Source organism: Bombus vosnesenskii, unplaced genomic scaffold (genome assembly GCF_011952255.1).
Source record: "Bombus vosnesenskii isolate JDL3184/JDL3185 unplaced genomic scaffold, Bvos_JDL3184-5_v1.1 scf7180000014522, whole genome shotgun sequence".
Lineage (NCBI taxonomy): Eukaryota > Metazoa > Arthropoda > Insecta > Hymenoptera > Apidae > Bombus > Bombus vosnesenskii.
The window spans coordinates 1-51,154 of NW_022883499.1; the positions used below are offsets into that span (position 1 = coordinate 1).

Genomic DNA, 51,154 nt, shown 5'->3' on the forward strand with positions numbered 1-51,154 from the left:
TTGTAAACATGTACAGAAATGAAAAGAATACGAGTATCTTACCTGTACCAGGTGGGCCGTACAGCAAAATACCTTTCCAGGGGGAAAACGGGCCATCAAAAAAGATAGGATACTTAAGGGGATACACAACGGCCTCCTTAACAGCGGTTTTACATTCCTCTAGGCCTATAACGTCATCCCAATGTACATTTAATTTGCTTACTATGATCTCCTGTGATGATACAAAGATAAAATGGCGTCTTCTCTATATTAAGTAAGTGTTACGTAATTTGATATTTGAAGCGTTACTGAAATCACGTCATCGTCGATATACGTTGGACGGTTTATCGACGGGAATTTTATCGTTTAAAAGCTTTACGATACGTATATTAATCGAAAATAACTTACGCATGAGATGTCCTCAGCCTCGTAATTCCGGATTATCTGAATAAAGCTTTTCAATGCATTTCAATATCTTCGATTGCATGGATTGTTCCATTGGGACGTTAAATAGCTCTTCTGATGAACGTCGATCACTCTCATTGGGGAATATTGACGTCACTGTCACTGCGAGATTAATATGATTCGTATTGTCATCAGTTATCTTCTGCTGTAGATTCGTCTCTTTCACAGGCTCACTTCTCGCTTGTTTACTAACAGATTTGGCTTTTGTCTCAATACTTCTACAAACACTGGATCATATTGTAATACGATACGTTGAATACGATACGTTGAATACGATGAATACCGTTTAATATCGTTAAATAATATAAATTCTTACGTTTTGCTTGCATTTGTCACTTCCCTCGTCATTTCCCTTCCAGTTATTTTCTTACACAATATGGGATAGTTTTGAAATTTCATCTTGTAATAATTTTCATACTCTGCAACGATAATTTCCAAATCGATGTTGTCGCAAACCCGATGTTCGAGAGATAGACGAGCTTCCCGGAATAATACATCGCTAACGTCTATATACCTAAAAAAATGTAGTTTTTAATTAATTATAGTTTTTAACTGATTAAAAATATTTTTCGCAATGACTGAACACTATAAGATAACCATCAAACAACTGTTTTATCTCTAGGTAAGACAGGCAAAAGAATGTATTTACTATATAGATCCTCGAAGATAATTTCTTGTCTTCTGCTTTTTAATTTCCAATTTTTAGATGGATAAGAATAATTTGAATTTATACCTCATATATTTGTTTATAACTAGTTAATCTACATTATCGATTGAGTTATTCTTAACTACTGAATTACCGATGTCGAATTTTCAAATTTGGTTTCGCCTTCTCTTTCCATGATGTCCACTGATTTCTATTTCGATTGGTCACTGACACTATTCAAAAGAATTGGAACTAGGAATATATTTTAATTATAATATACTCACCCATTGTGTTCCAAATAATCACATACAAGGTATAATATGTTCCGATGACGTTCCGAAATACGACTCTCCTCCTAATATAATTATTTTTTCATTACAATAATATAAGGTTTTTCATGTAATTTTTTGTTACATTTGCGAATTCAACGAGTTACACATGATTTTTCATGAAACACGAACGTTAAAAATATTTGATACAGCCTAATTATAAAAATTGTTAGAAGCAAAAGTCATAGATACTATGTGCGAGTATCGCATGAAACGAACAACTATTAAGAGAACTGCAGCAATATTACAAATCAAATAACAAAACACACTCGTCTGTGACGTGGAAATTTTAAAATCTAAAATCTAGAATATTCCTTACCTTTTTTCGCAGATTATAAAATATCTTATTCATACTACCTTGCATCGATAAATCACCGTTCATAGTGACACTTTCAAATCGCCTATCGTTTCTCAATGGATACGAGAATTTCCGTTTATTACTTTAAAAACAACCCGTCCATTACGTTTCTCTTAAAAAATTCTTTCAACTCCGTTGAAAACCGAGCATCAAACAAGAGACAAACGATTTGTTGTCATGAAAATGTTTGGTTCACACATAAGCAACGCACAAATATAATGATAGAATAGCTGAGTGTGTGTACTGTATAGTAAGATGGATGCAACATGGAAATAGAAAGAGAACACCATGTATAGATACTTCCTGTCCTTGTTTAATCAGGCATGCACACTAGTGGACACTGACGCTGCTCGTATACCGCTGTTACATATTTCCTGTACAAGTGCGCGTCATTAGACAAGGACGGAACATCCTCTCTCTACTTCTCTATCGCGCTTTTAGTTCGCTCACGCGCTTTGTACTTATATGTATTACATTTCCACCATAAGCAGCGGCCGTGCAGTGACTTACAAAAGTTCCGAACGGTTCCATCCTGGGCGGACGGTTAATTGCGTTCGGTACTTCGAGGCAGGAAGGTGAGTACAGAATCGCTCCTCTTAGTACTCTTATTAGAAGTGTTATCATCGAATATAAGTTTTTTCAATAAATTCTTATCGTTTTACAATCTTTCTAGAATACAATGACGTCAGCAATCGATCATTTCCGCGAATTTATTGTAAATTAATTGGGGGAATATCTGGAGTTCTTTATCGGTTTCGACTGTAAGATCAGCAACTATTCGAATTTTTCATTCATAATTGTGACATTTTCGACTCTTCCGTTGCCAAGACCCTCTTGAGAGATTTTTGGCACGTTCCATCACCCTTGTTAAACGAGTGCACATTGGTGGATATATTGATTTTAAAAACCAATACGTGTACGAGATTTATTATCTCACTGGGACAAAGAAATCCGTTTTATTCGCGAATTTTCCGTGTTTCTTCTTAATTTTCATGAGTGTCTGGCGCGGAGCGTTATTTGAATGAACTTTTCATCGTTCAGATTATATTTCGTTTAAAAAGATTGAAATTGATGTCGAGAAGGAATGAAACAAGGTGCTCGGGCATTCTTTCGTTTCCCGGGGAAAGAGAAATATGAAAAAAAAAACGGTCGTTCTTCCGTCTGCCATTTTCGTCCATTACCAAAATGGTATGACCCAAGTGTCCCGGGCCGTGAATCAATCAAGCGAATTTTGAATAATTTTTGAATAATATCCAGTTAATAATTTGTGAAACAAATTAATTTCATTTTATTGTTGGAAACAAATTAGTTGGACTTTTCTTTCTTTAGCAGTTTTTGCCAGAGTTGACCTGACGTGCTACTTCAGTTTCCATCTTCGCTTCTCGAAACTTCCAACGTCCTTGGTGTTGGAGTCTCCTTGCCCAGGTGAGTACATAGCTTCTAGATACTCGTCGCTGTTCATCCTTACGAGCCTCTCGAGCTTTAGTTGTCAATTGTTACCGTTAAAGGAAGAGAAGCTCGCGACAGATGTTATCGAACAAATCGTTTATTCTCGAAAAGTTCGAACTTGTTCGTTGCGTTTGAATATATATGGACGGACGCCATTTTTCATGACATCATCATGATTTGTCATGTCGTGAGTATAGCTTCTGACTACCATATGTTTGTGATTTATGTGAAATTTGACCACTATACCGTGATAGAATAATATTTCCAATGAATTATAAATATTTTACATTGTGAATTATAAATATTTGTTACAAATTATATCGTACTTGAGGTGAAAATGAACCATATATCTGCTTATGGAATACGAGGTAGTAAATCATTCGAAACATAATAACGATTAATTAAGCACATATACAATAACGTTTACGAATGAATATTGCGAATTATTGTATGGCTTTAATGCGGTATTTAATGTTTTGATTGCGGTCTTTGAAATGGTATCATAGGTGCTGATATAATATCGCGCGAAAAAGGAAAGACCAGTGGTTAATATTGCAGGTGCACCAGTGCGCTGCGCTCGTCGAGGGTGGTTTTGACGCTGGTGCCGAGGAAAGGCGCAGAACGTGTTCGATCGACCCGCGAACGTAGCCTTTTTTTTTTTGTACGTGGAGAAATCCTCATGGACACTCCGCTGCTGCAATAATCGCGTAACAGCAGAGTAGTGTCGGACTCCTACCGACTAAAACTCCACGATGACCATCTTATGCGCGTGACAGGGGTGCTCCAGGAACCTCTTATGAATTAACTTCAGTTGCATCCCCTTCTCGCGTTCTCTTGTTCGAGCCGGCTATTGAGTGGGCGTTAGGGGGAGGTCGTTGCCCCTAGTGCTGTCACTTCTTCTGGTCGTAGTCCGTTGGGGCGGTGGCGGGGCGGCTCTGGGTCGTCTGACTGCCATCCTTCTCCATCGTCTTATCCTGCAGGGGTGAGAGTTTTTCTTTCTCTCCCTTTCCGCTCGCTCCTTCGCGAGCATAACTCGCTCGCAGAAGAGGCGGACGGCCTCGTATTCCTGTGACCCTCTCAACATCGCTTCCACAATCGCTGAGGGGGTCCACGTTTCTCCTATGGCGTGCCGCAGGGTGTAGCGGGGCAGCTCCCACGCCGGACAGAGCTCCAGGGTGTGCTGCGCTGTGTCCCTGCCCTCTCCGCAGTGGTGGCAGATGTCTGTCGTCTCTCGCCTTATTCTCTTCAGGAACTCGCCGAACACGCCGTGTCCGGGGAGTACTTGTGTCATCCTGAATGTGAGTGGGAGGCCGTGGCGGCTCCTCCATGCCTCCCAGTTTGGTAGGACCGCATCCGCGCCTCGGTGTTCGCTTCTCCCGTTGATCAGTTGGGATCGCCACAGGTTCCATGTGTCCTCCTCGGCGGTTCCTGTGTCGTTTGGAGCCGCTTGCTCGATGGGGTCTTCTCCCGGGTGCCATTCTCTCCGGCGGGTGTATCTCTTTTTGAGCGCCAGCGACCGCAGCTCCCACGGGGGGGGACGCGGCTAGGGTGGACGCCGACGCGTGAGACACCGTCCAGTATCCCCTAATGATTCTGATGGCGGTCACTCTGTGCAGCCTTCTCAGGAGCAGGATGCTGCGACGGCTTGCCATCAGGTCGTCCGCCCATACTGGGGCCCCGTACATCACTCGTGACCGAACGACGCCCTCGTAGAGTCGGCGCACCGCGTCTCCGGCCCCGCCGATGTTCGGTAGTAGGCCGCACAGGGCATTGGCCGCCGCTGACACCTTCGGGATCAGTGAGTCGAAGTGCGGCTCGAACGTCCACTGGCTGTCGATGGTGAGTCCCAGATACTTCATCTGTGACCCCACCCGGACGGTTTTACCTGCCATGTTTATGCAGAGGCCGGGCGGTGGTGTCCCTCGCCTCTTCCTGTCAAAGAACCAGGTGGCCTCCGACTTCGCAGGGGAGACTCTCAGGCCCAGTTCGTTCACGGCACGGATCGCACAGGCCGTTGCGATTCCGCCAATGCGCAGTGTCTCGTGCCAGCCACGACCCTCGACCAGGATTAGGGTGTCGTCCGCATAGCATACTATGGCCGCGCCTGGCGGTAGTGGGCATCGTAGTACCTCGTCGTACGCAACGTTCCATAGCATGGGGCCCAGCACCGAGCCCTGCGGGACGCCACGCTCGACGGATCGCTTTTCCTCTCCTTCCTTACTGGCGTAACACACCCACCTGTCGTCGAGGTAGGCCCGGATCAATCGGACGAGGTAGTTGGGAACTTCGAAGTGCTCCAGGGCCGTCACTATCCTGTCCCATGGCATGGTGTTGAACGCGTTGACGATGTCCAGGGAAATCACCAGCGCCACGCCTTTCCGGGAGACCATGTCCTCCGCAATCGCTCGTACGCGTCTGACCGCGTCAATCGTCGAGCGCCCCTTCCGGAAGCCGTACTGGCTTTCGTGCAAACCTGGCACTTGGCCCGCTATGTGTCGTTCCAAGCGGGCGGCGACTACCCTCTCGAGTAGTTTGCCGACCTCGTCCAGTAGGCATACCGGCCGGTACGCTGACGGCGAGGTCGTCGGTCGGCCCTCCTTATGGAGCAGGACCAGCCTCGCTGTCCGCCACGCCCGGGGGTAGACTCCCTCCCTCAGGCATCTTGTGAAGAGGTGCCGGAGTCTGGGGGCCATGACCCCCATCACTTCCCCCCAGATCCGGCCAGGGATTCCGTCCGGGCCCGGTGCCACGTTGCGGGCGGTCATTCTTCTGGTTGCCTCCCATATCTCCTCCTCTGTGACTTCCCAGTCGTCCCTCCATTCCAGCGGTCGTGTCGTTTCCCGTGGCCGTTCCGCCGCTCTGTTTTCTTGTGGGGGAAAGAGCGTTCCGGTGATCCGCGTCAGCAGTGCAGGTTCTATTTCCGCCGTTATCAGGGGGCCCTTCGCGCGCAGTTTCCGTGTCACCGTCCTGTATGGCCTCCCCCATGAGTCCGACTCGACTGTCTCAACCAGTTCGGACCAGGCACGGTCCTTCGCTTTTTTAATTTCCCTCTGTAGCGAGCGCCGTAGCGCGCGGCACGTCCGGTAGCGCAAGGAGACTTCTTCTTCGTCGCGTCGTCGCCAGCGGCGGGCCCTTAGGTACTGTCTTCGGGCCCGGCCACATCTCGTCCTCAGTTCCGCGATGCCGGGGTTCCACCAGTAAACTGCTCTGCTTTGCACCGTGCCTGGTGTGGCTCGTGGCATGGATGCGTCGCAGATTGCTGTCATGGCTTGGCGGAGGTTCTCGGCCTCCTCTTCCACGTCTGCTTCGGTCGTCGTTGTCGAGGCCTCCCAGCTCCAAGCTGTTGCTATAGCAGCCGCCCGGAGTAGGTCTTCGTTCCTCTCCTTTATTTTCCATCTGGGTGGTGGGCGCGCGTGCCTCCCCCTCGGCGGGCCGCGCCCGTCGTTTGTCGTCGGCATTCCAGGTCCAGGTGCGTCCACCTCCATGAATATGTAGAGGTGGTCCGACAGCGTCTCGACCCCTTCGGCCACTCTCCAGCCTGAGATCCGCCTGAATGCCTCGGGGGAGGCCCATGTTATGTCATCAATGGAGCTCACTCTGCACATCACGCAGGTACTGGTCGAGCCCCTGTTCACTAGCAGAAGACCAAGTCCCGCGGCCCAGTTTGATAGCGTGCGGCCGCGCGCGTTGGTCCTGGCGTTCCCCCATTCCGTGGAGTGCGCGTTGAAGTCTCCCAGGACGAGCACTTGTCGGGGGAGTCGTCGCCTGACGCAGTCGCCAACTCCGTCCAGGAATTCTTCGAACGCTGCCCGTCCGCTGTTGGGTGACACGTACACCCCCACCACCATCATCTCTGCCCACTCGACCGCGGCGTACCCGTTGCCCCGTTCCAGCAGGGCTCCGTGGGCAAACGCCTCGGGCGTTGATGTCCAGATGACGGCAACCATTCCGTCCGTGTCTCCGACCACTCCGGGCCATCCAGAACTCTGTATGGTTCCGCCACCACCGCCAGGGCGACCGTGCTCTCCCGGATGGTTTGGTGGAGCAGGTCTTGTGCTCGCCTTGACCTTCCCAGGTTAGTCTGGAGGATGCGCATTCTCAGTTCCTTGGTGGCCTTTCCTTGTTCGTGGCTTCCTCCGTGCCTACCTCCTTGTTCGCGGGCTTAGGGTCGCTTTGCGGCGGGGAGCCTTTCTCGCTGCCTCTTGCAGCCGTGGATCCGCGGGCGGCTCCTTTCGTTCCCTTCTTCGAGGGGGCGCAGGCCGGTCCCCCCATCCTGTGCACCGACGGTGTTCCAAGCGCCTCGCAGAGCAGGCATTTCGGGCTCGCAGTAGTGCATGCTCTCGCCTGGTGCCCTGGTTCGCCGCATCTGAAGCACAGGTGCCCCTTGTCCTCCTTGGCGGTGCAGGTCTTCCCCGTGTGTCCTATCCCAAGGCACCTGTAGCACTGTAACGGTCTCCGTTCGATGGCTTCGACCTTCGCCATCGACCAGCCTATGGCGACCTTTCCAGCCTGGGCCAGTTTCCTCACTGCACTGGCAGGGCCTCGTATCCATACGGCGCCAAGTCCGTTCCGGGCGGGGCGGATTTCTCCCAGCCGGATGTCCTCCGGCTTGCAGCCGCCCTCCCTTGCCAGGGTGTTCTGGATTTCCGCCTTGGTGGCCGCTATGTCTATCAGGGACACCCTCAGGGACCTCTAAGATGACACCTCCGGTGATGGTCTTCCGCATCCTCATCGTGTTGATGCCGAGCTCGGCCAGGGAGACACTGTCCTTGGCCGCAGCCAGCACCTCCGCGTAGGATTGGCTCGATTTGTCCGTCAGGGTGATTGTTACCGCTGACGTCCGCGGTGCGCGCGGGAGGGGCCCCCTGCCTCCCCCTCTTCGTGTGTTCGCCGATCCACTCTCCGGAGTTTTCCTCTGGCTCTCCGCCCCTGTCTCGGGGATCAGCTTCGCCGGCTGCTTCCTCCCTGCCTCCTTCTTCTTTCCTCTTCTTTTCCTTCCGACGGTCTGCCATTCGGTGTCCGCCATTCGGCCTCCCTTGGGCGCTGGGGCGCTTGGGGCTCCAGGCTCCATCCCTCTCGTGTTCGCGACAGGGGCGACCTCCTTTCCTTCTCCTTTTTCTGTTCCCTGCAGTTGTTCCTCCAGTCGGTGCAGCAAGGATCTCATCTCCTCTACTTGCTGCTCGACTGCAGCGAGACGCGCCCTGTAGCTGTTCTCATCCGCGGTGGGGCGCGAGGCCGGCTCTTTTCGGAGTGCCTCTACCTCCGCCTCCAGTGTTGCTATGCGTCCTTGCGTTATAGCGAGTGCGTCGGTGACAGGGTCCGTTCTCCTCACTAACTCTGTCACGCCCGCGGTGATCGTTCTCGCCGCCTCCTTCAGGGTTTTCCCCTGCGTGACCTTGTGGCCGCGGGGCGCCTCGGCAGCCCTGGCCACCTCGGCGGCCCGGCGAATCAGTTCGGCTCCTATGTCCGCCGTTGTGGCTGATCTCATTTCTTCAGCCGGGTCCGCGGGGAGTTCGGGGGATTCGTTGGCCTTCCTCCTCTTCGCTCGGGGTGCTTCTCTGGCGGGGGTTTCCTCCTCCTCTGTTGCTTCCTCAGTCCATATTCCCTCCTTGTCCAGCGTGAAGCGGGAGGGTCCCTCCTTTGGCGGCATCGCCTTCGTCATGCTCCTGGTGCTAACGTGCGGCGGCTCCGCAGCCAGTTCCGTTTCCCTCCGTCCCCTGGCGTTTTCCTCTACCTCCTTCTCTTTCGCCATGGATGCGTCCGTTTCCCCGTTGGGCGGGAAATGTCGCTCGGTCAGCACTTGCCACTCTGCCAGTCGCTGTCACTTTCAAGTGGCCCGCGCAACGCGCTTCGACGCACGCGCCAATATGGCTGCGTCTGGGTAGTTCCTCGAGTAGCCCGTGTAGCGGCGCTGTTGTCACGCGTCCTAATATGGCTGCTCCACCGTCCTAACCTCACACTTGTTGGTTTGGTTTAACTCCTCCTTGTCCAGGCAGGACTTCCCGTATCCACACCCGTTTTGCGCTCACAGGCACTAGTCCTCCACTTTGGTTGCCTCCCTTGCCCAGGCTCTCCAGTTTTCCGGAGATTTCGATTACGCTCGCAGCTCCGTCCTCTCTACGTCTGCCTCCCATGTATCCCCACCACTTTTTCCCGCGAACGTAGCCTGTGCTCATACTGCGACAGAGTTCGTTTCAGTTGGGCTCAGTCGCTGTTTGTCCGTCGACAGCGTATAGTCGCGTCGGCCTACGATTCCTTTTTTCTTCTTGTTTCTTGCGAACTCTCTCGCAACAGCCGTTCTATACGTACGCCGCCAGTATATCGCGTGATCATCGTTCCCGTTGCTTCCCTTACCCTCTCACGTCCTTCGAAGGAGACCTCCCTTTGATTTTTCCTTGTTTGGAGGGAATTCATCGCCCGGACACATGGACTGCGAAGCACGAGGGTTGATCGAGGCATCAGCGTGATGTACTTTTCAGGTTTCATATTTTCTCTATGATACTTTCTAAGGAGAATTTGGAAGATATACATTTTTAGGAAATAAAGGTTTTTATGGAGTCATCGATAAGTTAGAATTTAATTAACTCTCTTATAACAGGTATTCCAATTTTTTAATATATAAATTTAGTTTCCTCTATGGTGTTAGAGAACATAATGCGGGCATTCTATGATATAACGAATATATTCGTATATATTTTAGTTTATTCATTCGTCAAATTTCCCTAGTAGGCCGGCCTGCAGCTCACATGCAGCACTTAGTAAAAATTTGTTTTGTTAGAGGTTGGCCATTCTTCTTGCTATAAAAATATCGTGAAGTCATATCATATGATAAAGCACCTTCTGAAAGCTAGATGCTCGATAACGAGCCTAATGATTCTCGGTAGTTTGTAATGTCAAGCTTTGAATTGGCGAGATCGCTCTGCTGTCAAACCGCCGTCCAGCGGCGACCACATTCTTTAACCACGTTCAAGGGGTATATCACGCTACAGAAACCATCAAAGGGTTTGCAAGTTAGTTGCCTTTTAGAAGTGGGGCAGTTGGTTGTTACATGTCATCCGTAGTTGCTGGCTGTTCTCCTTAGTCGCCATACATCATAGAGACGACAGTTATAGTCGCCAGTTGTCCTTGCTAATGGTTGCTTGTTGTCGCTAGTTAGTTCTCGTTATCGTTATGTATTCCATCAATCACGCGAAATTTAACGTATGGGATTTTATTCTTCTTTATTCTTTCTGTAGGGAGATTTTTTAAGACGAGGAAAATATAGAATATTTCAAGACGACGGTAAGGTTTGAATTTAAGTAACTATTTTATGATACAACAAAGTGGAAAAACGATTTAATTTTATAAAGTTTAAGGTAATTTTTTAAAAAACTTCGAATTTAAAAGATTCAAATAGATATCTTAAACGTAATTAAACCCTCCATATCGTAAGAAATTAAATGAAATTGCGCAAGAAAGTTAATACATTTAATGTATTATTTTAAACATTTGTTTAAAAACATTTATTTAAAATTTAAGTGTAGGCGTTGACGCGCGCGCGCCATTCGAAGCATTTGTCAGTTCGTTACATCTGCGGTAAAAGTTGTAACTACGAAGAAGCTTAACACATGGTGCGTCTCAAGACGACAGTAAAAAGTATTAAGAGATTTTTCGAGATTTTTTCTTTTAAGTTTCCAAGTACTTTTTCTATTTAACTTCTTTTTTTTGCATTTTCTCACAATATTCGATAAATAGAGACGAAATATGACAGTTCTTAGTTCGGGGATTTATTGGTTCGAAAGTTACTTCAAAAGTGTTTCTGGAGTTTGTGCGGTTAATACTTTTAAACTACTGAGTACGACTTATTCCGTATGGCTGGACAAATCTTTGTTGATACTGTAAGCGTAACTGGTCCGGATATTGTCTTGTGGAGATAGAAAAATACACGAAGTATTGATTGAACTACATATTTTTTTAATTCTTTTTTAATTCTTTTAGTTCTTCATATATTGATAATAGAACGATATTCCGCTACTTTGAGCACAATATAGTAATGTTTAAATAAATAATAAAATTTACGCATTTCGTCTTCATGCGTCGATAAGAAAATGCAAAAAAAGTTAAAGAAAGATGATGCGCAGACGCGAAGTTTAGTCAGCAATAATATTTAAAACCTCTAAAATATATTGTACACATTTATTTGCAAATAAGCTCAATGAAATTAAACTGTAACTGTGTTTCCAATAATGTTTTCGATGTATTGCTCGCCATTATGTCGGATTAACAACTCTAAGTGATCGACCTTAATCACTAAATGGCGGCCGTGATTCAGTGGTATAGCTTTACATATGACGGACATCGCAGGCGCTTGTAAGACGTCCATTGTGAAACGTTTCCAATAGCACCGTTTATGTGATGGTGAAATCTGAATATATATATCGCTGAAATATATATCGCTTATCACTTGAGTCTGACACGATCGTTTTTAAATAGAATCACAATTTTTTATTCCTTACAAAATCAGTCTATAAAGATTATTTGCAAATAAAATAGATAAATAGATAAATGGTTGTACAAACTTATAAAACAGATATTACAAGTATATCTAAATAAATGATATATTTATAAATTGTAATATTTGATCTAAAGTTTAAATAAATAAAAGAGATACTCGTGACTTACAATAAAAGTATTTTTTTTCAATTTTTAAACAAAGCAAAAGTGGATAACAATTTTTCAAAATGTAAAAATCAACACAATGGTTGGTTTCTTTAATTAATCAATAACGTTTAAAGTTAATTAATGTCCAGAGTGGTTTGTACATTTTGTATTTCGCCGTATTTCAACGTTCGATGTGTAAATAGAACTTGATGCCTGAAATATCGAAAAAATAATTAAATCCGATCGTTCCGTCGAATTTGCAAATTGTATACTCGTGTAAAATCGAGTGCGCTTGTGTATGCTGATACGAAATGTGGTAGTATATTTTTCTTTTTTCGATTATCGTTATCACTTTTTGTGTGGAAAAATTAATTCCGTGAAATGGAAGTGCAATCAATACGGTTTATTACGAAATAATAGCACAACGACGGTACATATTGGTATTGACGTCAGCTTCACAAAATTTCTCGAGTATCGCGGTCGACTATTTGGGTTAAGAATTCATTTTCAAGGTTCTACAAGCACGAGTATCTTATGGATATGAAATTTTCAGTGTACATTTTAATAACCATATTTCATATTGCATGCTGCGGTCCAAGAAAAATCCGCAGTTAATATTCTGCTAATCCCTGCTGCTTTTAAAGACCATAAGTAAGGTCCGTAAGGTCGTCCGTAAGGTTTAAAAGATTTCGAGTAGATTTGTATTACGTATTTTATCTTCTAATTTTTAAAGAGAGGGTCGTGTTTAATTAATTGAAAATGACGAAACTGTAATGGGACATTATTATCAAATATTAAACGTGGTTCCATTGGGTACTTTTATGGTCTTTGCGAGATATATATGCATTATACGTTGCTATTAGCAACGCGTAGCGATGAACGATGAAGAGCAGTACCTTCGTTATCTCGTCTCGGTTGTGTACATATCAGTAATGCACAGTACTCGTACTAAATATCTTACAAATTCCATACAGATTTTCAGATTAGTTTCGAATAATACCAACACGACCATGATAGTCACAGTACAGTATTAAATAGTGCCACTATGCATAATACACTCCTAAAATGTTTCTACAAATATATTTATCCGAATATTTTTGTCAGCTACTATATCCTAACCACGATTTATTAAACAATATATAGATTTAAAAAAGAATATATAACGACATTACTTGTTTAGGCTAGATTGGTTTAACTTGTATAGTTTTAATAACTGTGTAAGGTCAAACAAGAACTTATCGTTAGTTTGGCGAGATTTGATTACACGAAGCAACATAATTGCTTTGAAACTCAGGACAGAAAACAATGTCAACCGGTAGACGCGTTTGTCTGGTGAACGTGTAACGCGTGAATAATAGATAGCGACAATCACGCGAACGCTAGTTACAGCTGACTTGGCTTACATTGTAGCATTCAAACTAGAGTATACGAGCCGTAAGCGCTATTGAAAGTTCAAAGGCCGACTAGTGAGCTTCATCCTATCTCATTTTTTAATCAGGCGATGGATCGACGAATCGTATTGATTTCGAGGATTATTATAGTTCTGTGGCAATTTTAAAGCGTGGTTTGTCTAATCTTGTCTCGTTAGCTACAGACTCTTTGGCGAGCAGCCTGAAACTTGATCCAGTTTCGAGAAAATGAAAAATTCGTCTCTTCTCTTTGCTTCCCTGTTCCTTCTTTCCTCCTTTTTCCCTTTTTACATCGCGTTAAGACCCGTTAAATAATATTGACTGCCGTGGACGCTGGCTGAGAAGTGCACTTTATAACTAGCTTTAAAATCACTGACGTCGATGAGGACAAAGGTAAGTTAGAGGGTTATTTATCTGAGCTGGTGTTATTCGACCTGAACTCTGCAGCTTTTCAGAGCTTCTTTCGTTTTTCTTTTAAGAGCAGAGATGTTAACTGGTCTTTTGTTACGTGTAAGAAGTATGTACTAAAGCTTATTTAGCACCAATTGGTTGCTCAAAGTCGAGATATACATACCTATATTATATTAATACGTTACAGAAGATTACGCGTTGGTTAGCTTATGAGAATTTATAGTGTGTCATAGATCACAAAAGCAGAATGACTACTTTTTCATAAACGATATATGTATATGAATTGAAAGTTTAACTATTACGCCACATACTTCTCTCGATAAACGTCGTCGAGTGCATATTGTTAAGGAATATTAGCCATTTGAATTCAATAGTTTCGAAGAAACTAATGCTTCTGTGAAGTTTTTGCAGGCTGTTAATTTTTTATTGAGATACTACAACGTTTGAATAACTTCGATTAGAAATAAAAATCACATTACATTAACGCGTAGAATGTAACGTAACGTAGATAATGTAAATATAAATTATATTACAAGGAAATAATACGGGTAAGTAATGTGAAACATTCTGGTTAAAATTGCATCCTTTGAAGGCTAGGACACACAGTACTTACGAAGTAGATTAAGTACCAAATGGGGTACTTAAGAAAATTCATGTTGTCATTGTTTAATAAACATCTTTAGCTAATAGCTTTCTGCAAAAGCTGGTTTAAGTTATGCTAGCTTATTCCTTATTAATTGCAATTATATTGTTCGTATCTCCTAGAGGATTAACAATCCATTTTTATAATGGATAATAAAAGTAAATTCCTATTAGGTTGTCCCAAGTTTCTTTCGTTTTATAAAGAAATGACAGATGCACAACATATTTTGTTTTATGTTATTCTATATTATTTTACATTAAATTGGAAAAAGGTGGATCACACGTAATTCAATAAAATAATATAAAACGAAAAATGTTGTACATCTATTACTTTCTTATAAAAAGAAAGAAACTTTTGGAACAACCTAATATTTCTCTACTACGACGCTTTTACAGTGCTAAAATATTTGATAAAAATGTTAAGAAATTCTAATATTGATTTAAGCGTATCGATTTATCTGCTCTTCATATTTAATCAAACAGAAATTGTTAATTATGATTTCCACTTAAAAGCGGATTGCATATTATGAGGATAAATTATCAAATTCATCTCTAATATAGACATTAGAGAATCATTCATAGCCGCAATCCTGTTTACCGCTAACATTCCTGGTACTCAATAATTCATTAGGTGACTGCTTTAGCCGCACAGAATACACCTACAAATAATTAATCGCGATTAATATTCCATCGACTTTTGAAAATCCCTCATGTGATCTATTTCATGCGATGAGAACACGTATAAATTGAGATTGCGATCGACCATCCTCAGTCGGATAAATCGAGTGATTCAAATTATAACACAAAAAAAGTTAAAACTAGTTACATTATCTTTTTCAATTTTTATGTATTATTTGGCGGAAGAAACTTTGGTAATTGGTAAGTAAAGTTCACCTCCTTAATGTTAATGATTTTAATATGTTATTAAGCTCAAGGTTCTAAGGAATTTTCTATATATATATACATATACATAACTGTGTGCGTATATGTATAATATACGTATAACAACCAAAGTTCAGCTCTCAAGTGTACGCAAAACTTTTATGTTCATTTTACGCTATACCAGTATGTTTCATGAATTTGTTTGCTAACAGTATCGAAACAAATAACAAGCAGAGGACGAGCTATTCATGAATTGTTTTGCCAGCGTGTACGCTCCCAATATTTTCTATTTGAGAAAACATACTTGTTGCTATTGCAACTACAAATATTTTTACAGTCGACGCTTTTGCCGTGAATCATTGGCTAACATGTAAAATCGAGAAAAAACATGGTTTATTGTGATGGAAATGTGGAAAACCGCAAAACAGATATAGAAGGGAAAATAAAGGAAAGGAAGGTAGATAAGTAGAAGCTTGGGGTCAAGTTTAATTCACTGAAACCGAGCTGCTTGTATTATCACAAAACAAAATTGCCAGTACGTCATTTCCGTACTCTCGTCCTCGCGAAAATGGTTTTGCTTGTTAAGGAAAAACGAAGAGACAGGGAAGAGAGGAAAAAGCAGACGGAGAGCGCTTTTAAAAAGCTGGCGAACCGTGTGTTACCACAACGAGACACGCGATGCTATTTGTCGCTTTAAATTGTGCCGCAACTCGTTTTTGAGATCTTTGCCAGGGGCGCGTTAAAACATACTGAAAATATATTTCTGGCTTTTCTGGGGTTTAACTGAAATATGACAAATAACGTTGTAAAACATATGTACTTATGACTTACAGAGTAATTGAGTGTACAAAATATATAGTATACAAAATAGCCAGCGATTTAGGGCTTTAAAAGATCAAAAGGAAAGAAAAGAAAAGAAAAGAAAAGAAGAAAGATAATATGTTGTGGCAGTCTAAGTCGATCTAAGAAAATAGATAAAGGGAGGGAGGGGCAAAGCTAGTTAATCTGGAAAGAATCCAAGCGTCAATTTCAAGCATTTGCAGAGAATCAAGCGGGCTGGTTAAAGTCGTGAGTTGAGCAATTATCCCGCGTTAGGTTCAATCAGGTTAGTCCCACGCGAAATTGATCCAACCATGCGAAAACGAGTGTATTCTGATTTCTGTCGCAGATACTTCTGGCTAGTGCAGTACCTACACGGTGGTTGTTGAAATAGCCGCTTCTCATCTATTTTCCGCAGCGCGGACATCATCCTTTGATCCCTTACGACTAACGAAGTTTTCGAAGATGTACGGCAGTTTGAGATTCTACTTGAAAATGATCATGATTGCGGTCTGTGTGCCGTCTGCTCTTCTTTTTGTCCTTCCGTTAAAGACTGGTAAGTTGATACTGATTAATTATGCGATCGAAACCATATATAATGGCTACAAAAATGCCGCTAATATAATATTCCTTCTTTCTTGTATCTGTCTGCCTCTCAGGTCGTTTTACTAATTACAATAAGTAATTTCGACTTCTTTGCGCTCTCTTTTAACGCAAAAAAATATGAAATTAACATGATATATACATTACTACATAAGTTATATATAAAATATGTATATTATACCCTTGCCTACTGACTGATATGAATTTCTTTCGGTCTCGAATGCGTTAAAAGAGAGCGAAAAGAAGTCGAAATTACTTATTGTAATTAGTAAAACGACCTGAGAGGCAGACAGATACAAGAAAGAAGGAATATTATATTAGCGGCATTATCATGTTTTTGCTCTCTTTAAGTCTTTCATCGAGACAGACAATCTACAGGTATTAATCGACCAATTTCTCCAAGCTGATAACTTCGAATTGATGTTTATATATAAGAAGTGTTATGTGTTAATCTGTCTAAATGTTTAAAAGGTATTATAAATTAAATGTTGTTAAACGATACGTAATTGCCTTTTGATCGTAAATTTTACTATCAAGGGGCCTTTTATGTATGCGTAATCATTGTGAATTATAACAATTTATGTGATCGATATTAAAGGTGTTTAAAAGCATGTATTTTTTTCTATATTATTATTCTCCTATATTATTATCCTATATTGTTATAGCATTCCTATATTATTATAATATCCAATTACATGTTGATACACAAGATATACAGATTATTATTTATAACGTTTTGGTTTTCTTAATTGAGTCATTCATTTGGTACAAATGATAAGAAATTAGTAATAATTCACAAAAAAAGGATATCGTAGTAGAAATATTATAAAAAAACATTTTCTGTTTTAGTGTAGAGTTACTCCTTCTTACAGACAGTGTCGTACAAATCTGTACGTCTCTGAGAAAATGTAGGTATCTGAGCCCTTACTTCCTCAACAACTTTTAGATCTGATAGAGAAAAGAAACATACGAAGTAATGTATGAAGTTTTGTATACTATATATTTTGTACACTCAATTACTCTGTAAGTCATAAGTACATATGTTTTACAACGTTATTTGTCATATTTCAGTTAAACCCCAGAAAAGCCAGAAATATATTTTCAGCATGTTTTAACGAGCCCCTGGCAAAGATCTCAAAAACGAGTTGCGGCACAATTTAAAGCGACAAATAGCATCGCGTGTCTCGTTGTGGTAACACACGGTTCGCCAGTTTTTTTTTTTTTTTTTTTGATATCGGTGACTGCCATATTCTCTTGAGTTTCCAAATCGTAAAGAATCTTTCCCCAGGGATTGGTCAACTGTGTATGTCCCCATGCGACGTAACTTGCTTAAGGAACAGGAGCCGGTGATATGCAGGCAACGTATAATTGATTATCATTCGCTCTGAAACGCTGAAGTAATGACCAGTGCAGTGGTCCAGTGGTCATATTGAATGCCGCTGGATATATCAGCATTTGGCAACCTAACCCAGAGAAGCAGGAAATATGAAGCCACCGAATACCAATTAACTTCGTAGTTGCACGGTTCACATTCTATCATTTCTGAATATGCGAGGACAGTCCTCTTATTGTGCTTTTAATTCTTTTATTTGTTTCATTTTCAGCAAATATACTGGTTTTTTAAATTAAGCTTCTTTTTATACAGAGTTACAGATTATATTAATTTTATATAGAATATATTTAAGAAAGATATTTAATTTTTTTGCTAGTTAAGTATTGATCGATTAAGTTACTGTACCTTTGTTCCGATAAATGCGTGCCATTTCCTCGAATCTAATATCATAGCAAATGCCAATACCTATTTTGCAGCCCTTCACATCGAACGTCGTTAGGGAGTTACCAGGACTGAGTGAATCACTCTCTCGAAAAGTAATCTTATTAGGAATGTCGATGTCGAATAGATGTACCTAATAACATAAAAATGTAGTCGCTAATTCTATTGCTGCAACTTTTGTAATTTAATATCAAAGTTACCAACTCCTAAACTTTAATTATTTTTTATTTAATAACTGACAGCGTTTTTATCACTTTCTTTTATTAAAAAATCTGATCATTTAATAATGTTTAAAAAGGAGAAAAAATAAGTATAATAATATTTTAAGTATGTGAAAAATTTATATTACACATTACAACAAAAATGGGCGTTTCCCGTATCATAACGTATTTTATAAACCGTAAATTATAGAATTGGTTATAGTATACGTATGTACATATGTATATTCCTAAATTATTCCTAGATAGAGTCACTTTCTTCACCCCAATATTTTCAAATTCAAAGCCATAAAGGAATATATTACTTACCTTTCGGTGTCTTGCTATCAAAGTTCCATCGGGACCCCAAATAGTACAGGTATTGTACAATTTATCGTCCTCTATTTCAGGCATCGTACCACCAACTACATAGATGTTGTTTTCTTTAGCTGCGTTCGATGAAGCAACGCTCGTTTCACCATCAGGAATACTCTCGGCGTATTTTCGAAAGTACTCTGCATTGCAATATTTCAATTAATGAAAAATAACTGTCTTTTGTTCCAACCATAAATTAAATTGAAATGTTTGCCAGTTTTTTATTTTTTAAATTATTAAAATAACTAAGTTTTATATTTCGACTTAATTAAATATGCAATTACTTAGCTAATAGTATATATAATAAATTGTTTCTACAGGTTCAAAATGAAAAATGAATATTTAGAAATATTTAATTACGACAATGCTATTTGTGTTAGCATCAGTGGCTTGTTACTCAACGACTTTGCTAGTACTTTTTGAAACATAAAGTTAGTTTTCAATTAACACTTATACTAGAGGCGGAATTATAAATGCAAAATAATTGATAATACTAAATTAGTATTATCAAGTATTATCAAGTAGTATAAGTACCTAATTATTAGTATCTTAAAAAATATATTTATACAAAAATCACGATAATCATGAAAATGGGGAAATCCTATATTCTCGAATCAATTCACAATATATTTTGTATATTAATTAGATTCCGCGCTCATCAGTACGTACTCACTGGCGACATCGAGAAAATGTATCGGCAATTCCTCGTACGACCAGAGGATCGGAAATATCAAAGGATATTATGGCGCAGCGCGAGTGGAGAAACAGAAACATATGAGCTTAACACCGTAATACTCTTATCATAGAAATAGAAGCAGTCCTCAATTCCAGCCCTCTAACTTCTATCTCCACCGATCCAAATGATCTCCTAGCCCTCACTCCCGGACATTTCCTCATTGGCGATTCATTAATGTGTTTACGCGATCGAGATTTCAGGGACATTCCATCGAACCGACTCTCCAAATGGCAGCATATCCAACAGCTTAAACAACATTTTTGGAACCGCTGGCATAAGGAGTATTTGAAAGAGCTAACCGACCGCAATAAATGGAGCAAGGGTGGACACAGCATCCAAAAGGGCACAATCGTCATCCTCAGAGAGGACAACGTTCCCTCCATGCATTGGCCTCTAGGCCGAGTTCATCCAGGCGCCGATGGTGTTGTCACGTAAAATAATAAAATAAAAAAGGAATTTGAGGTAAAAAATAAAAAAAGAAAACTTTATTTTTTTTCTAACATCAATACACTTTACAATCTACTTCCGAACTCTAGGCGTGACTTTTTAAGACTGACTCTTATGATTTTACTTTCGATCGGATCCGATTACTTTCTTTTGTCATCCCTCAACATCCCCACCGTCCATGCATTTGCTAGGCGTCCGCGACCGTTGCCACGTGCTCTTTCTTCTAGAACCTTCGGTGGAAGGGCCGTTGGGATGTTGATGGTTCATTAGGCACTTCAGCGATATACATTGTCGCCGAGTGCTTTATCTCTATCGTCAGTCCGTCGGATTTGAAGTATGCCGGTCGTGACAGTGTCCGGACAGCTACAGTTCAGACGGCAAAGAGCATCTTGGATCGGGGCGTCAAAAGGCTTGTCCCACTGCCAATTCAACCCGATCTCGAGAAACCCGAACAACTAGCCACCGAAACGAAATAAGATGGGAACTTCAACCACACCTCGCTAGTTTGATCGGTACCCTCTCAACGGGGGGAGAATGTTACGCCATGCGGCTTACCATAGGTCATAATCTTAACTATCGATCGCGGCACTATAATGTCGCAGACGGATCGTCGTGTCTGCCCGGCAAACAAACATTGTAGTGGCAAGCGCATGGTTCATTAAGCAGGGCGACTTCCAGAAACGTCGACTCGTGGCCCGTATTTTACCTCGCAGTAAAAGAATGTGGCGTGATCCGAACGTAGTGGGGGTCGCCTTCCAGAAAAAACGAAAAAAAATCGAAAGGCGTTCAGAACTTTTCGAGAAGTTAAACCGTCAACACATCTGATACGTCGCGCATTACTTATCAATCAAAACGCAGTTACATTTTTTTGTTCCTTTTATATCTTTCTAGTTAATAAGTTGTTGAAATAAACATTAATTTATTTGTGTTAATTCTGTGGAATTTCATTGAACTACCCTTATTATCATAATCGAAATAAGGGGATCGATCAGTTCGTGGCGTCGATTATTTAATCGTAACGGGAACTTACAACTCTCGTTGACGTGCTATCTCGCGATCGCGTCTCTCCGCGAACGGTCGAAACAAAATGATTCACTAAAAACTGTCCTGAATTCCTAAGAATTTATTTACCGCAAAACTGACAAAGTGTTTATTTAAAAAATGAGGTTGAAGGTCGTCCTTTTCTTTCATTTCATTCATTTTCATTTTCTTTCTTAAGTATGGCTAACACAATATCTAATCAATTAAAATTTTATATTTTCACGTGAAAAGTTTCTTTAGATAATTATTATCAACATGATGACTAACTCTTACGGATTAATACGTGTCTGTAGGGCAATCCGGTGGACTTGATCGGCTTTTTACTTCGAAAGTTGAGTAATCGGTGTCGCTTTCTTGCGCATCTTTGAACTGTATAAATGTTTTAAAATTGTTTGATCCAGAATGTACCACACCGGACAATCAAGAAGGCAGGTGCCTTGACTACAGAAAATGTAAACCTCTGCGAGAAATATGGCAGATACAGTACCGTACAGCCACCGATTTTTATAGACGATCAGTGTGCAGATACCAGGGCAATGTTACGATCGTTTGCTGTCCGAACGATCCAAACAAAGAGAAGAGAGAAATTTTAATAAAAACTGTGTATAAGTATAAGGCTTTGCGACCACCATACTGTGGTTTTAGCAACGTCTCTCATACCAGGGTGGTGGTCGATGGTAAATCAGCTGAACTTGGTACGTTTTATGTCTTTCTTTCCGATTAATAATAAGCCATTTACTGCAAAGAATGAACTTTAAAGGCATTAAACAGCACATCAATGTACATTTCAATTAGACTAAATAATAATGCTATGATTTTATCGGTAGTAACTTTACTTATTAACTTGAATTATTTCTTTCTTTTACTTCATGTTAGGAAGAGTATCTTTTTGCTTGAAATAAAAAATTGATATAGGAGTAATAATATGGATAGAGATCAAAAACTGTTAGGGCAGAAATTACACGTTTGAACTTTATAGTTCAGTATAGTTCAAATAGAAATTATATAGAATTATTTAATAATTTGTATTCCACTGGAATAAAAATTTAATTTCTGTCTTTATCAAATCTCTATTTCGGAGTATTTGTACGTATGTACTTATCGTCTGCTGTATGATCGAATATCGAATAGGTAATAATCGTTGTTACTCGTTATGTGAGAAAAAATTATGTATATTCACAACTATGACTATTGCATTTTAGGCGCTTGGCCATGGATCGCTGCATTAGGTTTTCGTAATCCCCGAAACCCAGACAAACCACTATGGAAGTGCGGAGGTTCCCTGATATCGACTAGGCATGTTTTGACCGCAGCACATTGTGCACATATGGATGGAATAGAAAACATACACAATCATAATATTGCCATTCTTAGATTGGTGGAGGAGGTGCCATTTTCGAGTAAGTCCTCAAATATATATATATATGCTATTGAGTATTACTGAAGTATCATATCCTGAAATTTCTTACTGTACACATATATTGTGTCATAAAGCGTGTACAATTCTTTCTCATACTTTTGGTCATTCGTTTCATGCATTTTCATTTATTTTTTTATTTTTCAGGGTACGTATATCCCATTTGTACGAAAGAGCCCCTACGAAAGAGCAACTTCGTCGGCTATAACCCCCTTGTTGCTGGATGGGGAGCATTAAGATATAGTAAGTGATATCAATTTTATAATAAAATTAAACAGTTCCAGTCTTAAATATCTTTCTTATTTTCTTCGTAGGACGACAACGACGTAATGCATTAATGGAAGTACAAATGCCAGTGATTAAGAACGCCTAATGCAAAATAGCTTATTCCAAATTTCCTAATGCACCTGATATCACTGATGGTATAATATGCGCCGAACATGCTCAGGGTGGAGAGGATTCTTGTACGGTAATTAAGTTACAGAGTTACTACAAACTATACGGTATCTGAAGACACGTCGATTCGAATTAACATCAAATCGACGTCTTAAACATTAAAAATAATAGATAAACACAATTTAATAGTTTTGCCCACTTCTCGCACCTCGTTATGGTATTTAATCTAATTTCCTTCTAATCTTAGTTTTGCTCAAAATACATATAACATGTACGTTATAAATTGGAGTATTTCAATACACAAATCAATAGAAGATTATTACTGTATATAAGTATAATTTCAATACAATTCGATCGATATATTTCAGTATCTTTGATTAAAAATTTAACGATCCTCTCAGGCTGACCGCGGCGGACCACTGCTGATACAACATGAATTAACCTCGTATTTAATAGGTATTGTGTCTTATGCTTATAAGTGCGGCACAGCTGGGTATCCCAGCGTTCACACTAGGGTCACATCGTACCTTGACTTCATTCTCCAAGCGATGCAATAATATGATATTACTGTTCCATAAATATCATTGTGTAAAAAACGTAAAGTTGGATTTTCTTATTGTGGAGATAAGAAACAGCTCAAATTTACATTGTTTTGTACGTTACAAATTATAGGCTTAAAATGTACGAAATGTAACTTTGAAACGACACTAATTTTTTACGCACGATAAACCTCCACGACTTAGGTATGTAAAGATGATAAACGTATATTAATTCTATTAATTTGGTAATAATAAACCAACTTTCTGAGAAGTTCTGTAAATTTCGTTTCTGTTGTATCAAGAGAATAATGGAATATTCCACTTAGATCGTATACTTCTTGTATGTACGTACAAAATTTTCCGGCTAATCTAAAACACTTCATAAGATAGAGAGCTTCTGGAAATTCGGACACAGAGAGTGCATAAAATACAAGATAAGTCTCGTGTCTTTCAAAATTATTTTTTATTCGCTAAAAGCGTCCTGTGTACTCATGCAATCACATGCAACCTCGAAACTTCACTTATTTTTTATCACTTTCCAATTCAATACACAGTTTCTGCATTTTTGACTATATGTAAGAGAAATTTCCATTCAGCCAAAGGTGTACTTACAGATTATAGATTCCTATACGACTCTCAGTAAAAATTTATCCGCACTCCAGATAGTTAAAACTTCTGTCGACCGTATTGATCCATCTGCACTCTTCGTATGACGTCAATATCTGTTCAGTGCTGCTGCGTAGGTTTCATTGTGTTACGTCAATTCGTTTGTGACCGTTGCGCGAGTAATGGCGCTTTGCAATGGTGATTTGCAGGAAAACAGTGCAGGATGCTGTGATTCGTTTCTTGTGGTCGGAGGTTATGTTTGATGCCTATATTTATCAAAGATTTAATGCACATTATGGAGAAAGTGTTTTGTCACGAAGTGTGTTTGAATGGGCACAAAAGTTCAAAGAAGATCGCACAAGTGTTATGAAAAAACAGCTGGACGCCCGTCCACATCCACGATGACAACATTGAACGTGCTCATGAACTTATGCTCTATGGAATAGACGAGTGACACTGGATAATGTGGCAAATCATTTGCAAATCAGCCACGGCTCTGCTTATGCAATAGTGCACGACAGATTTGGGTTTTAAAAAGTTTGTGCGAGATGGATGCCGGAAAAGCTGATGAAAAGGTGAAGACGACGATGCATTCGTGGTTCGCAGCTCAGCCCAAAACATTTTTTAATGAGAAAATACAAAGGTCCTTCGGCAAATGGACAAAGTGTATACAGAAATCGAGTGATTATGTCAAAAAATGATGTATGTCTTTTTTGACAATTGCTTAAAATAAATTCTACACCGACAGAGCGGGTAACTTTTTACTCACCCTCGTAAGACACTTAAATTTCCAATCTATTATGATGAATAAAAGAGCTTATACTATTAAATCTAATTGTATTTTGTTGCATGAGAGTACACGTGTATGTGATGTACATTACCTTTATATCCCCTTGAACGCTTCAATATTGCGCATATATACTATATTTTGTACAGCTTCTATAAAATTTCGTATGTTTGTTTAGGCTGTTAATCTAGAGGCTGGAGTACAAAGAAGTGGCACAATGATGTGGGCTGATGACATTTATAATTATCAAGGAATCACCCCTACATTCGCTCAGGTATATATCGTTGACTATAATGTATTTAACATATATGATTGTTAGAATATTAATAATTAATTTTTAATTCTATCAGAATTTTAATGAAATTGTCCCTTGGGAAGGAAGAACTGATACCTTGATATCACGGTTTGTACATCCTATATATACGACAAATTTTAGAACATTATATAACGAAGAACCATATCTTGAATTTGATGATATTTTTATAATGTTAGATAACATAACTAAGTATCTTCACAGTAAGATAGGATGACATGGTTTACATGATCTTAATGTTGTTCACTTGAGTGATGATATTATAAGGAAAAGTGTAATATCACAGGTAGGATGATTCATAATTTAGAACTACTAACTCATGTATGTATTAAAAATTAAAGAAATATATTAAATTTTATAGGATATTTATGTTTAGTAACCAGTAATTCAGAGATTGGTATTCATGGTTACTATAACGAGGCTGTAGAAACGCACCCTTTCTTCTTTGCAAATGGTCCTGTATTTATGTCTAAGCCGAAACTGGAACCTCTGAATAATTTAGATTTATTCTTGTTATTTTCTAAAATACTTATCTACAGTATACCATAAGGAATGATACCGTATCGCACCTAATCAAGTGCCTTAAGAAACATCAACAGGATATCACAGTAATCCCTTATCGACAGATATGTAAGTAAAAGTTATGTGTCATTGTTATACACAATTATGTGTTAGTGTTATACACAGTTATTTATCATTTTCTATTAATTCAGTTGTAGCCACTACAATATCTATGACACTGGTAGTAATTATGAGAACAATAATGATGTGTTCTATAAGAGGAAATGATGATTAGGGAACAAAAACTTACAGGTAAGTCAAAGTATATGTTATTTGCCATTTGAAAAGAAAGTTACTAACTTGGAATTTTTTGATAAATAATAATTGTGCAAAATATATTGGATTTCAAATTTGTCAAAAATTGAAATTTAAGAAGCATTGTAATAATATAACATTAATATTTTGATTTTTCAGGAGATATCATGCGGTGGATGGATAATATGTAAAAAATATTAAGCAGTATATGAATTTTCATATTGCGTAGAGATAACAAAATGAATTTTAAAAAATGTCGACATGGTAATAAGAAATAGCATCATGACAAAGAATATATAAAGACAGTTTCATTTTTTATAAATAAAATTTTGTTGTTCCAGATTTTTAAATACAGTGAAACGTTTAATTAGTATCTTAATATCTTTAAATAATTATTATTTTAGAATCAATTGTAATTGTATCATACGTACTTTTGAATTCGTGCAAGAACATATGTAATTTTGAAGTAATTATTATTAGGAAACTGTTAGACGCGAACAGTATGCGAAAAGTTAGTATGCAGTGTAATAATTATCAATCAAAACACAAGAATTAAATTCTTGAGGAAAAAATTTCCGGAATTTCTTATTTACATGATTATAAAGAAATCCATAATAAAAAGGAGCTGCTTTCTAATACTTCGCTTCCTTGTAATGCCTACGTTAACAATAACGAGGTTCGACTTTTTGTTTTTAGAGGGATACTGGAAAATTTGAAAGTACAGTACCATTGGGAAGAAAATCACGATATTGAAAACGATATTTGCAAGTAAATTTCCAAAAAATCAGTTTTCAAATTTTCGCTTTCTATTTCACATTAAAAGAAAGGGAGGGCTGCCTTCTTTTTCTGCAAGACAAAACAAACATTCTGAATCTCGTATCAATGAATGATGTCAATAAGTTATTTTTCTTTTCAGATTGAACAATATTCCAGATTTATTCATAATTTCATACTACGCGAAGAATAGACTTTCATAGGTATATAAAGGAAATATTAAGTATAGGAAAACTCTTTTTCGTTGTAGGTGACATATGCTTCACGGTTGAACACATGTATTTTTGAACACATATAAATGAAAAAGTACTCTTATGGAGAAAAAGAATTGATACCTTCGATTGACATTAGATAATGTATATAAACTTATGAACAATCACTATCAGTTTGTATTTTAGGTGCACACGCAGATTTGTTGGAGTTCTTATAAAATGTACTTCCTGTACGAACGTTTTATTCTTCCAAATTTTACGATACTATGTCTCATATAATAACTATATGGATTAAACGTAATATAAATGATCCGAAAATAGACTCGAACGACATTAATTGTCTTTCTATTTATACCAATATCGAAAATACAAGTAAAGCTGGAGCAATAGTATGCAAGAATGGACTATTTATTATTTTAAACCAAATCATAGCATATTCAGAATGCACAGTATTATCATGAAATGTAAATGAATCAGTTGTAAACGAACGATTTTACTGTAAAATCGTTGCCTCCTTTTTTTCATCTGAAATATAGCAGCAATGAGTACATTCTTTTAATATATAATAAAACGAGATATCTTTATAAAGTTACATATGTCATCACTGGTAACTGTTATATCGTATGACACCAAATATACCGTTAGTATGGAATGATATTTTTATGAAGATATACTTTAATGATAGATTTTATGAATGAAACGTTATATAAGAAAAATTATCTCTTGTTATTCTATGAAGTGTAGTAGCTAATGAAGATTAATTTTACGAAGTATTAGAGCAAAAGAGAATAAAAAAATTAAAAAGATCTGAATAAGATTGTTCGTGTGGCTTAATTATCTCAATTCTGGTACACCACTTGTTACATTCTAACTAATTAGCGCTAAACAATAACTTGCAAATATTAAAGATATTAACACCTAAAGGTTTTCAGGAAATTTTATAATATTTGATTATTGTATATCTAGTCATTGATTGATAAAATTTCTTGTATAAGCATAGATCGAGGTTGACGTCATACGCAGATTGCATATCATTGACAGGTATCGTTTTAATTTATTTTATGGCTAGAATCGTTTGAATATTATACGAATAATTATTTCCATTCGAACGATTAATAAATCACGTACCTATAAAAGATATATTACGAAAAAGACGTGACGAAACAAAAAAATATTGGAAATTCCGTTGTCATTAGATCAATTATTTTTGCAATGATTTTTATTTCCATGTAATTACATATGAAATGGGTAATTCATTAACATCTCCTCGAATCGAATATAATTCGTTACACTTCACAACGATTCAAATAATGGACGGGAAATATATAATAACTTTCCTGTCCTTGCGTTAAAATAGTACTGTACAAAGCAGATGATACAACCTAACCCCAACCTAACCCCAAAAAACCCAATTACATCCACATTGCATGACAGCACACTTGCAATGGATTTTTGTGATTTCAATGTCACAGACAATGACACAACTAATCAGAACACGTTCGAGGCTATAGACATTGAAATTACCGCGTGTTTAATACGTTTAAAGCATAAATCTAAATTTCACGCGATTATTTCTTTGTACATTGTGAAACTCTTAAATTATCTTAATCGAATAAATAATCCTAATGTAATAAAACATCTTGAAATAGACCTAGATATCTGAAACTCGAAGGATAAGAAATCCTAAAAGGTACTAATCCTAAAATAACAAACTCCTAAATAATAAACAAGTGATAAAACCTGTTATAAATAATAAACCTTACCTGGAATAATCAAATCCTAACTAATCGAAAATAAAATAAGGCAAGCAATTCTTAATCTTTCAAGTAATTTTTCCGAAAACACAGAAAGATAGAGAAATTAAAAAGACGCAGCACAAATTGCAGCACAATGAAAGTTTCGGAGCGATGAATACGATCGTATTAAACTAAATAATTTTCAAAAGTGAAATTACACTGAAACGTATATCGATGATATTTGTCATTTCTACGATCTGTTTCGCTTGATCGTGCTTCTTTTCTGATGTAAATTCAATTTATAATACGAACTAAGTTTCCTTTATTATTATTAGTCCTGCGTCTTTTTAATTCGTCACTTCTTTTATTTCAGAACAATGACGGGCTCCAAGATGCTGTTCGGATGTTTGGCGTTAATTGCTTTTCTGCATCCATTAGTTCACGTTTGTACTTCGAGTAGTACAGCTCAAGGTTTGTACTTCGAGTTGTCTTTTTCCATGCACTTCAAATTCCAATACGATCTGGTCACGTGGCCTTCGTACAATTTCGAAATTTTACCTGTTTGGTAATCGTCAATGAAAAAAGAAGTTATGCGTGACCTCAACACATTGAAACAATTTTTATGATTTTTTATTTGCCGGTTGGTCAGCAAGTTAATGGAAAAATTTCACTTAACTATTCGCGTTAATTTCTTCGGTTTAACTTTTGGGAAATGCTTCGTTAGCTGCGGGAATATTTCAAGGATTCGTTTTACGTACAAAATAAGCATGATAAATATTACATCACGGTAATGAAAACTATTGGCGTAATACCTAAGATAAAGATGCAGAAACATTCTTAGAATTTCTAATGACACCTTTATAGATTTCTCGTTTAATATCGCTACTACATTTGAATCACTTTTACCTAACGGTGTCACATAGTCTCGTTGGAAATTTGTCAAATTCCTTAAAATGATCACTGAAAATTTTCCTAAATTTCCAAGAATTTATTTATCACGAGGTAAAGAAAATGTGTATTAGAAAGATGAGATCGAAGGTTTACCATTTTTTCAATTATGGCGAACGCAATATGTAATCAATGAAAATTTTATATTTTCACGTTGAAAGTTTCTTCAGATAATTATTATCCAGATGATGACTAACTCTTACGAATTAATGCGTGTCTGTAGGATAATCCGGTAGACTTGATCCGCTTTTTATATCGAAAGTTGAGCAATCGGTGACGCGTTCTTATACACCGAACCGCGAAAAGCAAAATTTCATATGATCTCACCAATTTCGGATGTCAGTCAAATCAATCAAATCAGTCAAATAATAAGTTCGCGTTAATATACACGTTCGATTTTTGAAAAGCTTGTTCAATTTAATAAGAGTCTTGGTAACAGGCTTATGTTTTTAGACCTAATTGGTTGTTTTCATTTACAAGTACCTCGTGTTAAAGTACTCATAAAATGACATTAAAATCAGAAAACTAATAACTGAAAGATTATCATTTTTCCTCTGTGGTAGTTTACATATAACATAATGCAACTAACATGTCACGATTAATGCAAAATAAATAAATTACTAATATAGACATTTTTTTAGTAATTTGTATAATCGTGAAACGAATCGGACTTTCTAAAGGCAAATATTAAAGGAAACATGGAATTGATGCCAAATCTATCACAAATATTATTTATACTACTTATTTGCGCAGTTTGAAGCGAATCAAATTGATGAAGGTTTCTTTGTTACATGTTAATTTACATTTTAAAAGACATAACAGGCACGCTAATTAGTTTGCTTAAGATACTTTCGAGATACCAAGTTAGACGCGTTTCCATGAAATCATATCAATTTTACGATGATATTTTTCTATCAAGCATGCAATTATAACCGTATCGTTGATTGGTGCATACAATTATCCATGTACATTCGTCTTTCCGAGTACCGCGCTTCAATATTGCTAATTTCAAATTCGTACATTAATGTTCGTAAATGCTTGAAAATGCTATATAACTATATCAGCTTCTGTTAAAAGCATTTTATAGTAAAATCTCTATAAATTTGTAATATTTTTTAGACAATTTGAATTCATTATATTATACATCATACATTCTAGTCATTTCTAATTAAGTTACTTTTGCGATGTTTAATTATATTTTATGTATATTCTTATAACTCTCTATGTTACGGCGCGTACGATGGTCCGTGCGCCGTCTGAAGCTTTATACTATATACTGATCTACTACATACTATATACTATAAACTGAATCCTTTGACGTAATCTTAATAGCTTGAAGGAATCTCTAACCCTGTAAGTGTTTTCGGTTTATGGATGGTCCTTAGAACAATACTTAGGTTTATTGCGCACTCTTACAAATAACGGAGAAAGCGGGTAGTTATTTTTCCAATAAACAATGTCACCCACGAGCCACGTTGGTAGGAGGCTTCCTCCTCCTATCTTCGTTCATTAACGTTGGCTATAATCAATGGGCACCCTCACTTTCCTAACGAAAAGTGTGAACAACGAATCCGCGTTTTTCGTTCAGAAAGCACACCCACACTGAGATTTCCTCTCGTGGCGGCACACGAGAACGCAAATCTCACCACTCGAAACCAACTAGTGTCGGACGACGGCAGCGCAGTGGTTAGCGCCATAGAGTACAAACGTTCGGATCCCGGGTTCAAATCCCGGCACCTCGTACTTTTCCAAAGTCCGATGTTTCTTCCACGACATCTAAATAAGAAGGAAATACAGCAGTACTACACCCCGGCAAAGCGACATCTACAGCCAGCAGCCTACAATTATCACGGATATATGAAGGAAGACGGAGAAAAAGAAGAAAAAAAGTGTGTTTCGTCCAGAGCCTGCTAGTGGACTCATCAGTAAGGCTTACCTAGCAGGCTCATGCCTTAGACACAATGGAAGGAGGGGGAAACAAAGCTATGTACATGGCAGAGACATTGAAGACGGATTCCTCCCTCCCACGGCCGGACACTGTATCCAAGGCCGGTCGGATCTCCTACCCTCTCTTGCGACGTATCCCAGTGGAGCGGCCCCACTCTTAATCTAGTTTGGTGGGAAAGGTTCGCGTACACACCGTGTGTAAGAACTATTAAAAACCACATAGTGTATCGCGACTACCTTTCTACTACTTAACCCAAGTCCTATATTATCAGTCTTAGGTCCGAGGCGGCTCCTGTCACGTAAAGTTGGTACTTGGGTGGTAGTAAGAAGGCTGAGTCGTAACCCAACTACTTATTTTCCTTTATAAAACTTTATTATAAACACTTACAAAATAACACCGAACCGGAGAATAGGGGTTGTATGAGTACAGCAACTAGAAGAGGAACAAGAACTGCCCGAGCTGGGTGAAGTCTCGGTTTATATACGTTTTGGTTTTAGGATGTTGAGGGGCTAGGTGTAGGTTATGATGTAGAAAAGTGTCCGAAGGTCGGGGGTCCATATCCTATCTCTGATGTGGACGGAGGTGCGTCACAGCCTTGGTGTATGCTATGATGATAAGGTGGTGATGTGTCCAAAAGTGTCCGAAGGTCGGGTGTCGATGTATTATCACTGATGTAGGTTGAGATGTGATTGATGTCACATACCCCCCTCTTTAGATTGATTTTGGTCCTCCAAAATCTTGGTGTTTCCTCAGTATGGAGCGATGGAATTGGACTCTGACTGGTTCGACTTGTACTTGTTCTTCCTCGTCGTGGTATATGCTTTTGCTATTTCAACCTGTGAAGGTTGTTGGCTGGTTAAATTTCGACTACGATTAATAGGGATAGTTTGCTAAGTTTGACGAAATGCCGCAGTATCACGTGTTGAATCTTTTGTAGACTTTCTAACAGCCTGTGATATAGAATGAGTTAGTGGTCTTTGAGTAATGGTTTTATACTATCTTGTTGTTTCTTTATAGTTTGATTGTTATCCAGTTGTTCCTTTGATACTTGCATTTCTTTGTTTTGTTTAGCAACTTCTAAAGCCTTTTCAGCATCTACAACTGGTTCTTTTTCCATGCATGTAATTTCTTCTTCAACCAGTACAACTGTGCTTTCCTCTATAGTTCGTGTTTTTGTGTCATTTAGTAAACTTTTCAATTCAATTTCCACAGTATTTGGAGCTTTAGATACCGACTGACTGTCATCTTCTGCATTTTCAATGCCCCAATCATCAAAGATATCCTGAATGACACTTCTTTTGTTAGTTATGCGCACTTTATCTGCTTCACTTATAGATTTATTCCTTCCTTCTGTATTAGCAACATGTATAAGTACGACAATTTTATTATGAATAATTTTCTTTTCTACATTAATTTTATGTGAACTATCAAAAGATCAATCTTGCCATTTCCATTTGTTGTTTCTTGTTATTCTTTTCTTTAATATCAATGTCATCTGCAGTTTCTAGATCACTAATTACTCCTGAGGTAATAGGAGTTATAGAATCGTTTCTTGTCTTTGTATGATTTAATATGTCATAATTGTATTTCTGGCTACAATTTTCAGAAACTTCTTGAGCCACAATTTCTGTTGAAATTACTTCTATAATTGTTCCATCACTTTCTCGTGCTTAACCTATCGAATTAAATTCTTCATTTACAATTTCAGCGTTCTTCATTCCTTTTTGTTCTGCAGAAACATTTTTTTTCTTCATTGGAATTTACAACAGCATCCTTTTCATGTACAGTTAAAACAATATTTTTTTCCGTACTTTCATTCATATCATTAATATATAGTAGTTTCTACAGTCAGTACCATTACTTCTGAACTACTATCAACTAGTTTAGACAAATCTGTGTCTGTATCCGTGAGATGCAATGTTTGGGCTTTATCATCAAAAGTTTCACCAAGTGTTTTAATTAATGCTTGACACTGAGCATTAGTAACACTAACTGTATCTATATTTAACACTGTACAAACGTTGTGTTTCTCAATGTTTTGTTCACCCTCATTTGTATTAAATATTTCAACATCGTTCGTACTTTCTTTATCTAAAGATGTGTCACCTGCATATCTTGAATGATCTCCAATCTCAGTTGTATTCTCTGCTTGCTCTTCTTGAAATTTCTCATCTTTTTTTTTTTTATATTGATCATCAATTTGTGGGTCCTTATTTATTATTTCTTGTTCTACTTCATTAATCGCAGCGTTCTTTATGCTCTCTGTCTCACTACTTTCCTTACTTTAAAAATTTTTTTTTGTTTTTATTTAAATCTGTTACATCACATTTATTTACTACTAAACCATCTTGAATTGTATTATCTGTACATTCCTGTGACTTATTTTTTTTTTTGATTTTCTGGAATATCATGCACATTCTTTATAATATCAGTCGTTGATTCTGATATTAATGAAGAAGATACATCTACTTTTATCGATGATTCTACTTTATTAATGTCACTGTGCACTTCATGTAGTTGTTCCATAGTAAAACATCAAGATTGTTACAATTACTTAAGAAGTCATGGATTGTTATTTAAATATTTACTGCACTTTTCCATCAATGTAACCCTTTATGGCAGTTTGACATTCTACAGAACACCAATGCTGTATCAGTTTATATTTTTCTTCATCATGAAGTTTTATTATATCACCTAATTCTTCCTGATGTTTTTTTTCTCTTTTTTTCAATTTTCAAATAAGAGTGTGTTTTCTATGTGAATCTTTTAATTCTTGGTTCGCCTCGAGTAAGCGATTATTAACATCTTTGGAAAGTTTTTGGACGTTTTCCAGTTCTTTTCTAAGAAAATTATTTTGTTCGTTCATATCTTTTACTTTACTAAAATCCAGTTTCAATTTATTAGTTTCTTCTTCATATTTATATCCAAAATCACCCACTTTTTCATATTCACCCTTTAGTTCGTCTAGTTCACATTGAAGGGCAGATTATTTGTCCTTGTGGTTCAAGAACTACATTTTATCTCTTTTGCATCTTTAGCTCCAGCTTCACGTTCCTCCATTGAATTACTAACACATGAATTAAGTTTGGCCTTTTTTTTTGTTCCAGCAAGTCAACTTCATATTTGTGACTTATGTTATTTCTTCTAATTTTATTGTTAGTTCTTCAATTTGTATTCCAAAAGATTGAACTCTTTTTACGTGGGTGTGTGTGTGTTTTTTTTTTGTAACTCGTCGAGTTGCAATTCTAATTTTTGCACTTCCTCCTTCATGTCCTCTATGTGCTTCTCGAACTCTTGTGTCGTCCTGTCTTTGTCGGAACATTCTACTTGAAGATCAGCGAGTTGATGCTCGGGATCGTAATTCAATTTTTGGTCGTTAGCAGTAATAAGCTCGCGTAACTTCACTTTTGAACTTGATCTTGTTTGGTCTTGATTGTGTTTTCGTGGTGCTTGTGGTGTTCTAAAAGTAATCGTCACGTTGCTTGCATTTTTAGTGCACATTGATACACTGCACTCTGCACAGGCAATGCTTTTGTTGTCATGAAATCTCTCTAACTTTTCAGTAACAAAACCTTTTATTTTATTATTTAATTTTGGATCATGCGCCCCTGGTGGAGATACATTATGTGTTCTCTTTACCTTTATTATGCACACGTTTTCCTTTTGCTCTCAATTTTTCGATCATCTTGTGCTGTTCTATATATTGTGTTCTTATGTTCTTCGCATATAAATCCTGTCGATTGACTTTATCTTTCAGTTGAGGTACATGTTTAATTCTTTACCTGTGATTATGATGAACAACCTCAGCGTATTTCCTTTCTCTCTCTCTCTTTTTTTTTATGGATTTCTTGATAATCTTTTAGAAGTTGCTCGTTATATTTGGAAAGCTTTCTCACTTCGTCTTCAGCTGTTTCCTAACGGGATTTTTCTTCTTCAAGTTTTTCTGTAATCATTTTTTCTAAACTTCTCCATTTATTCTGTTCTTCTTCGAGTAATTCATTACGTTTCGGTATCTGGTTATCTTTTCCTTTAAAACATTTAATTTTATCAGAGAGTTCTCCTATTTTCAAACTTACTTCATTTAAGGTAACTTTATGAATTTCCGATTGATGCTTTAACATTTGATGTAAGTCTTCTATTGCTGTTTCACGTTCTTTCAACTGTTCATTAAATTCGTTGTTTAGCATATCCACTCGAGAAATTTCGAGTTCTTGAGCATCGTTTCTTCTTTTAGAAATTTGGCTTATTTTCTCTCGCCTGCTGCTACATGTTGCTGTCATTTTATCAACTTCTTTCTTCTTTTTTTCTTTTTTTTTTTTTTTGAACTTAAAATCTTGATTTAAGGTTTGTGTTTCACTATATGATTTATTATTATTAACTAGTTCAACATTATTTTCAGTAGATTTTTTTTCGCGTGATTTTTATACTTATTTAAATAGTTTAACATGAGCAAATGCATCGTACGTCAGATATACCATTTTTAATAAATTGTCGCCTTTACAACTCGAGTTACCTCTGAACGAGTCGCATGATTGATCAATAAGCCATGAGTAATTATGCAAACTCAGTTTTTTCATCTATTTATTTGAATATTATAACGAAGACTTTACATTGAATATTTTATTAAAATTGTAAGTTTTTCATAAACGCTTCAAAATCCACAGTCTATTGATCAACTCCTCTATCCTGTCTCTTTCTCCTCACTAAAATAGATAAATTCCTAATGTAGTTTGTGGATAATATTTTTTTTTTTTCTAAAGCAAATCACATTTATCATCTGATATATTTTTTGAAATAATTTCTGTCTGTACATTTTCTTCTTTTCTCTTACTCCTCTTTCTCTTTCTAATGAATTCTTTTTATTCCGTAAAATAGTTTTTGTATATTCAATTTTGTTAAGTGCAATCCTTATTTCTGATAACTTACTTTTATTAGATAATTCTTGTGAATCTTCTACTACATCTTCCATATCACTTTGAGTGCGGCTTCTACCTTCAGTAAATTTAATATCTTGAACCGTATCATTAATTTCAATAGCTCTTTCGGTATCAAGTAAATCGCACTTATTATTTAATATACCTTTTGAATTGACTTCTGTCTCTGTAGTTTCTTCTTTTGTATCTTCTTCGAGTTTTCTTTGTTCTTCTAATCCACCCTTCTCATTTTGTAGGATCTTCCTTGTATCTTCATCTTTTTTAACTTCGACTTTATCCGATCTCCTAGGTCTGCCTCTATGTTTCGCTTCATCAGTTGCTATTACACCCGTTACTGCATTATCATTTTCTACAGATTTATACCTATCGCTATCACTAGCTGTGTTCGTTAAAAGAACTTCCCTTCGTTGACGAACTTATCAGTTGTTTCGTTTTCACTATCTGAAATTGATTTTTGTTTAACACCTCTTTTTTCTTCTTTGGCAAATTTATTTTCTACATTTTCCGATGCCTTTTGTTTATTAATTATTTCAGACTTGTCTTCGATTAATTTCGTCTTTAAAGCGCTTCGCAAAATTTTATTTGTGTTTGATTGTCTGGTTTGATTATAAACAATTTCTTCAAATTTTGGCGAAGTAGCAGGCTTTGCAGAAACATTATAACGACTGCTCCGTTTACTACTATCTAACATAGATGGAGATGGATTCTTGTCATCTTTATTCTCTAAAAACTTCTCTTGTGTATTAGCATCTAAATTTCTCGACATAAGATCTGCTGAAGTTTTTGATTCTGTAGTGTCACACGCATTTTTCGCTGTCATCATTTGGTCTTCTTCTATAAGCAAATGTTCATTATTGTAAGCATTATCTCTTGCTTTTTGTATGGATTCTAATGATATATTTTGTTCAACGTTATCTATTGATTTTGTATCATTTTCAGCAGTTGATTTACTAACTGCTTCTAATTCCTTCGTTTCAATTTGGTTTTCTTTATTTGTATCGCCGTCCAAAATATTTCTCATTGAAATATTATCCTTCTTGTTATGATCTTTTTCTGCTTCTCCTAAACTTTTACTTTTTTTGTCAAACCATTCTTGTAAATTTTGTGTATCTTGTGACGAAGATGGTGACAAATCATTATACAATACTGCAATATCTTCTTTCCTTCGTTTCACAGACTCTTTCTGGTATTCTGTTGAGCTATTGACATCAAACATTAAGTCTGTTTTAATGAAAATATAATCCTGTGAAGCGGTGTCAATTGATACTTTCTTTTCATAAGAATTTTCTACATTAGACTGCAATTCTTTTGAAAATTCTTTCAAAACCATTTCTTCATTTCCTACAGTAACGTCTGTTTTCTCCAAGCTTTTGTTCAAATTATGAGAAACTAAACTACCCTGATAACTCCGACTAGTCGCTGCTTTAATAGTCTCCTTTAACAGTTTTCTTAACTTGATTTCGTTCTGCTTCTGCATAGCGTCTAGTATGGCCCGAATACTTGGATCCACACCAGTAGCCATAGGGCTAACAGAAGATGTATCTTCTGATTTTTTGCTCATAGTGGTTATTGTACTGTTGTTGGAGTCTGTACTAGCGAAGCTATTGCGACGAGTACGATAATATTTAAAAGAATCCAGTTCTTTACCTGAATATTCTTCTTTTCGTGACCAGTTTCAGTTTTGGTGATGACTGTAGTCCGCTTTCCGTAGAAGTCGTTTTCACGCAAAGTGAGCTGATCTGCAGAGGTCCGCTGATCCCTCAATCTTCAATGATGCACGTATGCCGAAATGCGTAATTTTGTTTTCTTGAAGTTGATGGATCCTGGCACGGATCGCCAAAATGTCACGTAAAGTTGGTACTTGGGTTGCGAGAGAAAAGAAAGCTGAGTCGTAGCCCAACTATTAATTCTCTTTTATCGAACTTTATTATGACTTTGGCACTTACAGTAGAATAACGTTGAACAGAGAAAGGGGTGTTGTACAAGAACAGCAACTAGAACGAGAACTCCCCGGGCTGGATGAAGTCTCGGCTTATATACACCCTGGCTTGGGGATGTTGGGGGGTTTGGTGTGGATTCCAAGGAGTCCGAAAGTCGGGGTTGGGGCCTTATCTCTGATGGGGACTAAGATGCGTCGCGGCGTTGGCGTCCGACAGTCGGGAGTCGATGTCTTTTCTCTGAGAGGTAATTGGTGTCACACGGTCAACGGGACGAACTCTCCATCTAACAAAGGCATTAAGTAATCCTATAGCTCTCCTTAAAAGAAAGATTTGTAGCGGCACATGGCAGTAAACATTCCAACGGTTTCTGTCGCTCGCCACACGCAGATCCTATTCTCCGGGCAGGATGTTTACCAGATGTCGATGCGTCTCCACAGTACGTGATCGGCTAGCCCGAGGACCGTCATAAACACTAATATTTAGTTACCTAAAATCCTTCAACAGATACACAGCCTGTGTCCCAGTTACGGGAAGACAGGAGAGACCTATTTTTCCACGAACGACGTCTCCCACTAGCAACCCTCCCTCAAGGGCGGCTAGCATCCTTTTCTAACTACCGATATGGAGATTGGCCAATTAGCAGCAACGTCAATTTCCCTTACTTTCCGAACGTAGGATGTCCCCGACGAATCCGATGATCTCGTGTCCTTAGACACACCCCGTCATATTTTTCCTCTGCGGTATCACCGGGTCGGAAAGTCTCTCTCTCTTGCGGTCTCATCGACAAAAAAGGATTAACTCATTACGGTCAGCGAATATTAACACAGAATCCAACTTAGATTTTTTGCGAGTGTGTACGACTACCGTCCCGTTGTCCGCGGATTCGTTATTGCACCTAGGATCAATGTCATTAGTCTCTCGAATATCTAATAACCACGGTTACTTGTCCGGTTCTATGGTAATCGTATTTGCACTAGTCAATGTCTTCTCTATTGCATAACGACAACGTGTAACCCAAACGAAGATTCGTTTCACGCCCCTAACCCTAATTCTAATGTAAACCCGACGTATATATATATAAATAAATAAATAATTATAAATTAATGTTACCTATTAATAATAATTTAATTATGTATCTCAAGATAATAAAATATTTATAATTTATATTAATTTTTATATATAAATATTTAATTATATATAATACATTTTTTTCAATTTAAAGTTAAAATATTTATATTTATATTTTAATTTTTTTATAAAATTAAATATATGTATAAAGATTTAAAAATTAATATATTTAAAATTAATAATTATATATTAATATATACTTATATACAAGATAATTCAATTTTTATCAATTTTATTAAAAAATTTTATTTTATTACGTTAAATATTTATAAATTATTTTAATTTAATTATCTAATTAAATTATTATTAATTAATTATAATAGCAATATTTATAATAGTATTGTTAACTTTTTATTTTTATATTTTAAAATATATATATAATGTACGTATCCATTATGTATTTCCAATGTACGTACAACAGATACTCACAGGAAAAACCAGCGAGACTAATAATAAAATCAATGAATTAGAAAAAAAGAGCTATAGACAAATATCTTATAATATACCGTGGCATAATCTGCAATTTATTATAAAATAATTGATCCGAGCAGTATCAATTATAAAAGAAGATGGCTGAATATGATAGACACTGTCGAATACTAATCAAATATAATCATTTAGTTGATCTTTAAGATTTAAGTTAAGATACATCTTTGAGGAATCAATAACTCTTTCGCTAATAGCCTAATAGATCTCTTGATAGATCAAACGAAGAAATACCTAACCGCGATTACAGCCAATTGGTACATATTATTCGATACATAATTAATATTTGCAAGTGGTATTGAAGAAAATAGCCATTTTATGTTACAACTATAACGAGTAAATTTACTCGTTTAACTTGAGAGGAATTAAAAAGGTACCTGACTTTTAAATAAGTATTAAATAAGAAATTTAAATATCGCAGACGATGATGTAGGTGTTATTCAAGAAAAGAGAACATTTTATTTTGTAATTAGCACGAGTAAATGAACGAATATCGATAATATAATATAAGGATTAATATGAATTTTATCTGGCTGATTATTTAAATACCATAACATATTTCACAGTAACGTCATCGACTGCCGTTAGGCTCTTTTCCCTTTTTGTTCAAACTAATTGATAGTCGAAAACTAGTATCAAGGAGGTGTGAATTTAGTCTTAGTTTGTAGAAACTATTAAAATGATAAAAATGGATACCGTATTAAATCGTCGAAGGCGCCAATTTACGATAAAAATTAAGAAATTGTTCAATTTGATTTTGTTACAATGGAAAACCCCTCCTTTGCTATGTCAAGAGATCGTTAACGTTTGATTGACATCTCGACACCTTGTCAAGATATATAAGGAACGCGGAAGTCGCGCGCGAGCTCTTTCGTGCCTGAAATTCCGGACAGTGAACATCCAAGAAGAATTTAAATATAAGGTAAATAAAAAAAATATCAAATAACAACATTGTAACTAGTAGTTTATAACGTCTAAGCCATTAATTTACAATACTTGAGAAATTAATTTATAATATTTAAGCTATTAATTTATAACATTTAAGCCATTAATATATAACATATAAGCGATTAATTTATAACGTCTAAACTATTAATTTATAACATTTGTTGAGATATGTATAATTTTCTGTGTTGGACTGGGTTAAATGTGTAGTAGAGATACTTGTATGTGAACATCAGCGTGTGGATGTATGTGTGTGCGCGGCGTCTCGAAAACATTTAAGCCATTAATCTAAAACAATTACATCATTAATTCTTAACAGTTATAACAATAATTTATAACAACATTTTCCCATTAATTCAATGTAATTATGCTCTTAATTTATAACAGTTGTACCCTTAATCGGAAGTAACTCTACATTCATTGATTTTAATCAATGTCATAAATTCGTAGTGAGTGAATTAAAGATTTATTTTGCTTTATTTTATTAACGAAATCTATCAAGTCTTTGAAGTGCTATTTCATTTCCATATAGCATTATATTTTAACTCTGAATACAGTATTCGATTTCCAATTTCACTATTTCGTATAAAATTTGTGGTAACACAGAGTGTCGATGTATGTGTCACGTAAAATAACAAAATAAAAAAGGAATTTGAGGTAAAAAATAAAAAAAGAAAACTTTATTTTTTTTCTAACATCAATACACTTTACAATCTACTTCCGAACTCTAGGCGTGACTTTCTAAGACTGACTCTTATGATTTTACTTTCGATCGGATCCGATTACTTTCTTTTGTCATTCCTCAACATCCCCACCGTCCATGCATTTGCTAGGCGTCCGCGATCGTTGCCACGTGCTTTATCTTCTAGAACCTTCGGTGGAAGGACCGTTGGGATGTTGATGGTTCATTAGGCACATCAGCGATATACATTGTCGCCGAGTGCTTTATCTCTATCGTCAGTCCATCGGACTTGAAGTATGCCGGTCGTGACATATGTAACGATATATGGTATAACGTTATAACGTATTACTTTACATGATATAACTTTATAACGTATTACGTTTTATGGGATAACGTTATAACGTATTACGTTATATGGTATAACGTTATAACGTATTACGTTATATGTTATAACGTTATAACGTAATACGTTATATGGTATGACGGTATAACGTATTACGTTATATGGGACGACCTGTTTCTGGTCTGGAGATTGATTCCTAATACAACGTGTGTCCCATTATATCAGCATCTCTAAAGTACAATTCTATGTGATTTCTAGGGAGAACAATACAACCGATCCACACCTTCGTCAGGCAAAACGTTTATCCCGTGACCCTGGCTACGTTCGGCGACCAGTTGTCACCTCGAACCCACTTTCGCTTTCACAAATGTCAAACAATTACAAATGACAATTGCTTAATTACAGTTATGATAAAATCTAGGCTAAAGCATTAGAAGGCTTCCTCAAAATTGCAAAGGGAAGGCTCCGGTTTTCCTTTCATCTCCGACATATATAATAACCTGTTAATAGCAGCGTTCTCTTCAAGTTAACTACCCTTATTATCCCAAAAGAAATAAGGGATTGAACGATTCGTGGCGTCGATTAGTCAATCGTAACGGGAATTTACGACTCCCGTTGGCGCACTTCCTCGAGATCGCATCTCCCCACGAACGTGCGAATTTACATATTTAACAATATATATATGGCGGGTTAATGTTGAAATTTTGGGTGTTTGGGCGTTAATTTTAGTTTCTTTACATTTTTTCCCTTTAGAAATACCTGCACTTTATCATTTATGGAAGTTTTGTTAACAGAAACGAAAAATTTAGAAAAGATATGTATAATCAAGGAATCTCAGGATAGCACACTTAGACTGCAGATTTTTCTGTATGCAAAAGTAAGTCAAAGGAAGAGGATAAAGTTTTCTTGTATAAGGCTTTGTTTCTGCTTGAGCTAGCTTACAATGAAATATGTTCAGTGTGACAGAGTATCGACAACTATTTCAAACTTTAGCTTTAAATACAAAAAGTTTACGCGCAAAAATAAGCTGAAGAAAAGAAAAATGTTTTTTTTCTTGTTTGACGTCTTATCCTGTCTGGCGGTATGGAATTATTCTGGAAAAGCCTGTATATGTACAGAGTATATAAAAAATACACTTATTTGACCGGACCACCTTAATTCTACAACTCTAGATGATACAGTTTTACAAACGTCTACTCATCGCGAGGACCAACTTGCCAACTTTTCAAAATAAGCTATGAGTCGCAATTGAACCATTTTCTGGAGAAATGACGTTGAAATTCCATTGGGTCTTACATCGAGATTATTCGCAACAAGTTTATATTTCGCAGTCAGGTAGAAAGTAAGCAATGTGACATTAACGAGAAAACAACAAGTTTTCGTTAGCAGGTGGGATAGCCCGTGATAAACAGAATGGAGCAATCAGTGTGATTTCACATTATTACAGAATTATCTACTGCGTGAAAAAAGACTTTCAAACAAAGATTCTGATTTTATTAGCTTTCTTTTAGAATAATAGAAAATAAAATTTGTAAATAACAATTAATCTCATTATTTTAAATAATATATTTAAACTTGTTGAAATTGCAAATAATTTATTTCTGTCTTTTAACATTTAAACAATTATTTAAATGAAAATTTATTTAATAGTGCCCAGTATTGCGCGCAACACATTTTTGGAACAACGAACAATTCGATAGTTGGTAATAGAGATAGATGGCAAAATAATTGGATTTATTGATAAAATGAGGATTAAATTGATTAAAAAAAGTAAATTGATTAAAATGTATACAAATCCTACATATACAAGAATAATATCTTGCACATCATGGTATCCAAATATACTTTCCCAGTAAAGTTCCATTTGATCCTCGTGCTAAGTAGCATACGGTGCCAACAAACGTCAATTTTTACAAAATTTGGCATGAATCAATCGATCCAGAGGCTCCGATCCTCCGAAATCACGCTAGTGGACACTTATACGCCCTGACACTTTTTATACATGCTGTACATAAAAATATGTGTATCGAAACTGTTGTTATTTCTATACTCAGAGGTAAGATCAGAGTAGTTATTATTTTATTGAATGGATAAATCTATTACACCGTTCTGAGCCAAAAAAAGCCTTTATTGCACACGCTTACAAAAACTAGGGATAAAAACAAAAAAGCATCTTAAGCCTATCGATTAAATCTATCGATTGTAACTAGCATCATCCTCTAGTCACTATTTCTTATCACTAACGCATCTGCATATGGATGGCGAGCACGAACTCACGTTGTCATTTTCAACAGAAACTTTGATACAAAGTACGCAGATTTGTGTATAAATACATTACGGTTGAAAAATTGTTGAATATTTACTGCTGTGTATCTGTTATACTTGATCGTTAACACCTGTTTTTTTCGCCTGCCTAACTTACTATCCTCAAAACATTATCAGATTATACATTTTGTTCGGCTGATAAAATGGAATTTCTTGGAATTTAGAGCTCCCTTTACATTCACTTGTTATTGTACGAGTATTTTGCTCGTTCACCAGCCGTTCACTCATTTTATTTTGCAATCGTGACAATTTGATGCTGCTTCTCCACTATGTATAACGTGTTACCTACAAACACCAATATGTATACAATCTGATGCATTAATTACTATACGATACACCATGAGGACGTTAATACACGCAAAACGAAATAGATATACAGTATCTGCTAAAATTATAGCTATAATATATACTATAATATATAACATAACATAACATAACACAACACAACACAACACAACACAACACAACACAACACAACACAACACAACACAACACAACACAACACAACACAACACAACACAACACAACACAACACAACACAACACAACACGACACAACACAACACAACACAACACAACACAACACAACACAACACAACACAACACAACACAACACAACACAACACAACACAACACAACACAACACAACACAACACAACACAACACAACACAACACAACACAACACAACACAACACAACACAACACAACCCAACACAACACAACACAACACAACACAACACAACACAACACAACACAACACAACACAACACAACACAACACAACACAACACAACACAACACAACACAACACAACACAACACAACACAACACAACACAACACAACACAACACAACACAGCACAACACAACACAACACAACACAACACAACACAACACAACACAACACAACACAACACAACACAACACAACACAACACAACACAACACAACACAACACAACACAACACAACACAACACAACACAACACCACACAACACAACACAACACAACACAACACAACACAACACAACACAACACAACACAACACAACACAACACAACACAACACAACACAACACAACATAACATAACATAATATATTTTTGTTACAGTCGACTTCTCCAAAAGTCAAAAGCTTGTCTTGTTATTGGCACGTACCGTAAACACTCGACTAATTGCGTATTTCTTAAAGCTATATTTCCCCTCTTTACAACTTTTTTACGAGATTAGTTTGAAATCAGACCAATTGATAAACCATTTCAATTTTCAATCTCCTATATTCAAAATTTATTATAATCAATTCTGTTTTAGTTTTTGCTATCAAAGGAACATAAATTGGAAGTTGAAACAAAAAACATGGGTTCTAATTAAATATTACTATCTGCTTCTATTCTTAATCGTTACGAATTATTTATACATTATTACCAATTATCAATTGTTTATTATACATTGCTCGTTGCATTCACCCTATTACCCCTACACTTCCGTATCATCAACCATATTGCTATCTTCGAATAATTTTCCTCAAACGCAAAATCTCCCACATACCTAACCTTTTAATTTCAAAGCCAATTAATTCAGGGACATCTTCGATCTTTAACAAGCGTGTATCCTACCAATGATTAGCAGCTACTCTTCATTAATTCATTAATTCATTGATTCAATCTGTAACGTTTCGAGTATGTACATCGCATGTCGTATCATTGTATCGGTATTGTATCTGTTGATTCGAAAGATAGCTGGTTACTCAGGTGGCTAAATTGATCTCGCCATAGACGAAACTTATTTGTGTATCCATCTATGTATATATAAAAGATATACACAAGCAAACAGATAAGGCAATCGAGAATCAATGGATTCAATAGCCGGTAAATATTTACAAAAAAAGGAGATACCGCCGATTTTGACATTTTTTAAATATTTTGTTAATGTTATCAGTTTGAGTAAGATTTTATTCGAGGATTGCCGTTCATTAAAAAGTTAATATCAAAAAAGTTCAATGAGTCATTTGCATTTAAGAGAGTGTACTTAGTCAGATTCTTAGTAAACACTTATCCAACAGCCGATCGTTTAGTAATTTTCGATTCGATTATTCGTGTTCGTTTTTTCGTGTTCGATAACGTTTTGCAGAAGAAAATTCGATTCAATGTTTGTAATATGTCGTGTATACAATTTTAATAATTACATTCGATAATTGCACAAAAATCGGGACTGAAACGTTACAATTATGGAGACGTAGGAACGACTCTATTCCTCAAAATTGACAACGCGAATGAAAGAGAAAGAGAGCCTCGTTAAGGCTGGCGATAAGTTGAAAGATTCTTATTTGCGATTTTTGATCAATGAAATTTTTGCTAATATGTTTCTTGCGTTTTACTGGTTAAAATGACACCAAACACGATAAAATTTGGAACATATTTGCTTACTTAATAATTGATAATTAAATATTATTCACATTATATCATGTTTGATCTTATTTTAGTCGGGGAAATCCTACAAATGCGTTAGTGGAAATTTAATTTTAAAAAGTCTAAAATAAGGCAATTTTCAGTTTTGAATGATTACTCGGATACATTGTCTTAGCGATAACTGATAATATTGTATCATGTTACACTGCTCGATCGCAATGGACCGCCAAACTTCCGCGATACCTCAGGGAAATCTGCCCTTCTCAAAGTGGACACGACGACTGTGTAACTACGTAGAGGACATTTTCGTGCAATTATCGAATGTTTGTACTAACCGTTTAATTTTTGTTCCAAAATTCTTATTCTTTATATTAGATGAATAATTCAAATATCTCACTGTGAAGTACCTGTGTTATTATTGATTGGTGTTTTATAATTATATTAAACAACGAATACTGAATAACGAAGTCTTTTTCGGTTAAGGATTTCTTTCGTTATTCATAATTAATAATTATTATACATAGCAATTTCGACAAAGAAACGAAGATGTAGAGTCGAATTCGAGTACGGTAAGTAGTCACAGAAAATTTATCTTTTCTCCAATTGATTGCGTCTCCTAGTTTAATGGTGTTTTATAAACGGGCCGCTTATCTTGAAAATGGTAAATCCATTTTCCTTTGTTTCGGAATATTGAAACATTACGTTCGATTGGACTATTTTACTACGTTTTATGACCTTGAGTGACCTTAAATGACCGCGATATTTAAATCCGTCTTCAAAAGAGCAACAATGGGACAAATAGGTATTCAAAACTACACGGCTACACTTAAAAAAAACGAAGCCTATTAAAGTGTTCTTTAAAACTCGTAAACGCGTCCATCTGAGAAAAACTTTTTCCATCGCGTAATAGCCTCCTCGAAACCAAACAACTTTTGTTTCAAACATTTCCCTGCGTCTCAAAAAATTGAAAGAATTATTCAGGTGGTTTGCTGTTGAAGACTCAGCCTGTATATCCCCAAAATTCCATGTAGTTCTGATTGTTAGGCAAACTGATATTGTAATCTAACACGAGTCAACCTTATCAAGGGGCGAGAGGGAGGGGGTGTCAATAGACTAAACACAGAAGTATTCGCCTCTATATGTACCTCTATTCGCTATTTTGAACATGAACAGAAAGATAACAGTACGGAGTGGGTGAGAAAAGCATTAAGAATTTTGATCCAGCATTTTTTAATCTCTTTATTGCGACATGAAAACTACGGAAAAAGTAATTTAAAAAAGCGACCAGATATCAATGACCTACGAAAAAGATAAAATTCATCCGGACAGAAAGAAGGAAGAAAACTATTTAACGTTTCATCAGAGAAAAAGAATCGAGGAAAAGGCTTGGTTATTGATCTTGTGAGACAGGAACGTCATAAATGCTAGTATAGGTAATCTTGCAGAAGTTGTTAAGAATCTTTATCGTAGTTTGGTATGAAAAATATCGAATAATTTGGATTTCGAATCACATACAAAATAAGATGCAGGGGAGAGTCGCACAGTACCTTGTGCTAGAGTTGGTAAAAATTTAAATTTACAAAGTGACTTTATAGCACAAATGGAACTTGATAAAAGTAGGAAAATTAATTTTATGAAATTCAATAATACGAATTGACGAATTGACAATGTGCAAGAATAGTAATGTCGGAATTTGTAGGAAACGAAAAATTGTCGTCCAGTACCGATCAATTATTTAATTATTTGATCTTTTGCTCTACATGGTTAATAATGTTTTAAAAAGTCCTCTAGATGTCAGTATACATATTCTTATTCAAATTTGATTATTATGTATATCGTATGGAAAATACTTAATATTTTCTTGATCTGCGCATTCGACGTGTGCCCAGACTTCACATTCGTCGTTTTTGAAACATTGAAAGCTTCAGTGACCTGTCTTTGGGCCATTTTATTTTTGAAGAGTAGCTTCGAAGTCCCATTCATGTTCTCCTCTGACCATTTCTCTCTTTTCTGTTTTGGACTTTCAAACATTTTTCTATGGGAAAAGGTAGAAGAAAAATTAAACGGACACCTTCTAATTTAGTCTCAGTTGCCAAAATATTGAATTTACAGGTAAAAGAAATTCGGTCTATGACTAAATCATCGGTATTGGACGACAAATACGTTGAACAAATACGTTTTAGATTATAATGTATATAATATACAAAGGAAATTATAAAAGTGGGGCAAATAACTGGTAATTACACTTAATAAATTAGATATAGTATACATTAAAAAACATTTTACTTACCTGAAAAACAACATGTCAACTCTAGAAAATAATTTTTAATTTTCGAAATATCAATGTATATGTTTGACATATCAGATCAATATGGCTCCGAAATATGTTACATGGAATTGTTCATTTTCATTTGTTTGTTCCAATAAAAGCGCTAATATCTGGTGAAAAATCCTATGTATTTAGAAATTAACAGAAATGTTAAGTGAGCTGTTATTTTGCCCGCATTGTATTTCTTACATGTAATGCCTGTTACACGTTTTATCTTTAAAATAGTAAACTCATTATTTACTCGAGATTTATTCCTAGCGCACAAATATTTTTCAATAGAGCGATGCAAAGTTTTACTGTATCTCGGATCATCACAAGTTAATCAAAATCTTGAGGATTCGATTTCACCTGCTCAAAGTGACTTTTGCAGGAAAAAGAAATTGTTCCTCGGATACTTTAATATTTTTTACTAAATTTCATCAAAAATAGAATTTTATTTGCTAATAGAAGATAACTATGTTTTGGTACTCCTACAGAACAATATCACGACATTCGCTAAAATTACAAATATTGTACAGTATATTCACTACAAGGCTAATTGAAATAGCTTGTAATCCAACATATAAGAATGCTACTTGCAAAGTATCTTTGCTAGTAACAGTTTAAAGTAGAGAGATATTCCTAAAAAATCATATATTTTATACATATATGTACGTAGTATATACAGTGGATATAACTATCTTTCTGAATTTATAAAATAACAGTATATAATAATAAATAATAATAATAATAAAAAAATAATATAATAATAAATAAAAATAACATAATAATAATAAATTTATAGAATAACAATATTCCAATATTTATATTTTTCCTTGTTGCAATTTTGTAAACCGTCAAAGCGTTTACAACAGAAATTCCCAGAAGGAATTGAATGCCAAGTTTTCTGTACCATTTGATTCCTTTTCTAATTGTGGTGGCATAAGAAACCATTTGATCGGAATAATCTATACCACACTTTCCTTCGTTATATTCGACAACAGCTAGCGGTTTTAATGTAGCGAACAAGCGAAACGAAAGATCATTCTTGAGACCACCACTTGAGCGATTCGCATTACTAAAATATCGATAGGAGCACCTAGCAGAGAACGCTTAGTACTGCTGTACGCGTGGCCTGACGCAGATTTTTTGAAAACACGCGTGGCAGTCAATGTGTTAATAAACTATTAAACTACATGTCGTGAAGAAGTATCCCCTTTATGAACATTTATTAATAGCTCTAGAGTTGATAATATTAGCTTGAGGAAGTTCTGTATGTACGTGTAATTGATAGTACTCGTGTACACCTGTGCGTGTAAAACGTTTCAAGTTAATAAAGAGAACATGATACACGTGGAATAGGTATGAATAAAAATTACAAGAAGCCGGAGAATATTCTAAAACATATGCCATGATAAAATATAAATTGTAAAGAGTTATAGATCATGTTATTATATATTAAAATTATGCTTAACAAACAGATATTAGCGTAAATATGACGCTGCGTTAATTAAATCCAACAATATTGAGAAAAGAACAAATTGAACAATACCTAGAAATAATTTAGAAAAACACTGTTAGATCAATTTCAAATTGGGTTTTCTTTACTCGATGTCAAACTTAACTCTTATTCGTCTTTTACATAAACTCTTTTCGTGATACGAAACTTTAGAGTTGACATGCTGCTGATATTAATTGCACACGCAGAATAAGATTTTCCAAATTGAACCGAAACGATTTAGACAGAAAAATGTAATACTTTCAATACTCATAACAATTATTTATGCATTCCGCATATAAACCTACCGAACATTTATTACTTACTTTTAGCTCAAAAATATTTGATATACTACTACCAAGCAAATATTAGATTGAAGAGGAAATCATACATGAAAGATGTCACTTTTTTTAATAAAATGTTCGTTCTCACCAAAGCTTCTGGCAATTTATTACATACCTGTGTAC

The 51,154-nt window shown here is 36.7% G+C and overlaps 1 protein-coding gene, 1 long non-coding RNA gene and 1 pseudogene across 2 annotated transcripts; 1 reads left to right on the top strand and 2 right to left on the bottom strand.

The window, feature by feature from the left end:
- Positions 1-6: 6 nt before the first annotated feature.
- LOC117239969 (katanin p60 ATPase-containing subunit A-like 2) lies at positions 7-18,390 on the bottom strand. Its single transcript, XM_033505789.1, has 5 exons — positions 18,371-18,390; positions 1,375-1,445; positions 761-950; positions 388-671; positions 7-211 (listed from the first exon to the last, which is right to left on the bottom strand). The coding sequence occupies exons 2-4, from the start codon at positions 1,376-1,378 to the stop codon at positions 401-403; spliced, it is 465 nt and encodes a 154-aa protein (XP_033361680.1). The 5' UTR covers positions 1,379-1,445; positions 18,371-18,390; the 3' UTR covers positions 7-211; positions 388-400.
- On the top strand, positions 1,726-3,257 carry LOC117239970. The gene is made up of 2 exons (XR_004494597.1): positions 1,726-2,352; positions 3,107-3,257. It is a non-coding gene; the product is annotated as an uncharacterized LOC117239970 (long non-coding RNA).
- A 19,072-nt stretch (positions 18,391-37,462) lies between the features above and the next one.
- LOC117239972 lies at positions 37,463-38,149 on the bottom strand (annotated as a pseudogene).
- Positions 38,150-51,154: the final 13,005 nt, after the last annotated feature.

Excerpts from the sequence above, each read along its gene's own strand:
- LOC117239969 (XM_033505789.1), bottom strand. Across the intron at positions 672-760 it reads GTGACAAATGCAAGCAAAAC|TGTTTGTAGAAGTATTGAGA; the intron begins GTAAGAATTTAT and ends AATATGATCCAG.